General features: G+C 35.9%; 1 protein-coding gene across 2 annotated transcripts; it reads left to right on the plus strand.

The window, feature by feature from the left end:
* The first annotated feature begins 15,062 nt into the window (after positions 1 to 15,062).
* Positions 15,063 to 47,229, plus strand: PI15 (peptidase inhibitor 15). Of its 2 annotated transcripts, none has more exons than XM_002926309.4 (6): positions 15,063 to 15,232; positions 15,775 to 16,115; positions 35,447 to 35,565; positions 37,004 to 37,136; positions 37,257 to 37,372; positions 41,205 to 47,229. In XM_002926309.4, exons 2-6 carry the CDS (start codon positions 15,843 to 15,845, stop codon positions 41,338 to 41,340), a joined length of 777 nt encoding a protein of 258 aa, XP_002926355.1. In that variant the 5' UTR covers positions 15,063 to 15,232; positions 15,775 to 15,842; the 3' UTR covers positions 41,341 to 47,229. The 2 variants fall into 2 exon arrangements, with proteins under 2 accessions (XP_002926355.1, XP_019662621.1); XM_019807062.2 differs by having other exon boundaries at positions 15,803 to 16,115.
* Positions 47,230 to 72,089: the final 24,860 nt, after the last annotated feature.

Here is a 72,089-nt window from a genome sequence, read left to right on the forward strand (position 1 = left end):
CAAGACCTTATTGGTGGTCCAGCCATCTGGGTTTTCCCAGACATTCTGACTGAATCACTTTACTGCTGGTTACAGGCCATGTGTTCTACACATTCCTGTTTACCCTCTTCCTCGGTTCCATCCTCCAGTTTTCTCAGTCCAAACCTTCTTCAGGATTTGGCTTATGCTTCTATAGCAGCTAGTCTGAACACCTCACACTGAGGCTGAGAATGGCTCTTATGAGCAGTGTGGGAAACTGTGTCCCTAAGGTATAGTTGTTTCCTTTGACCCTCTTTCTTCTCTCTTTTGTTACATTACCTTCACACTTTAAATTCACATACATTGAATTAAAATTTAAATTCTATCACTCTATGATTATCTTCTCAACTGCATACCACTTAAAGAAAATTAGAATATTGTTAAGAACATGTTTCCTTTATCCTTTCATCAACAATCTAGACACTCTCCTTTCTTTTCTCTCTTGTCCACCTCCCCAATCCCACAATTTCCTCCTTCCCAGGGTTTTTGGACATAGGCAGAAACACCCTAAATGTGCTGTGGAATGTGTGTGTGCGTGTGTGTGTGTGTATGAATTTTTGTGTTAAATGTTTTCCATATGTTACTTCTTTTAATTCTCACAACCACCTTGTGAGGTAGGTTGTTATCCCTTCTTTAAAGAGAAAAAAGTTTGAGCTTAAGAAAGGTTGGGTGATTGGCTGACAGTTCGAGAGCTGGGATGTAGCAGTGTGGGATGTGTGCTGGAGGGCAGCTGCGTGTTTCCAGAGTATGCGCTCTCAGCTGCCCTGCTATATCATTTCTCACTTTTCTCCCCATAGTACATGAAAAACGTATGGTAAATGTGAGGCTTGTGCTTGTACAAACTTGGAGTATTTTAGGGCTCGAAAGAGATAAGAAGAAAGAAGACTCACTGCATGTCTTATAGATTAATTCCCATTATTTTCCGGAAAAGAAAAACATAACTTTTTGTGTTATAGGGTTTTTCAACTTTTGGGTACCACTCGTTACTTTTCAGATCCTTGAGAAGTTGGCTGGAAGATGTGGCCCTCTGCCAAGAACACAAACTTGGAGGAGTTAAAGGACTACATGGCTGACGTTACACTGTAGTGGGAGTATGTACACATCAAAACATTGTTTAATAAACAACTGAAAATTGCAAGAAAAGTGGGTATTACAGGATGATTTTCCCACCACAATGTTGGGAAATTGTTCTCTTTGCTTTAGTTACTGTTAGTCAGAGATAAAGATTGCATGTAGTGGTTTTTGTAAGACAATTTCACTTCAAATGTTAAAGGGCAGTCATTTTTTAAAGGTAATTTTTAAGTGTTTAAAGGCTTATATGGATCACAATTCAAACTTTTTAATATAGTTTTCTTTCACTCATAGTATGATTTGTACTTTTCATTAAGGTAAGATGTGTTCTTTTTTAAACTTTTAAGTATGTAAATAACAGCCAGAAAGTAGTTATTGAGTTCATATTATGTACTAACTGCTTTTCTGACTTCTCTAGGTAATGTGAAGCTATAGATGATACAGTCCTTGTCCAAAAGGATTTTATGATCATGTGACAGTTTGAGAATTAATTCTATACATGACAGAGAAGGAATAATAAAGCATATAATGAAATACAGAATAAAATGGTATCAGTTACAGGTGAGATAAATGGTGGCTTGTACTTCTTCGTTTTGTTTCCAAAAGGATTTGACATAAAGGATTTGAGACAATTTGTAGAAGTGATCTAGAAGGCCTATAGAGAAGATATGCAGAGGTAAGGAAGAAGTAAGTTTATGCCACTGAGGACACATCCTAAGCAAAACCACTACGGTTGTGATAGGCATCATCTCATGTGGAGGCAACTGACCTTACTAGCTTAGTATTAATAGGAAATAGGAAGAGATAGTATGACAGAGAAAGAAGGATTTATATTTGTGGAGAAAGAGCCTTTTGGGACTTTAAACAGAGGAATCATAAGACAAGGGTATTTATGAAATTCTGGTAAATAATGGGTTAGTTATATAGCAATTAGGGAAAAAACTGAAGTCAAGTAGTCAGTTGAGCATGTATTTGAGCATCTCATCTCCTGATTGCCTAAGATAGGGTGATTGAAGTTCAAATGGAGAGAGAAAAATGGATATGCACCTAATTCAAGGTGGAAGTGGTAGGTTTGGGCTACATTACATTCTAAGAACAGGCAACCAATGGTGACATGAATAGAGACAGAGAGGTTGACAGAAAATATTTTGCGAAGTATATAATAATCATTCTGGTATTGTTGAGTTTGGAGTTATCTAAATAGAAAGCAGTGTAGAGTATGAAATTGAGATTTAAGTGAGAGGTGCAGTTTGAAAGCAAAGACCTCTGGACAACTCTTGACGAGGTACTGTGAAGTGATAAGTGTCTCAGGGCTGGGGACTAAAGGCATACCAAAGTTATAAGGTAAATGCGGAGGGAAGATGAGTGGACTAGAGGATTAGAAAACATATTCAAAAACTAGAATAAGCAGGACATGTATGAATTTTGAGTCAGGGAATGGTAAACAAGTAGAGACAAAATACTGAAATCCTGGAAGGGGAAGGAAAAATTGCAGAAATGTCTTACTTCTACGATTATCCCTTCCAGAAATGGAGGAAGTTAAGGACACAAGTTTGAAGATTTAACTTTTGAGAGAGGAAGTAGTTCTTATTCTAAGTATGGGGTGCGGTGGGGGATATTAAATTAGAGGATAGGCATACGCATGAAAAAAACAACATCTTGAAAGATAGAAATGAGGGTAATTCTGTCCATTCTGTCCATGTGTATTATTATACTGTGTAGTGTGCTGCTCAGTGGGAGTTTAGAGATGAACAAGAGACAGTCTTCTCTTTACCTTATTATTTTCTGAAGGAGATAAGTACAAAATTAATTAACAACTCTTTAACAATACAAGTAACTACAGACTTCTCCTAAGTCATAGTGTTCATAGTTCCCAGACCAGTAGTATTACTATGACCTGAAAATATATTAGGAAAAGCAAATACTTGAGCCTACTCTCATCCTGGCCCAACAATCCATGTTTTACACTGCCCTCCAAATGATTCTGATAAAGCTAAAATTTGAGAACCTCCATTCTAAGAGAATTAGAAGGTAAGGTGAATAAGAAGTTGAGAATGGGTTGGGTGGGGTTTGGGAGATCCTTGAGGTAAGCCATCTATCCCTTTCAAGGTATGTGGCAAAATGAACTTATGATATCAGTGTGCTGATAAGGATAAAAGATTAAAAAGTTGCTTTTAGGTGTCACAAATTAATGTTACCATTGGCGTTTTGTACACATTTCCCTTGCATTTGTTGCCCATTTCATTAGAGACTCTAATGTGGGCATTCACATCAGAGAAGGGATTTGGGGTTCCACCATAGTAGATAGTGGTATCAAGTGGCAAGCAGATTCTTCAATTTTTTTTTCAAAACACATGTTATAATCAGTAATTTACATGTGCATGGAACACCAGCTCTACACAATGACACCTTCAAATTAATCAAGGCCTTTATTTTCTATAATGTTACATTGTATGGCTTGTATTTACTTATTTTTATATAATCTTTAAATGCAGATAAATTAGGGTGAAATACGATGTGTATGATAATAGTTGAAAGAAAGCCAGCATAATTCCTTCTTCTTCTCCTTGTCTTAATCATTCCTTCATCTCTTTCCTTTGATTTTTATTCTTTTTACTTCTAACACATATTGTTTTCCAAGGACTGTTCTCTGACATATTTCTCTGTCTACCAATTCTACCTGAAGTAACCAGTACAATTTCAAGGGTCGCACTTGCATCTCTATTTTGAAGATTATATTTATTTCTTGTTTTCTCAGAATATTTTTGAAAGTCTAGTGCTGTTTTTTGTAATCACAGTTTACTAAATTTTATGGAATTCAGTCTTTGCTTACTTCCAGATGTACACACTCTTATCTAACCACCCATCTATACCTAGCAACATGTAGCTTAGGCTTCAAACAACAGATTGCATATTCTGGTTCCCTGCCACCCCACCCCCACCCCGCGCCGGGATTTTTTCCACCTTTTTTTCTCATTTATATAACCTTCTCAAACTTTACACCTGTTCCCTTGTCTGAACTAAGATGAGTCACTTATTCACATATTAACTAATTCTCTAGCATTGATTGGTTTCTGGACAGAACCTGACCTGCAGTATATTCTGTGTCCAGCACTCATCTAACCCAGTGTGATAAACCCTGACCATCACCCAATTCCCCACAGTTTGATATTTCCAAGTGGATATCATTTCAAGCTCAACACATGGAAACTAAACTTCCCCGTTTTATTCCTCAAGTGGGATTTTCTTCCCAAATTGTCAGATTTTTTTCCCCAAGCTTCTAGCCTTAGAATTTTTGAGACATTTGAACCTTATTAATGATTCACTTATGAAGCCCTATTCCTTGACTACAATCTAATTGCTTTGTCTCATAAAAATGCTCTTTTATTTTTGTCCCTGTGCCTGATTTCTACCTATTTCCCTTGTGAGGAAGGCTCTGTCTTCACCTCCATCAATTTTATTCTTAACCGTCCTTTATATTCAGTTTGATTTTCATTTCTTGATAAGAAATCCCCAATTAACTTAATATTGGCTGTTTTTCCTCCATTTAAACATTCCCAAATGACTTTCTTCTATTACTTAATACATGAACACATTTAATTACAAATTCTCTTCTATAATTTTTTTCTGTAACTTATGTATAAGATCCTAAGAATACAGGGTGACTGATTTCTTCATTATTATTTCTATTGTTATCTTGAGTGCTCAACAGAGGCTTGAAAACTGAGTAAACAATTCATAGTTGTTTAATAATTGATAATTCATTTATATAAATCTCACTTTGCTCCAAAATGATGGCATACTATAGCAACTAAGAGATCAGATTCTGCCCTCAGAAAGATATAGGTTTGTATCCTAGCTTGAACACTTTCTTCTCTTTTTTAATTGGACTAGCTCAAGCATTTTCTAGCTTTGTGAACTTGAGTAAATTGCCTAATCTCATTAAGCCTGTTTTCTTAACAGTAAAATAAAAATGTATGGAAACTTTCCCATAGGTTATATAGATTTTTGTGAAGATTAAACTTTATCTTATAAGAGTTTCTATTATAAGAAGTCTTAATATGTCATGGCAATTATTATTTGTTATTATTAAGGAATATTAAGTGACATTTTAAAAATAGATAAGAACAACATTAAAATAAAGATAATAATTTAAAATCATGGCAGGCAAAAATACAAATAGACCAGGAATATAAAACCAGATGAATATGTAGATATGCAATCTTAGAGTCAACAGCAGACACTAAAATAGACTGTCAGGTTCTGTTAACTGAAGCAGCAAAGGAAACACAATGAATTACAAGGTTTGAAATTGTCGAAAGGGAAAAGCATACAAAATCTGGAGAAATAATTTTTTTTCCTATTACCTATAAGAAATAAGCTTTTTATACTAAGATTTCTAATGGAAACACTAGAAGTGGTTGACAACATGTTTAACAATATCCCTGGAACACCATTCCCCTTTCAGTTAGCACTCTTAACACCTGAGGCATAGTACCAATATTCAAGTCAGGTAAAGCATTATTGCAGCAGGTTGAAAGTAATGTGGTCCAAAAGTGTGGCTCTCTGTTGACATTTGGCTTAATCTAGAAATAACATCTAGACCATCTAGATGGGTCCTCCAAACAATCCTATGTAAACATCTACAGAGTATTTCAAAGTTTACGTGTCACAATTCAAGATTGTTCCAAAAACAGTTCAGTGATTTTCTTTTCCCTAATCTTCTCCAAAAGCCCTCACTGCTAGGTAATTGCATTTGGGGGGCAAATATAGTCAAAGTCTTTCTACTGTTGGCCTTCTGCTCTGTGTAAATGAAGTATCTACCTTTTGCCATCCACCCTTCATCTCCCAGGAAAGCAACTTGGAGTTATAGCTATAGCATTTCTCTTCCTGGTTTTCTTCTTATGTTCCCTGGAACAAGAAATGCTTTCTTTTTATTCCTTTTCTGTCTAGAAAAGACTTCTCTTATGTGATAGGTTCCTTATCTTTGAGATATTAACCCATTCCCTTCCTTGGGGCCATAGTGGCAGGCAGGCTTTGTAGGCACATGATTTAAGGGAAGAATAATAATTCTTTCAGCTTATTATTTTTGGAATATTAACCCATTATGTATAATTTTACTCAGAAGAATTTGTCACAGCTGTTGATTACCAGATAGTCTAAGGTTACTATCAAATGTCTGGAATAGCACATATTTAATTCTCTTTCTGTTACTCTTCACTCAAGCTGCCCGATTGCACACCTCTAATCATGGTCTGTGTGACTGACAAATGATGGACTTTGTGATATATAATCTGACTAATGGGTCCACACAGCCTAATATAACCATCCCATATGTTCATTTATAAATTTTTACTGGGCAGCTAACAAGACTTTCCCACAAAGTTTATCCAGACCTTCTTCATAGTGAGTGAAAGGACCAAGGAGAATTGATGACTCTGGCTGGAGTGCAGATGGCTTTTGGAAAGCCCAAGTTTTTTCTGGCTGTGTGCTGAGGTCTTGGATTAGGAAAAGGCCATGCTGATATAGCATTTGTTTATCAAATTTAACAAACATCTTTTGAATGCCCACTATAGGCAAAGTCTGAAATTTTGCCATGAATAAGTGCATTAAAATCCCTCAGTCTACTTGACCACAACATGAACCTCTTGGGTTTTATTTTGATATATTCTTGGCACATGGAAAATAAGTATCTTATCTTTGGGTCATTGTGCTGTTCTTCTTTCCTAGCAACAACTTCCTAAACATTAGGGGATGGAAATAGATATATATATATATATATATATATATTTTAATATATATTATAAATGATTTATATATATAATTATTTATACAATTTAAAATATAAATAATATATATATTAGAATAAGGATGGAAATATATACATATATATTTATATGTATATGTATGTATATGTAATACATATATTAGAGTAGAACTTTAGGACTTTTCCTCTCTGTGGGATAACCATACAATTTCTGTATTATCCTAACACCTGGTTCCCTTTTCCCTTCACAAAATTACCAACACCCATACCCCAATGCTAACCATTTGCCTTTAAAGTACTTTGGATTCTTCATGTGTTTCACCAGATATAACCAATATTTCACGCCAGAATTTACCACTGTAACTATATCTTTTATCTATTCACCATGAATGTTATTTTGCATACCTCCTGGAGCCAAATAGTTACAAATTCAATTATACAATCTTTCATACCCATTAAAGTCTAATGTATCCACAAGCCTCTTAGTGAAGAATGACACAGCTCTCCAGCTGGCTATTTTGCAGACACCAACACAAACACTCGCTGTTTGAAGAGTTCCTTCATGCTTGTCCTCCTTTAAGGCTGTCAAAGTCCATAAATTTACAAAGTCTAGTTAAGCTGTGAGATTTTTCTTTATCCACCAGACACATGGGTCTTAAGAACCTTAAGATTATTACCCAAGATTTCTGAAGGATGTCTAAGGGAGGCAGAGAAAAGTATGTGCCTATTTTAAGGATTGATTAGAAAACTAAAAGAGTGCCTTGTCTTTTACTGACCTTGAAGAAAACATAGACCATGATGTTCATACACTTTGTTTTAATTAAGACAATCCCTGAGATGAGTTAAAGCTAACCCCTCTTATCCAGGGCCATGAAATATCCACAGTAGCAACTATTACATACATGTTCATTCAGGACCCCATTTCCTCCATGAATTATAGAAAGATGAAAGCATAGCCTCAATTTCAGTAGAACAAAAAAGGTAGACAAGGACCCTTTAAAACAGTAGGGTTTTTCTAGGAGTATGGCTATTAAATTATTAAGATAAGGGGCTCTAGTCTGTTAGAAGCTCCCATAACAGGATCAAACTCAATGAGGGAGATCCTAAGCAAACTCAAATGTGGTTTCCCTTTTATCTACATCTCTGGTTTTGTCATTTGTTTATTAGTTCTGTGAATGTACTTTGATCTGCACTGTTTACCAAATGAATTTTTATTAATAAATTAATTTTTATTCTAATTTCATAAAATCAAAATAAAAAATACAATAGTTCCAAGTCCCTCATTTCCACCTACATTTCTCCTCCCCAGAAGCATACACTTTCACCTCTTTTAACTGTTTCTTTTAGTAGTCAACAGCTTATTTCTGAATAATATTCAAACTTCTGATTGTAAAAGAATTAGCTATTTTCCAAAAACACTCTGTGGTAGGCGGTCTTCAAGATGACCCTTAATATCTACCACTTACTGTTTATGGCCTGTGTAGTCTCCTCCCATATTGAATAGGTCTCAGTAGGTCACGTAACCAACAAGATATTGTGGAAATGCTGATGTATGACTTCTGCACATAGGGCATAAAACACATTGGATCTTCTAATTGGATCATTCACTCTGGATAAACCAGCTTCAGTGCTGTGAGGATGCTCAAGCAGCTCATTGGAAATGTCCATGTGGTGAGGTCCATATGTGCTGACCTGCCAATAGCCCAACTTGCCAGCCAAGTGAATGAGCCATCATGAAAGCTAATTCTCTAGCCCCATTTAAGTCCCAGCCAACACCTTGACTGCAATCTTATCAGAGACCCTGAGCCAGAGTATCAGCTAAGTTACTCCCTAATTCCTAACCCATAGAAACTGTGTGAGATAATAAATATTTATTGTTGTTTTAACCTATAACTTTTGGGACAATGTGTTATGCAGTAATTGGTAAATTAAACATTTCCTATAATAGAAAGTGAGTATTAAGCTCTCTTTCAAGCCCCACCCCCTTCTCAATAAACGTACAAATTCATACTTCTCTTTTTTGCATCCTACCATAGATAATTTCATATTCTTGGGTTATAGAACTATTCATTGTTTATATTATTATATATTTATAAATATTCACAGCAAATCACATAGTATTCGGTAATTATACTTCTTTCCTCCTACCATATTTTATAAATATACTCTCAGTTTGTTTAAAAAGTATTATAAAATCCATCAGTTTCAATTATTTTTCCTTGGAAACACTCTACACTGGGGCTCTTCGTGCTTCTTTTTCCAATCTAGACTGGCTGCTCTCCAGGCTACACAAAGCTTTTATTTTGATAATTCCCTTCACCATCATCATTGGAATTCCCTTTTTTAAAATTCTCAGTAGAAACTATTTCTTGGATTACATATCTATATCTTTATTTATTGCTTTGTTTTGTTGGAGCAAATTCTTCAATAGCTTCCCGTTTTTTAGATGAAGACTAAGTTTTAAAGATCTTGTACGAATATAAAATAATTGTGTTCTATTCTTACTTTAAATACTCATTTAACAATTGTTCTTTATTATTTTGTATTATTTGTTTATTTTAAAATCAGGTTTTGTCAGGGACTTAAAAGGCTACTTTGGAACTCTGATTTTCACAACCATTTCCAATGAGAAAGCTCAAGTTTGGTTATACTTAAAATTGTTAATTTTTATGCTTTTAAAATATAGAAAACCTAAAAGTTTTTTTTTAACTTGAAGAAAAATAAACACACAGAAGTTGGAATAATCATTCAAATAGCATTATGTTACATTTAGTTTCTAATCGCTTTTTGTAAGAAAGATTAAAAAAAGAGGTAATGGTGAATTAAAATGCAGAAACTTGAATCTTGTTTCATAATACTGAGTAATATAGTAAAATAAATTATACTATATACAGATAGTATACATATTTTATAGAATTTCTCAAATATTTTGTTTGGTATTATGTATAATTATATATTACATAATACATAAAATTTATATTTTATAATTACATAACATGGACTACATATTTTATATATCTATATATAGTGTTAGTTAGACACAGAGTTCAAAGTTTGAGAATATTTTGCATGTTTATTCTGCACATTTTCTGAATCCAATAAACTCNTGTTTATTCTGCACATTTTCTGAATCCAATAAACTCATGATCCTCTACAACATTATAACAGAAATATATATTGGACACCAAAACTCTATCATTCTTTTTTTTTTTTTAAGATTGTATTTACTTATTTGACAGAGAGCAAAAACACAAGCAGGGGGAGCAGAAGGCATAGAGAGAGGGAGAAGCACGTTCCCCATAGAGCAGGGAGTCTGATGCAGGGCTCTATGCAGGTCACAATTTGGGGCTCGATTTGGGGCTTGATGTGGGGCTCAGTGTGGGGCTCAATCCCTAGACCCTGGGATTACGACCTGAGCAGAAGGCAGACGCTTAACCAACTGAGCCATCCAGGCACCCCAAAACTCTATCATTCTTACAAGGCCTCCATCCTTTATCTGTTTCCACCTAAGTATATTCAAAATTGATTAGTAATTATTAATGGTTAATCTGGTGAAAAAGTTTTCAAAAGCTCACTTAAAACATCTGTAAATGTTAATGGCTCTAGAATGCTATTGAGACATAATTAAGAAAATATTTTATTAAATTAATATTTAATAAAATATTAAAGAGAAATTAATACACAATTTATGCAATGCTATCTTATAGTTCACTGAGCTTTTTAAATAATATATAATATTATTTGTAATAATTTCCTTATCAGAGACAAAAATACTGCCACCGTACCTGATTAACAAACACATATGGGTTTGTGAAGTTACTGAAGCTTACAGGAAAAAGAAAGTGGTTAACTGTAGTTGGGGTATAAGGTGAGCTGGGGTACAGAAAGAAATAGAAATTACAGCAAATAAGGCTTACAAAGTAAATTGATTCATACTCTCAAAGCCCTTGTTAAAGAGGTCAAGACACTTGAACTTGACCCTGTGGGCAATGGGCAACCAACAGAGTGTTACATGTACGTGAGTGAAAGGATTCCGTTTGCTTTTCAAGAAGATAATGAAAAGAAATGTAAGTAATGAATGAAAGGAGAGACACTAGAATAATCCTAGAAAAAGATAATGGGATTGTCTTTAAGAAGTCATAATAATGATTTAGAAAGAGAGAGAAACTGAAAAAACAGACTCTTAGTTATAGAGAACAAACTGAGGGTTACCAGAGGGGAGGTGGGGATGCGTGAACTAGGTGATGGGCATTAAGGAGTGCACTTGTCATGATGAACAGCAGGTGCTGCATGGAAGTGTTGGATCACTATACTGTACACCTGAAACTACTATAATATGTATGTTAACTAATGGGAATAAAGTAAAAACTAACTGAATAAATAAATAAATAAAACCGAAAAATAGAGAAAAAAAAAAGAAGACATGATAATGCTATTAAAAAGGGGGTGGTTTGGTGAGACATTTCAGAGGTAAAAATCCACAAATGATGGTTGCCAGGGGAGATGGGGTGGCAGTTTGGGTAAAATGGGGGAAGGGTAGTGGGAGATACAGGTTTCCAGTTATGGAATGAATAAATCATGGTAATAAAAGGTACAGCATAAGGAATACAGTAAGTGATATTGAACGAGTGATGACATAATGGGACCAATGGTAGCTACACTTAAGTGAACATAGCAAAATGTATAAATTTGTCAAATCACTAAATTGTACACGTAAAATTAATGTAACATTGTGTGTCGACAAAGCTCAAATGAAAATAAATAAAAATAAATCCACATGTTTTACAGAGCTAGTGGATATAAGAAACAAGGGGAGAAAGAGTGAGGAGCAAAGGATGATTGGGGCTTCTGTCCTGGAGGTGAGAGAATACAATTATAGTTTCTATTTATAGTTTCTATTTATAGTTTCTATTTATATTTATATAAATTTACAAAGCACTTTATATAAATTTACAAAGCACTTTCATGTATACTGCATTCCATTGTTTCAATAACCTATTTAATATGAATTAAATAACAATCTTAAAAAGACTCTGACCACTACTAAGTAATTTCTTTGGGAGATGCTATATGTAGGTACTTTCCCCAGTGACCTTTCTTCTTTATGAAGCACAAGTTGCCTTGTGTTCCCTATATCACAAATACATATACATCTATTTTGTCTTTGCTTCTCCCCATGTTACTAGATAAATGGATATTTACAATAGTTTGTTTAATGGTCATATGGTTGTGTCTCTGTGTCTCTGAAAAAAATGATTTAGATAGTATTTCTCAAACCTTACAAAACATATGAATCATCAGAGAATCCTAATAAAATGCATTCTAATTCAGTGGTAGGGCCCAAAATTCTGCATTTCTAACAGGCTGCCTGGCAGTGGCAATGTTACTAGTCCACAGAACAAATTTGGATTAGAAAGGATTTAGACCAAAGCTACGCATACAGTTGTACACACACACACACACACACACACACACACACACAAATTACATTTTAGTTAAGCAGGTGTGTCATTCTAGGATGTTCATATCTTATTTCATTTTAAAAATCACAACCATTTTCTCACAGGTTTCAAGGTAGATAATAGTTGCTACCAATTGTATATGTTATATGTGTGTTTTTGTTTTCTTCAGTAATGTAGCTACATTCCATTTCTGTCACTGTTGGCAAGCATTCCTCTAAAGTTTCTAGACATGTTAGTGGTCTTTTTCAAGAAGACATCTCATAAAGAACCACCTCATTGCTAGTTGGTCATTAATAGTTCTCTTACTGGCAACTTGGATGTATGCCCCTTAATTTTGCAAGTATTTTAAAATTAAAATTACTTCCAAAGCATTTCAAATACTTCTGGCAATAACGTCTGCTTGGAAGCAGAATTTTTAATTCTTCTCCCACAGGTCTTTTCTTTTATGATTCCATAGCCTTGTGGATTTCCTTAATAGTCTGAAATTCCACAATATAATCCATGTGTGTTGAAAGACATCTGAAATCATTGACATGCCTCAGGGTCTCAGGATTAAGCAACTATCAGCTCTGTCCTCATGTAATTGTACTCAAAGAGGTAATCTCCTGTCAGGTCCAACTCAGAAATTCCTTCTTTCTCTTTCTCCTCCTCTATCCCTCTATTTCCTTTTAGAGGAAATTCATTTATGTTTCAGGCACATTTCTCAAGTAATGCATTTTTATCCCCACGGAAGTCCCTTAATTCAAACCTCAAGATGGACAATATCTCTTAGTGTACATGACAAAGAGGTAACCTTGAAAGCAATGGTTGATTTTTAAGAGACTCTAAGCAAGAGCTCAGCCACCCTGGAGAAAGAAGAGCTCATCTCTGTGGTTTAGGCAATAAAAGTCCTTTAGTTCCATTTATGCTGGACAGCTATGTGAGAATCGTTGAAAGACATAGGCTAATCAGTGCTAGCACTAACTCTCAAAGGTCCTGGGATCTTTGAACTGGATGGCCACAGAGAGTATGTTGCCTAACTTCCTATTCAATTCAAGAATCCTTAACACTGTGTCCTTGAGATTCATTCAAGGTGCCATGAGTACCTCCTGAAGGGGTGAGACCCTAGCTGGACAGCTCCAGTTGTTAAACATCTGTAACTGTGAGCAGCCACGTGCATTCTCTTAAGCGGCTCTAATGTTTTACACTCTTCCTGCTCACCTCCTGTGCTTTTATGTTCTTGACTTTCCAGTTCTACAGTGTTAATTAATTCCTGTTTACAGCTCTCAGTATTGTAACATAAGCTCTTCTAAAATGACTTCACTTTAGTTAGGAGCTTAATTCTCATTAAAATCTAGTGACACTTGAACTTTGACACATGTTAACATCTGAGGCTGCATCTCATCACTGTACTTTGAAATTCAGAGAAACCTCTGGTTTCAAATGCCTTACTGCTCTCGCAGGGAATTGGATGATGTCCATCTCACCATAGGATATGTACCTTTTTCCTCCCAGGTTTGGCTGCACCAATGAAGAGTTAAACAATCTGCATCAGGCCACACATAGTGCTGAAGACCCAACTGGGAATATAGCCCAGGAAACTTGGCTCCCAGTCCAGTGTGTTTCTAACCACATGACCGTCATTTCTGATGACTGTAAATTCACGTAGTACTCTTCCTGCTAAAATATGCAGGAGACAATCACATGGGTAAACTGGACAAGTCAGTGCATGTTAAGTAAGTTCCTAAACTGAATAGTGTGTATTCTCCAGGATTCCTGTTGCCACTGACTGTGAATGGTCCACATTTTAGTAGAGATATCATGACACATGGCATTTTTGAGGGTCCTTTCATTGTAGATTGCCCTAACATTCACAGTCTTGGCTCTTGTTCTTGCTGGACACAGATTTTGCTCCAATGCCATCTTTCTGAGAAGGCACTTCTAACTGTTGGCAGCTGGTTGCTGCTGTGAAATTCTTCATGGCCTCTGAGCTGTGCCCTCCAATATGCTTCCTGAGAGCCTGAGCCACTCTGCTTAGATTTCAGCTATATGCTTTTAAACCTAAAACAGATGTTATCTTGGCTGCTGTCATTTGTCCTGAGCTTCTCTCTTTGCATTGTATACAAGTCAGGTACAAGGCAGTTAATTTGCTGCCTCACTCTGTGGAGAAAGAAAAAAAAATGGAGAGAGTGTGTAACAAGACGAAAGGAGAGAATAAATACATAAACTAGAAGAATAAAGCCACATGGAGACAGAGAGTACAACCACTTGAACATCTATTATCCTAATATCATATGCTATAGTTTGGCTACTACTGATTTGCCTGGCATTCCTCTTGAATCATATTTGTGGCCACCCAGATTAATGACGTGATCTGCTCTCTTGATTTAATATCAGCTTGCTCTTTTCGGCTCCCATGTCATTTACTGTCTTAAAAAAAAAATGTACTGCTTGTTACTCAGCCGTCTGTGTTTTCAAAAACTCAGTCTTTTTTTTCCCCCCTCCGTTTTGTATGGGAACCAGGAACTAGAAAGCATTTAATGAGGAAAATTAACCACTCACAGAAAAGGTGGAAGCCCAGAGAAAAGGGGTTTGTCTTTTATGGTTTGTACTTGTAAGCTGTGGGTGTGACTCAATTTCCTCACCACCCACATAAAAAGGTTGCCACCCAATCACTGTTTTTTCTATCCAAAACCCCTCCCCTTTGATTTTGGCTAGGAGAGACCCTAAGAAAGACTGCCCTTTCTGGAAGTTGCAGACTGTGACATATAAAAGCTGTTAGCTGCTCCTGCAGTCAGCAGCATTCAAACCTTGCAGAGTTTTGCTCTCTGAAAGCTTGTAATAAGACACACTCTTATAAGAGTTCATGCTACAACCTAGCAAAGAACTTTAAATTTTTGGAAGAACAATATATTCATTTTGGCATTCTGCAGAGGTAAGCACTTTAGCTCAACAAGTTTATTTTGCATGCATTGATTTTATACTAGCTCACATTTTTATTTTATTAATTTTTTTTTTTTTTAGAAATGAGATTGACTTATTATAACTTTTTTTTTTTGGTTTGTATTCTATCCCTTGGTGTCCATATATGCCTGGGACACATTATCAGTACATTGTTTGTTGTTACCTGTGATGCATTTTTCCTTCTCACTCTCAAGATTAATTTCAATTCCTAAGGATTTCCCTCTGAAAATAGGCAGTCATGCATTACGAGGTGCAGGCATTTGGGGCAAATGGTTCACATTCATTTTAGGGTTAGTGGTCATGTTGTTTCTTTTTCTCTAGCTATAGGAAGTTTCTTTTAGCAATCGGCCTCATAACACCAATTGAAATGTGTAACGACTCCTATAGGTTGTTTCTTAGGCTTGAGTTCAGCATTTGTTTGCATTTTTCAGAGAAAATCAAAGCAAGCGATGCTCCCAAATGATGACTTTGTAAATTCATATCCACTGGCCCTTTTGTTTTCTTTTCTTATAGACCCTAACTCTACCTTTCTGCTTTAAAGCAAAGTAAACTCGGTGGCCTCTCCTCCTCCACCCCTCAAAATGATAGCCTTCTCTGCAGTCAGCAGTGCACTCCTGTTCTCCCTTCTCTGTGAAGCAAGTGCCGTCGTCTTACTCAATTCCACTGACTCATCCCCGCCAACCAATAAGTTCACTGATATTGAAGCAGCACTAAAAGCACAACTCGAGTCTGCGGATATCCCCAAAGCCAGGCGGAAGCGCTACATTTCGCAGAATGACATGATCGCCATTCTTGATTATCATAATCAAGTTCGGGGCAAGGTGTTCCCACCAGCAGCAAACATGGAATATATGGTAAGAGGAATGTGTTTTCTTTGAGTTTTGAGTGAGGACGCTGTATTTAAATTGCTCGTCGAAGAACCTAAAGAGTGTTTATATGTTAAGGGATACGGAGCTCTGCTATCCATTTTAATTTAGGAAAGGTCCTTACGTGCCTAGTAAGCTTAAAGTTTGTTCCATCATAGAATTAAAGGGGAGGGGTGGAGGTTCTCATTTTCTTTTGTGAGTTCCATAACCACTGATGAATCAGGTCTTACATAAGAGCAGAGATAAAGAATGGGGTCTGTTGACTGACCACATTTGAAAGGTACACTTTTTAAAAATTTTTCACATGGAAATTGTTCTGTGCTTTGTTTATCTAATAGTCATATTTATCAGCTAAAATATTTCTTGAAAATAATTTTTTTTAAATTATAGGTTTTGTGTACATGATTTATTCTCTGGGTAGGTGTCTCTTCCCTTTCTTGGACAAAGCTCTTCCTGATGCTGATCTGTGTTCTCAGAGAATATGCTGACTTTTTCCTCTTTGTGATTTAATGCTTTGTCATTCAGATAACAGTGAAGCCAGCACACTTGCACACTGTTCCAACTTGCCATGAACACATTCTTTGCCTTTTTAAAAATAGGCACTCTATGTTTAAATCACTCTACTTAGGAAGTAAAAAAATAAAACAAAACCCTTGAGTTGGTATTGAAAGGATAGCTATGTTTTTTAAGGTACTTTATTTTTTGTTTTATATTTATGCAAGGCTATGGTTTAGAGTCCAGTACTTCCTAAGAGCACAGCTTGAAGCCTGTTTAAGTCAATTAAGATCATCAGCCTGATATTTCTAAGTTGGGGTGGGGAGGTGGTACCACTAACAACTTTTTATAAGTGCTGACTTAAAATTTGGTATTTCTATCAGAGTCTAAATTCATCTCTTTTATTTAAATAAGCTTTTTAAGTTTGACTAATTGCAGATGTCAGAGTTAGAGGAAAAATAAAGACTTGCCAAATATAAGACAGTCATAGTTCATAGAAGTACAATTTAGACTCTATGGAAAATGCACTTGCCTAGGAGTTTTCTATAAAGAAAGAGGTAAAGGAGATATAGTCAGTCCTGGTGTAGGAATAACACTATACTCTCATGATTAAGAATACGGGCTTTGGAATCTAAATGCTTGGGCTCAAACCTCAGTCCTGAAATATAAGCTGCATGAATTTTTTATTTCATTTTCATTACCTCTTATATGAGGACAAACATAGTACCTGCCACATAGGGTTGTAATCAGGAAAGTATGAGTTGAGGGGTTGAGCAGTTAGACCAGAGCCTAGCAAAATAGACCTTCAATAAACATTAGCACTTTCTAGAAGGTGATATATCAATGCAGAAAAATGAAAAAATAAGTTTTTTTAGTTACCATAAATTATGGGAGAAATATGCATAAGATTCTATGTGTGATCAGAAAAGTATGATATATAGACTGTGGGTTTAGGAAATACTTCCTGGTGTCAATCACATCGCTATGCAGACAAAAGTAGGATCAAGATAGTGGAAGTGTTTTAGAGGCGAGCTCCTCTGAGTTCAAACCCTAACACTGCTGCTTACTTTGTGACTTTGTGCAAGTTACTTAATGTGTGTGACTCAACTCCCTTATCTTAAATTTAGGGAATAATAATATAGATAATAACCAACCAATATATAATGCTATTCACTATTTTAATGATATTGAAGGCAGAGGGATCATGATGAGTAAAGGTGGGGTACAACACAGTAGAAATGGTTGAAAAAAGCCACATTTTTCGGTTATATTTTTCCCCACTGATCAAGAATGCATTCATTCTACATGCATTTATTTAATTTTTTCTATGTGCCAATGCTTTGGCTAATTGTTTCCATAGGTGATCTCATTTGATAGCTCACATTCTCCCTATGAGGTTAAGATTGTGACCTTCATCGTACAAATGAAATCACTTAGACCTAGAAAAGTTAATGACTAGGCCAAGGTGGTATGGATAGTGAATGGTATTAATGGAGTTAGAATTTAGGTCTATGAAATTTCAAAGTCAGTGCTTGTGTTGGGAAGCATCTTTCCATCGGCTAGGTTTATTAAATGCTCCACTGGGGGAAACCCGTGGAGGTGTCAGGGTATCTTTGTTTCCTCCTTTAAAATGCCAGCTGAAATCCTGTAGTATTCATATTCTACTCTATTATTATTTCTCAAATATAGGAGCTATGATATGATTTATTTTGTAAGGACCAGATACAGTGCTGGTTATATCAGTAGATGCTTTATAAAACCTCCTTCACTCAGTAAAGTTAATGAGAAGCAGTAATTAGAACAGTAAGTTCTATAAAGTTAAATGTGACTGTATCAAGTTGTCACGTAAATACTGCATATAATTCATTTGCACATGTATTTATTCATTTAATATTTATTGAGCATTTACTATATGTCAGGCACTCTTCTAAACACTGGGGCTACATCATGAATAAAATGAGACAGTCCTTGCCCCCCTGGGTGGGAAATCAGACAATAAACAAGATAAATAAATTACATAGTGCGTTAGAAGGTGATAAGGTTGTGGAGAAAAATAAAGCAGATTGTGGTGAGATTGTGAAATTTTTGGGTGGCCAGAGAAAGCCTCACTAAGAGTGTCCTGGAGGGAGGTGAAGGAGTCCACCATACATGAGGGAAGAGCTTCCCAGGTGGAGGGAAGAGCAACAGAAAAGGTCCGGAGGAAGGACAAAACTGATTACTTCAGTTAGAAAAATGTGCTCAATTTAATGAAATTGTAAGTTAGAAGGACTGTTTGAGTAAATGGAGTCATTGAAATAATTCACATGGAACCCTCATGAAGACTCAGAGAAACACTGAGGGAAGTACAACATAATGGGCCACTTGGAGGTTGGAGCACAAACTGTAAATGAATCTCTAGGCCAGGTGAAAAATAGAGATCTCAATTTACCACTTATATTTATTTTAACTTGCTCATCATTGATTTGGATTGTGAGCAGTCTGAAAGTGAGCTCCATGCCTAACCCTTACTATGTACCTCAAACATGTAGGACCTTTAGCTCACTAGGACCACTAGCCGAGTGTTCAAATCCTCATCAGTGTATGATAGCAGCCACGGGAGCCTCATCGAAGATGATCTTCAGCTCAGGGCTTTTGTCAACCATGCTGGCCTGATTTGGGTCACTTTCACCCACAGCTTTTCTCTCTGAACCTTCTTCCCAGGCTGTCTCTCTCCGTCTGTCTCTTCCTTAGCTTATTGCATGATTTACAACTCTGACCTTCAAGTTCTATAACAGAATGCTATGTCCTTTGTTGATATTTTTTTGCCCTCACAACCATATTAAATTTCTCCTTTTTTTTATAAGGGAGGGAAGGGGCGGAGGGAGAGAGAGAATCTTAAGCAGGCTCCACACCCCCAGCAGGAAACCCTACTCCAGGTTCAATCTCACAACCTGAGATCATGACCTGAGCCAAAATCAAGAGTCTGTCGCTTAACCGACTGAGCCATGCAGGCACCCTATCGATTTCTCCTTCTTTTAACTGTTATAAATAACCCTTATGTCTGTTATTCTGCTCTCATCAATATCAAACTCAATCTATACTTATTTGTATAGTTCTTGCAAGCTTTCTAGGTGCTAAATCTATGTTTCTTCACCTTTGTATCTCTATTTTTTTGAACCAGTTCTTGAGTATAGAGAGTGATCTACCTTTATGGGATGACGTAGTTGAAATCCCTGTGAATTGTTATATGTTTATAAGTAGCATCGATTTTGATATATATTTTAATGGAAATTTTATTATCATGCATAATGATATTTTATCACATGCACTTAAAGTTTAAAACAAAAATTTTTCCTAAATTCAAAAAAAGTCCCTCAAAATTAAATGATTTTATCTCCTTTTAAGTACTTGGTTATGTCACTGTACCCTTGACTAATTAAGTAGAAGCAATTTGAACACAGAGTGTTGACATTTATGTTATAGTTGTAAAATATTTTCTTTGGATATTTTGTCCATGATTTTAGTAAAAAAAATACATATTTAAAATATTTAATTTTCTTTTTTTTTTTCTTTTTTTTTTTTTAAAGATTTTATTTATTTATTCGACAGAGAGAGAGACAGCCAGCGAGAGAGGGAACACAAGCAGGGGTAGTGGGAGAGGAAGAAGCAGGCTCATAGTGGAAGAGCCTGATGTGGGGCTCGATCCCAGATCGCTGGGATCACGCCCTGAGCTGAAGGCAGATGCTTAACCGCTGTGCCACCCAGGCGCCCCTATTTAATTTTCTAAACACAGTATCTTTTTTAAAAAAAATAATAATATAGATAGGGCTTAAGATATGCAAGTCAAACTTCTTTACTCTTGGCTTCTGTTCCGCAATTAGTTTATTGACAAATTTCCAGAGCTCCTTGGACACCAGCTGTTTTTCATTCTTCTAAGGGCAGCTTAAACCATGACTCTAAACCACAAACCACACTAGTTTCTTAGAATAAGAATTATCTCCTGAAGAATAAAATTGCAAGACTCACACATGGAGCAAAATTTGTAAGATATTGCTTGAATTCAAGTCAATTGATTAAACTGATTTTTAAAATATTGAGATCCCCCCCATAAGAGGATGAGATCCATTGGTAACAGGAATCCTTGTCTTTAAAGTCTAAACAAAACCATAAAAAACAAAACAAATAAGAAAGAACACAGTAAGCATATAATTCAGTATAATACACTGCTGCATAAGATTGATGTAATCAATGAGGTACAAATAAATACCATGGAGAAATCAAAGAAAGAAGTGATGATCTCTTGTTGGCAAAATCATGAAAGGCTCTTTGGATGAGGGTCATTTGAGATAGATGTGCAGGAAGGGGCAGGGTTGACTGTTAGAGCAGATAGAGCAACGCATGCACAAAATCACCAGGAGAGGAAGAGCATAATGTGTTAGCCGTATTTTTGAGGAGTTTGAGAAAATACTGAGGATCACTTCATACAAAAGTGATTAGGGAGACTGTAGAAGTTTTAGAGCAGCATCAGAGCTGCGTTTTAGAAAGATGGACCTAGCAATTGATGGAGTTTAGATTCCCAGTGAAGTTGGCTGGGGAAGTGACAATCATTGAGTTAGTAGTGCCACTCGTTTAGCGAGGTAAGAAGTCGGACACCTGCGCCCACACAGCAACAGGTACGAACAGCTAACTGAAGCATGGTGCATGAGATAGCAGTCTTCGTAGTCGGTATACAGCAATGGAAAGGGAGGTGAGGGACAGTGAAACGATAATGACAGATATGAACTGAACAACTTAAAGTTGAAAAAGTGTAATATAATTTCACTATGTTGATAATATGGTCCATTTCATTTGTTTGGTGTCTGCAAATATTTGCAGTGCTAAGAGGACAAGGCTTCCTAGACTTTTCAGGAAAAGAGAAAAATACTAGTTACCAAGTCAGGGCAGGTAGTAAAGTAACAGAAAGAATGACTCCAGTGAATGAATGGAGAATAGATTAATCCATCCTTGGAAATAGCCAATAAACTATTTGCCTACAATAATTTATGACTCAGGAATAATGAAAATGCTGATTTTGTTCATTTGGGCCTCATGTGGAAGAGAACGTAGATGATCTTAAACTCCTTTTTTTCCCCCCTCTATTCAACAGTTGACCAAACACTTGTGATGTCTCTCCTTGTCTTTTTTTTTTTTTTAATGAAGCCATATGTTGTCCCAGATGGCACATTTCCTCTCATTTGGGAAGGATAACTCAATTTTCTCATTATAAACATGGGAAATTTGATGTGTCTAACCTAAATCTTTTCAATGAATGCTTTTATGACTACTAGAAAGCCTCCTGAGACCCGTTGCCAGCCAGCGGTGAACTGAGAAAGACTGCTGACAGGAAGGCAATTCTCCAGCACTTTTGGAACTCCACATTCCTGTTCTCATAGATGTAGAGCCTTTTAAGAGTCTTGGCTTCCAACGGAGACTGGGCACATTTTGTAGGAATTTTTTTCCAAGGTGCATGTTGCTTAATATTACTTACCTAGTGTACTTTTTTTTTTTTAAAGATTTTATTTATTTATTTGACAGAGATAGAGACAGCCAGCGAGAGAGGGAACACAAGCAGGGGGAGTGGGAGAGGAAGAAGCAGGCTCATAGCAGAAGAGCCTGATGCGGGGCTCGATCCCATAACGCCGGGATCACGCCCTGAGCCGAAGGCAGACGCTTAACCACTGTGCCACCCAGGCGCCCCGGTACCTAGTGTACTGATATGTGAATGTTCAACTCTTCATGTATGGAGCCAGCTGAAGGTTGAGAACATTTTCTTTGTGACCACTTTGAATACAGGCTCTAAAGTGCAGATGGAAATGTTAACATAGTATGATTTAGAACCTCACCATTAGGTGGTAGACAGAAAAGCTCTGAATCACATAAAGGCCATATATATATATATATATATATATATATATATATATATATATATGGTGACTATATTCGCTAGTATTACAACGCTGCTTTTTTGATGGCTAATCATATTTGACTACATACAATGGTGTAGAAAAATAAATCTATTATATTCCTGCTGAGTATTTGTAGAACCTAGCATCATATCTGTTCCACAGAGAAGACTTAATAAATATTTGGGGAATACCTGAATGAAGTCTTTTAACATTTTCTGGGCATCCAATGTGAAGAACGTGTGGCTATAGTGGTCTGATGGGCAAGAGTCATTCATTATTCAATCACTCATTCCACAATATTTACTCATGTGCCTGGCACTGTGCTGGTGGATTCACTGGAGAGTGGAAAGACACTTTTTTATAGGAAGAACTGTGAGCAGATAAGTAAGTGCAAAAGCAGTGAGTTGAGTGCTAAAGTAGAAAAAATACAGGGTACTTTGGGATTATATGAGACATACTTAGCCCAGACTTGGACTTAAGATATAGAGGTAGGGAAGGTGTAGAAGGTATGATAGGGTGCTCTAAGAATGTAAATGGTACATAGAAGGCAAGAATAAAAATTCAGTATGACTTGGATATAGTGTATAAGAGAAAAAATGCTGTTTGATGAGGCTGGAAAAGGCATGCAAAAAGTTGTTTAGTTTTATTATAAAATCAAGGGAAGTTATTGAAGGTTTTAAGCAGGGAAATTATATAATTAATTTACATTTCAGAGAGGTTGTTCTGGCTACAAGGCAAGAAAATGACTAGAAAGGGCAGAAATAAAGTCCAGGTGCGGGGTCTAGAAGCTATTCTACTGGTCTGGGTGAGAGACGACTGAACACCCTGACACTGAAGCCCATCAGATTGTGACAAAGTGGAGTTAGGGACCAAATCAATAAGAATGAGTGATTGGGGTGCCTGGGTTAAGCATATAACTCTTGGTTTCAGCTCAGGGCGTTCTCCCAGGGTCATGAGATCAAGCCCCATTTCCAACTCTCTGCTGAGTGTGGAGTCTGCTAGAGATTCTCTCTCCCTCTCCCTCCGCCCTCCCCACTCGTGCTCTCTCTCTCTCTCTCAAATAAATAAATCCTTAAAAAAATAGAAGTGATTGATCTACTTTATGAAATAAAATGAAGATTTATATGATGACACAGCCAAGGAGGACCTCCATTTTTGACCAAGACAGCTGGGTTTCTCAGAGTTGAACACAAAATCAAGAGCAGGTTTCAGGTAGTCATTAAGTGGCTGCAGGTTTATCATCCAGGGTACACATCTACAAAGGTTGAAAAAAGTAGCTAGTATGTGGGAGGGAACATTCTTCTATTATAAAAATTTTTGGATAGGAATATACTTTGATAATCAGCATGGACCACTTTGCATAATAAGGGTAGTGTAATGTCACAGAGACAGCATGGATGGATGATTTTATGTCTGGGAATCTACTAAAGAATTTTTGCAAGAAAGTTTCATGTATCTTTTTTTAAATAAGTGCTGAGTCTTAAATCCACACAAATCCAAATCTGTTTCAGGGGCCTGGGTCAGACCAGGCCCACCTAGTTCTTTTGACACATTCAGGTTAAGGGGATTTTTGGAAACTAATCAAAGAACTTCAGAATAATAGAGGTTGACTAGTCCAGCTTGTCCGGTGTCCTGAGCTTAGCATATCTAAAAAGCATGTACTAGTCAGTGGCCATTAAATAGTTATGAACTTGAAATGTTTAACAGTCTATGAGACTTTCTGAAGAATTGTGTAGGAAGGGGGTAGAGAAAATCAAGACTAACAGATTAAACTGGTCAAGGAAAATGCTTGGCATAAAATACATCACAGACTGAGGTTTGGAGGCATGGAATGCGAATGTTTCTAGTCTGTGTTACCCATAGTGTCTAAATCAGGTACCAAGCATTTTTTTTTTTGACGAGAATATGAAACAATGCCCAACAAGTTGAGCTTTTAGACTAAACTTTTCATGACTCTAAAAATTTCACACCACATACTCCAAACTGAAACAGTTGAGAAATGTTGCTTCAGGACACAATATTTTTTTCTCCTAAAAAGTGCATCAAATTCATGTTTCATAATTTCATTAAATAGGAACATTCTACCAAATCGGCCTCTCTGCATTCCAGTGAGATCGTGTTTTCAACAGGCAGTAGGTAGGCGGAAAGGCATTTGAATTCTTCTGACCACGTGGGCAATGGCAAGATTTGGGGTATGCATGCATATCACAGGATAGTTTAACAATCAAGAAATCAGTTTTTTGATTATTGCAAACTGAGTTGGTGAAAAAAATTAGCCGCACATTAAAATGTCTTCCTGTCTCATAATTCCAGTATTAAACAGTAGGTGGTGGCTATTCTATTTCCCTGGGAAGGAGAATTCTTACTAGAATCCATCAACAAATGATCTTAAAATTTAAAGATAAAACATATATTAAAGAGGGATTTAAGGAGGGGAATTAATAAGTTTTAAGACATCTAAAATATTCTCTTATTTTTATCTTTCACTGTCTGCTGTTATTTCCCCTGGAAGCAAGCTTCTTATTATCTATATACAATTCTGTTTCTGATTATTTAGTTGCTTCAGGGTTTATCTGTTTTCACTTTATCTGATTGCCTGCTTTGTTGAGATTAAAGCTTGATGTCTCTTAAACTTTAGGCTGCCAGATAACATGATCAAAAGTGCGCCTCACACTGCTTGGCATTTTAGGTGGCTTTCTAGTTCACTTATCATCACCACCATTCCAGTGCCTACATCCCCCATGATAATAATGTCTACCATTAAGTACACCCTTGTCCTCCTAGGGCTGTGCTGAATACTCTTTAGTCCCGATCTTGTCTAACTCTCAGAGATGAGAACAGTTTTTCTCACTTAGAAACACGAAACGTGGAGCTTGGAGAGCATAAATAACTTCCCCAAGGTCACACAGCAGGTAAATCAAAAAGATGAAAATATAACTCTATATGACAACAAAGCCTATACTTTGAAAGACCATATGCTACACACTCCCCTTCATGTGTGCATCTCCTGCTCTGGAGACCACTGGCTAAGGTATTTCTCTACATGCATTTGATCTGAGGACCTTATCGAATATTAGAAAGTATTTCTTCACATGGAATCAAATCTTGCTCCTAGTATTCTTTCTACCCTTGGTAACCATATAGGAAAACTCTGCATTGTGATAGTGCTTCAAGTCTTTGAAAGCCGTGAACATCAATGTCTTGGACACTTGACCTCAAGTCACCCAGCTTTTTCTTAGCCTTCAGCCCTTTTGTGTTAAGTATCTATATATAGCACCTCTTGCATGCAGAGTATTGCCAATATAGCCTATCAGGGAAAGTTGCACAAAGATATTTGCCTTCTGAAAATACTGGAAAAGGTAAGAAGTTGTACTGTTAAATAAATAGAAAATCAGAGGCATCCCATGTGATGTGGCAGGGGGTGAGTAGGGATGGGAGAGGAGAGGGGAGGACCAAAGTTCTCTGCAATCAAAATGACTCTCCACCAAATAAGGCTTTAGACAATTATTTCTAATCAGAAGAGAGCAGAACTACTTTGTAAGCACACATTCAAGATCCTCAATCTAAACATTTTGATTTGATAGGTCCAGGATTGGGCTAGGCATCTATCTTCTTGAAAGTTCCCCAGGAGATCCTGGAGTAATTTCCCGGGTGAGAAATTTCTTCAGTCATGTTTTAGAACACAAAACTGAGCTGAGGAAAATATCATGTGGCTTAAATATCAACTTGTTTGTCAAGAGACTATATATGGAACAAATTAATAGGTTAAGCCAAAAGAATTACCCCAGTGATAATTCTATATTATCACAAAATTTCACTTGAAATTATTCAGCACTTGCTTTCACAAAATATCATGTAAGCACTGTGGGTCTGCAACATGAACCTATGCTCTCTTGGGAATACCCTGGATTGACTAAAGAAACTTTAAAAGAAGCAAACTTTTAAGTAGCACGTGATTCTTCTGGAGCTTTTTAATATAGTGCATTATATACATTATATATATGTATAATGTGTTATAGAGTAATGTATTTATATGAGCTATTACAGTTTGCAATTATTCATTTATTTGTTTGGTAGTGTTTTTGTTATCTATCTCGTCCCTAAACTTTAAGGTAGAGTCCATGTTTGCCCTGCTGACTGTTGAATTCACAATACCCAATGCCTCCCAATGAATATTCATTTACTGGCTGCCTAGATGAATTCATTACCTAGGGTCGTATTAGTTAATCTGGAAATGTATGTTGTTTCTTGCATTTTCCATTGTTGAGGACAAAACAGCAGTCCATGTGTGGTAAGTCTGTTGTAGGAGGTTTGGGGCAAAGGTGGCTCCAGGGACACTCTTTCCCACCACCATCCGTGGATATTAGGAGGGAAGATACCACATCTTTGTAACCATAATGATGAAAATGATACCTTACATCAGAGTTCATAAACTGTAGCCCCATCAACCATTCTAATTAGTGGGCATATTTAATTTGCTCTGCATGATATTGAACTGTACAGAATTAAACATTTTTAAAAATTATTTGCCAAATGTTAAAGTTGATACATTTCACACATACATCAGGATTTCCAGATTATCCTCAAGAGAGGAAAGTTCTAGAGACATTGAACCCACTTCCTAATTGTCAGCAATTGGTTAGAGAGGAGTAGCCTCTCTGGATGGGGCAAATTTGTTCATTTCTGAGAATTTTTTTTCCCACATAACTGTCCAGAGGTCAAGCAGCAGTTGCACTTTACCGTCTTACACCCAATACTACTTTACTCATTTTCCTTACTAGACCATCCTCCCAACACAGTCATTTGAGTGCAACTGTATTTATACAGAGCTCTAATATTTTCAAAGCACTTGAGTCAAGTACGGTTTCATAGTGCAGATTTAGCAATGCATAGATTTAAAGCACTGGAACTTTCTTTCCTAAACACCAATCATATTTAAGTACTCTGACTTCAAATTCTGAATGTATTATCTTTTATCCAAGACCTCATTAATTTATGTATTAAGACTTTGTAGATATGAAGCACTCCTTCAGTTAGAAGTCTCTTGCAGCAACCCGGATAACAAACGATGATGGCTTTGACCTAGGTGGTAGCAAAAGCAGTGATGATCAGTGGTTGTATTCTGAATGTACAGTATTTTGAAGCTAGAATCAACAAGATTTGCTGATGGAGCAGATTAAGATTATGAAGCAAAGAAAGAGTAAAGATGACCACTTAGATTTTTGGCCTCAGCAACTACAACAGCAGTTGGTAAATTTCTTCTGTAAAGGATCAAATAGTAAATATAGTGTATGTTGCAACTACTCAGCTCTGCTTTTGTAGCACAGCAGCAGCCATAGACAGTATAACAGGCGACCCCTGAATGAGAAGACGGGCAATGCCATTCACTGGTAGAAGGAACACTACAGGAGTAGCTGGTAAGGGGCTAAGGAGTGGGGTGGGGTTGTGAATATCTGGAACTCAATTTTGGGATTGTTAAGTAGAGGCTTAAATTAGGTAGGCAGATAAAGTAGTCTGGTATTCAACTGAGTGGTCTAGAGATAAAATTCAGAATAATACCACAGGCATATAAATGGTATTTCAGTCTGTGAGACTGGATGAGATTACCTAAGCAGTCAAAATAGATGAATCAGAGGCGGGGGTNGGGGGGGGGGGGGGGGGGTGGGGGAGAGAAATGGATGTGGCCTGAGTCCTGAGAACCCTCCAGCATGCAGGGGTTGGCGAGCATAAGGAGAAGCAGCAACCAGAAGAAATCAAGGCAAGTGTAGGGTCATGAAACCAAGACATGGTGTGTGTGTCCGGGAAGAGCAGGTGGTCAGGCATGCCAAACACTACCGATAGAACAAGTAAGATGGTGACCAGGAAATGACCACTGATGACATTGATAAAAGCAGTTTGGGTGAAGTGGAGATGGGGGTGGGGAGTGTGCCGGTGTGGTCTCAAGAGAGAAGGGAAGAAGAGAAATTGGGAATTCTCAGTTAAGACAACTCTCAGGGAATTTCACTGGAAGAAAAAGGAGAGAACGATGCAGTAATTGAAAGATGAAAACGGGTCAAGAGAGACCTTTTTTGATTGTTGTTAATAAATTTATGTCATTGGCAATGATCTCGTCTTAAAAAAAGTCCACTTTATATCATCTCTTCATAGAAGTTTTCCTTTCCCACCTACTTGAAAGTACTCATCTTACCTGAGGGAAGTCTTCATTATCTCCTTTAAAGCATTAAAAAAAATGCTTAGGACCCTACTTTGGTATTTTGTGATATAATATGTTCTCATACTTTGTAGTTATTTTTGAGACTTGAGGGAATTTTTTTTTTATCAAGTTCCTTTAATTACTTCTTCTATAAAGTAGAATGAGTTTCATTAGTCTAATCAATGCCCAGAATTTCCCATATGAAGGCCTTTTCTCTTCCTCTGTCCCACCCTACCCGACCTCGACCCATCCCTCTCTCGCCTTACCAAAGTTCATCCCTACGGTCGGTCTGGTTTAACACTGGGTCTGGTGTATTACGCTTTCAGTGTCCTTTCTTGGCCATTTCACAGGCATTTCTACCTAATGGGGACAAACCAACCAATTGCAAATAAGAACCACAATCATGCCTGTGTAGCATTTTAAAAGCTTTTGGCTGCCCTCGGAGGAAATAATTTTGTCATCACTTAATTTCTTTGTAATGGTTCTCACTTTTGTAAGTCAGTACTCCTTTTCTAATTTGACCAACTGAGGAAAAGATCAAACAGTCTTAGCTAACTTATTTCTTTAAAACCTCAAAACTTGTCTATCTAAATTCATTTTACTTTTTATCAGAATATACAAGAAACGACAACGTAAATGTCAAAAAAAAAAAAAAGAATACATGTCTATGGGAGCTGCCGAACTGTCTCCAATGGCATCATTAACCATAGTGTCCATGACAATAACCAATTTAGAAATGTGTCTCTAAAAATTCAAAGTGTGAAATTTTTATTTTTATCATCTTATGTCTTTGAAGATAATATCCATGAGCAGAACAGATTTTTCAAGAGGCTGAAATTAATATTCCTGGTTCTTCCTTAATTTAGCTGCAATCCATGAATCCTTTGTTCTATTCATAAATCCAGGATTCTGACAAACACATTTGTTTCATATTTATTGCCAGCAGATTTAATTAATTAAATTTCCTAAGCTGCATGTATACATTTAATAGATTTGAGTTTTAAAAGTATTTCAGTTGATTTATTGAAATAATTTTTATATATTAAATTGTTGTAAAATTCTAAGAAATACAGTGACTCTTAAGTCCTAAATTTTGCAACACTATTTTAAAAATTTTATGATTTTCTTGTAATTTTCAACTTGAAATTGCGAGGTAAATAATTATTCACTGACATGCTTATGTTGAAATTACAAGGCTAACCTGTTGCTTTAATAGACACATTTTCTTAACCATTACTAATTTTAATATCAAGTGTATACAGGTAAATTCTTTTCTAATACCTTCAATATGATTCTTTCAAACACTCCAATGTTTAAATCTTACATGTGGAGTTAAAAGATCTTACCCATTTTTTAAAAAGCACTATTCCATTTCAATGTTATTCCATTTCAAACAATGTTGAGGATGTATTCCCAAGTAATTTTGAGGTTTGCCTTCCAGTCTGAGTACATTTCTTATCCAAGATGTTGACTGGGATTTAAGATGGGTGCTTCAGATGTCAATGTGCCTCATGATTCTGGCTGTCTCTGTGTTGTGGATACCAAAACTTACGGATGGCTGGCAAAACAACCTCATCCTTGGACTGTCTTGTAGCACTATCCAATTCTTCTGTCCGCTTATCAAAGTCAGCAAACTTCTCCCATACTGCAACATTCTTTGATTTGATTTGGTATTTCTTTGGCTCAAGTTCTAAAGACTACTAAATTTGATGGGAATCTACATTCCTTTCATACTCCTCCTATTTCTTGGAGCCACAACTCTTCTAGATATTTAAATGACATCAGTTTGAATTTTGGATATCTCTCAGGGCTTAGTCCAACTATGTGGTTTTCACAGACAAGAGGCTAACTTTATTTACAAGTAGAATAATAGTTCATGGTGAACATTTTAGTACAAAGATAAATCAATCCTTTTATAAGCTGACAAACTAAATGGCTCTAACAACAAGGATTGGAAGAAAACCAGTTGGAGCACACCTACAAGCATAAGAACGCTCTAACACTGTTTTAAATCATCTTTATTCTGTGAACTATCTAATTTAATCATACTATTTAAGTTCTAGTGTGTCCTCTAAATGTCTTTGGGTATCCATGCATAATATTCCTAATTTTTGCCTCACTTTTAGGAGGCAAGGTCAAATTTTAGGTGTTCCCTTTAGGTGTTCACAACTAAATTTTTTGTGAACTCATCTTACCTATTTAGAAGGGCAAAAACCAGAAATACAGAATGTTCAAGCTGGTTGAATAAAAGCTAAGTAAGTATCAGATATTTAGTTTTTCAACAAAAGGTAATAAATAGTGTTTCATATTTAGTAGGCATTCCATAGGATGCACATGTGTGCCCTTTTCTGTTGCTATATTTGTAAGATCCAATATTAAAATTATTTCTGAGCACCTTGGGTGGCTCAGTCGGTTAAATGTCTGCCTTCAGCTCAGGTCATGATCCCTGGGTGCTGGGATCGAGTCCGACATTGGGCTCCCTGCTCAGCAAAGAAGTCTGCGTCTTCCTCTCTGCTTCTCTCTCTCTCTTTCTCTCTGTCAAATAAACAAATAAAACTTTTAAAAAATAAAATTATTTCAAATAAATGCTACACATACTCAGAAAAATTCAACAGATAGATTGCCTATCAAGCATCCAGAAATGTGTATGTTAAGTTAAATGCTTAAGCAATTTACATTTTCACTTCCTGAACTTTATAAATTGTAAAAATTCTTTCACATGGTTGCACTGGCCACATTCATTGCAATTTAGAGCTTCTGAATAGGAAAAAGTAGATCATATTGGACCACTGCCTACAGCCTCCAATTTTTTGTTGAAATCTCCTATTGTTATTAAATAAAGTTATGATTGCTTGCTATTTTCAAACCTCAAAGACCTCTCACCATATTAATAAATTTAAATACTGCTGGATATTAAGGGGATAAATAATATACCCGTTTTCTCCTGGAAGTTGTAACCAATGGAGAAAGGCAGCAAATGCAGTTCTTAACTTTACCAGTAGATGCTATTGATGTAATTCCTAAATTTCAGAGCTCCCTATTCAAGCTGGGTCTTCCTCTCTACAGGATGAGTGTGAGCCTTGCCTGAGGACAGAGGCAAGAAAGAGTATAGTACCTTTGACATCCTCTACATTGGGTATCAGAGGGAGAGTGGACCATGTCTCCCACAGGGAGTCAAAATGACCAGCTCTCTGGGGGGGACTTAGCCGATGCCCATCAGTCTCTTCAGTATCTTCCTCCAGGAACATAGAGACAGGCAGAAATCCCTCCCATCAGTTCCCTAAAAGTAAACATGGAGAGAGAAAGAAAGAAATTATCCCTTCTCCTCCATAACCATCTTCCCCAAAATTTTCATTGTAATATTTATACATAGAAACTCATGCCTAAAAATGTAGACATCAGTAACAAATACATTGTCTTCTTATCAAAATCCCTTATCATGGTTAACAAGGTATGTTCATGTAAGATATTTTTTCAGGCATGAACTTTTTGGTTTCTCTTTTTTTCCCCCCAATTGTAACCAACATTTTAATTAAGTAAAAATACTTTTAGCCATACTTAAAGGATCAATCTGTATATCCAAACTGATGTTTTGATGGAAATATTTCAGATAAATATAGATTGAGATTTAAATACAAGTCTACATCAATCTACCAATCTATATCTGGTATATGAACAATATATGGTTTATCTTTTTGACATATGCAATATTAAGCTTTAAAATGTATGAACAAGGATAAAGATAGAATTATATATGCTAATTTACTTCTAAATTCTTAACAGCTTTAAATATTGTTAATTATTTTGAAAAGAATCTAATTTTATTCTCTCTATGGAATGGAAAGGGCTAGAATTGAGTAAGTTATAGGCCAATATAACATACAACTTACTGGCTTTGAAGCTGGCAGTACTCAGGTTTATTAAATCATGAGAAGTGAATATGAAAGATACCCTAGAAATGACCTCATCCAATCGTATTTTACAGATGAATTAAATAGGAGAAAGAATAATTGAAATGTCTTCAGTCACAGACGATCTTAGCAGCAGAATTAGGGTTAGAACACAAGATTTTTATTTTCAGGTCAGTGTACTTTGTGGCATGCTGTGCTTGTATTTTAGGACAAGACTATAATAAAGTGTTTTTAGCCGTTATTGATCTGAGTATACATTCTAGTTCATTATGTAAATAATACTTAGATGCATTCTTTCCCCCAAGTGATTACAATTAATTAAGAACCCATCAGGGGACATAATTTTTTGATGCCATTCCATCTGAAATTCCTTTGTGAATTAATTATGTTATTTTGTACTTCAGGGAACTATAATTTATATTTCATAAATCCATATTTCATTGAAAAAACATCAAAAGAATAAATACTAGATAAATCCATTATCAGCCAAATAAATACCTTTTATTTTATTTTATTTATTTATTTTAGAGAGAGAGGGAGAAAGAGAGTGGGGGTGAGGGCAGGGGGGGTGGGAGAGGGACAAGCAGACTCCCCACTGAGTGTGGAGCCTGACTTGGGGCTTGATATCAAGACTGAGATCATAACCTGAGCTGAAATTGATTCCCATGCTCATCCGACTGAGCCACCCAGGCACCCCAATGCTTTTAAAAGTTAATTCCAGTCCTAGGATATTATGACTTTCATTATAAATTTATTTTATACTCTTAATACACTTTGCCCAAATTTTTACAGATAAAATAAAGGAGAAGTTTGAAACAATAATTCATAAAATTTATGTCTGACCTAAGTAACTGTGAAAACCGTAGTACAAAATCTCTTATGATGGAGTGCTTTACATTTTTGATATTGTATTTAACATTGATTACTCACTGATTAAAGTGGCATTATGTAATGTTTTGTCACATTCAATTTAATCTTCAAAATTGGCAGATGATATTCTGGATAACTAAGAAAAGTGTGTCTTGCTATATCTCCTTAAGAAGATGTGGCCATTGTCACCATAGAATTACTCCAGATCCTTTCTAAACAATTCTCATTTTATACAAACTTTGTAAGTTTATTTTAATGTAATTCAAGATGAGTTTATGTAAGATGACTTTGTTTTCCTAATTTAAAACAACTTTGGAGTAACTAACAAATTTCTGTTGAAGGTGGCTGCCATGGCCTCATGGAATGAAAGTGTCTCTGGAAGAATTTATCTATTATTTTGATTTTTGCCTATTTTACTTCAAAGTCACTAAAATAATTTCTCTCCACTTAAAAACATTGTTGTATTAAATTAATATATGTATCCTATCATCCTTGTGGAAAATTACCCTCTCAGTGTTGTAGTCAAGCAGTCTCATGAGTTAGCTGGAAAGTTTATAACTCACAGTGAACTCAGGGCCATCAACCCTAATGTAAGTGAGTTTTCTTAGCTCCATACAACCTGGTAGAGGAGAAAGTCACCAAAAGAATGATAAAATAAGGGAGACTATGAAAACAGGAAAACAATGATCAGTAGAAGAACATCTATGCTCCTGTGGGGCACTTCATGTGAATTTGAGTAATTATAAAATTGGCACTTACTTTTTCATGTAAGTTCTTACCTTCTAAAATACACTACTGTCTAGTCAAAATTTGAATAATTTTTTTTCAGAGAGCTGGAATAATATTTAAATAACTTAGGAAATAATGTCATGATACAAACTATAAAATTCAATTAAAGCCATTCCATACAAAAGAAAAATACTTCACTAAATTATATTTTTACTAGGGGAAATTTTTGAATGCATTTTTTTCTATATTGGTTTACAAGAATTGTAAATACTCTCTATTTTGAGTTTTTGTACCTTGAAACTTGTTATAAAATAGATCACCATTTTAGGTTGATTTATTATCAGCAGGTCCACAAATGCTTGGCTTCATTTCCCCATACAGCTTCAGAGATGAAAATGTCAATCTGTATGGTAACTAATATAAATATCTATTAAATCTAAGGCTCATTCAAATTTTGTCCCAGTTTTTTTCAATTAAAGAAAATTTATTATAGGTCAGTAATATCCTTATCAATTTAAACACCTTCCTTTTTTGAGAACAATTACTATTTTTCTTAATTTATTTAATTGAACCATAATATGCCATGTTTTAAACCATAATATGATATGTTTTAGTGGGTATTTAGTTCATACCCACTAAAACTTAATTCTCATATTATTATTATTACTACCAAAGATTCAAATGTTAAAAAATATGAAGGCTCCTTGGGAGTTATTATACTACAATATAGTTTGACTTTTAAAAATCACAATGTAATATTAGACATTATTAATTTTGGTAAATCGATTTGAATAAATAATTTGATGATATTAGTTTTTAAGATATATTAATAGCATGACTCCTTGTTGCTGTGAAGATGACCTCTAGGAAAATCAATTGACTTGGGTGGATTAAAAATTCAGTAGTCAGTATGAGGTGTCCCCAAGTTACATCTAGATGTGGTATTTTTGTTGGCCTACCTTTAAACTGATATTTGGACTTCAGATTTGGATGACACTGTAAAAACAGAAATGTTTTCTGTGATATTATATTAGAGAACTTTCAATATCAATGGTCTGAATTTGCTTTCTTTAGTTAAAATAGTCTAAGGAACCAGAATTGAAAGAACTTTAGGAAATAGTAGTACTATTTCTTCCTCTTACTTTTTGTCAGTTACTAACAAAACTGGTAAAGCTGAAGGTTTTTTCCCCTTCACAGGTTTGGGATGAAAATCTTGCAAAATCTGCAGAGGCTTGGGCAGCTACTTGCATTTGGGACCATGGACCTTCTTACTTACTGAGATTTTTGGGCCAAAATCTATCTGTACGAACTGGAAGGTAAGAGCAGTTTCAATGATACTGTTCATCCACACACTTTATTACTTATGGATCCCAAGGGGGGAGTGATACCACTTTCAAATAATATCAGCAAATATTTATTGAGTGTTCACTAAGTGTCAGACAATGGTGCTTGGCCTGTGACTGTTTCAGATGTCTTCAAGGATTATTTAATTGGTTAATAGGTTCTAATATTACTCAGCCATCAGAAATGATAAATATCCACCATTTGCATCAACATGGATAGAACTGGAGGGGATTATGCTAAATGAAATAAGCCAAGGAGAGAAAGACAATTATCATATGGTTTCACATATATGTGGAACATAAGGAATAGCATGGAGGACATTAGGAGAAGGAAGGGGAAAATGAAGGTGGGGAAATCAGAGGGGGACGCAAACCATGAGATACTACGGACTGCAGGAAACAAACTGAGAGTTTCAAAGGGAAGGGGGATAGGAGGATGGGTTAGTCTGGTGATGGGTATTAAGGAGGGCACGTATTGCAATGAGCACTGTGTTGAACGCGAACAATGAATCATGGAACACTACATCAGAAACTAACGAAGTGCTGTATGGTGACTAACCTAACACAATAAAAAATATATAAATAAATAAATAATTTTTTTTTTTAAAAGGTCCTCATAAGACCAGTTTCCCCTTTCACCCTTGGAACAGCGTCTCAGCCTTTGAAAGTGTTAGGTGTATGTTATATCCTATACCCTGATTCTCCCACCTCAGGAAAATTTTTTCAATGTGTCAGAAGCTATTCTTGTGTTTATGCAACTTTCTCATGGTTGCATATGTGTATATCTATATATGTCTGTGTGAGTCATATGTTTACATATACGTGTATACACGCACATGCACATACACAAACATACACACATAAATATGCAAAGTATGTGCAACTATGGGAAAGGCCATTCCCAGTGATAGGATAATTTTTCCACCACTGAGGAATGTCGTCATCCAACATTCCAAAGACCTATTCTCTTCTATATACAGGAGAAAAATCAGGTGTGCTATTATTCAAATTAAAGTGATTCAAGTTTAAGGGAAAAAACACACTGAGTTCTAGTATCACAACTATGATTTACATATTTAATTTTTATTGTGTATATGATTCTGGTGGGAGAAATTTTTGATAAGATAAAACAAGATAAAGATGAAGATTCTTGAAATATTTTCATTTCTCTTTTTGAAACAACCAGACATATACTTAAACTAATACAGGCTCACTTGCTTTAGTCCCGGGCATTTTCATGCTTGGCCCTACTTGGAGGAATAGGTGATGATGGTGATTGTGAGGCATGGATTTGCTCTTGATTCATCATGAATAACCTGCAAAAAGAACTGTTAACTTACAATTTAATATGACTCCACTATAAATTACCACTGTTGTACTCTAAGTTCTCATTGTTTTTCTTGATATCTAGATATCGCTCTATTCTCCAGTTGGTCAAGCCATGGTATGATGAAGTGAAAGATTATGCTTTTCCATATCCTCAGGATTGCAACCCCAGATGTCCTATGAGATGTTTTGGCCCCATGTGCACACATTATACGCAGGTTATTTCAATTGTCTTGTTAATTTTTGATTCATAGTTTTAAAAATGCTCTTACTATTTTGGGGAATATGCATTTTCTTAGCTTTAACTTCAATAATGATGTATTGGCTTATTTTTGCAGATGGTTTGGGCCACCTCCAATCGGATAGGATGTGCAATTCATACTTGCCAAAACATGAATGTCTGGGGAGCTGTGTGGCAACGTGCAGTTTACCTGGTATGCAACTATGCCCCAAAGTAAGTACGAGGCTGGATTATACTTCCTGGAACCCTATTAAATATCTCCAGTCTGGTAGTTATTTTAATGTGACTAAGATTTAATTACAATAGACTCTAATCCTCAAATCTCCCATGACCCCATATACCCGAAAAATAATGAGATGAACAGTTATTTTTCACAAAGAGAGTATTTGGGGCTAAAATTGTGGACAAACCAATTTGAGATACAGAAATTCACAACACTTCCTTCACCTTTCTTTAGTCACGATAATTGTAAAATAAACATTGTACTTTCAGGTTTTTCATAGTTCTATAAAAGTTATCAGAAAAGAATCTTGTAGGGAATTTATCAACACTGCAATATTCCCCTCAATCAGTACTAGAATATTCTAATTTTATGGATGGCTAAGGAGTCATTTATTACCAGAGGGGAAAATTTAAATGCTATGACTTCTTTTTATATTTATTTATTTTAAGATTTTATTTATTCATTTGAGAGAGAGAGAGAGAGACAGAGACAGAGAACACCAAAGCAGGGGAAGAGGCAGAGGGAGAGGGAGAAGCAGACTCCCTGCTGAGCTGGGAGCAGGACTTGGAGCTTGGTCCCAGGACCTGGAGATCATGACCTGAGCTGAAGGCAGACGCTTAACTATCTGAGCCACCCAGGTGCCCCACTATGATTTCTTTTTAAATTAAACCTTTGTCATGATTTAAGTTTCAGTATTGAAAATTTAAAAGTTTTTCACCAGGGGCACCTGGGTGGCTCAATTGATTTAGAGTCACCCTCTTGATTTTGGTTCAGGTCATGATCTCAGGATGGGGCTCTGCTCATCAGGGAGTCTGCGTGAAATTAGCCCTGTCCCTCTACCTCTGCCCCTCCCCCTCATGTATGCGTGTGCACACGTGCTCTCTCTCTCTCAAGTAAATAAATCTTTAAAAAAATAAAAATAAAACAAAATTTTTTTCATTAGTTCCATTTTATGGCATACATAAAAATGTATTGTGAAAATTGAGCAAAGATTATAAAAATAGCCATATTTATAAATATTCTTTATGAGTATAAATAAGCATTTGTTAACATTTGATAAAATGCTTTCTTGATAACGATAATTCTTGAGATGATAAAATGTTCCAATATTTATACATGAGTCTGTTCCCATTTGGAGTAAATAGCAAAATGTGCAAAGGATTTATGACACTCTTGGTGTCTTCCAAAGTAAGTCCCAAACAAAGATTTTTCTCCAGCTTTGCCAATATGGGGAGGGAATGAGAAAATGTTTCACAAATAACCGCATTACTCATTTATATGGTAGTATGCCAGTGACAGTGTTTTTGCAAAGTTAGAAAAATAGCGATTTTCCCCATGGTCCCCCTTCATAATTATTAGAATAGTAAGGTTTGGAAAGTAGAATGTGTCTGCATTACAGAAAGCATTAAAACTGTGCATTTATTTGGTATTTTTGGTTTCATACTTCATATTTTCCTGTTAAACCTTTACCCTTCCTCCTGTTACAAATAGGCCAAGTAGTACTCAAATGGTGAAAGAGATTTTATTTCATTTGTTTAGCTGTTTTGTTTTTAAACACTGATTTGAATTTTCTAATATTGTTGATGAGATATCTGATTGTTTTATGCAAGAGATGAAGATACTGTGTTAATATGCTTTATTTGTTGAAAAAAAAAGAACCATTATTTTGAAACCTAGGCAATGAAAAAAGTTCTAAAATCTTGACTGATATTTGAGTGTGAATTTTCCAATGCCAATATATAGTTATCTCAAGCCTAACTGTTTTTTTTGGGGGGGGGGGAAGAGGGAAGTGGAGAGAGAGAAAGAGGTAGGGAGGGAGAATTTAATTAGACGGAATAGAACAAAAAACGGAAGGATGAATAATGTAACTTTATTAGTTGACTGATTTACTTTTGAATGTAATTATCCTCTATTCAGTAAAAAATCTGTGATTTATGTAAAAGTTTGTAATGTAATATGTAATACTTTTTACAGATAATAAAATTGTTTTTCTAAGTTAATGTTGCCAAAAATATGCGCTGTATAATTTCAAAAAGTTATGTAGAATAAATAGAAAAATGTGAAATTAAAATAGCATGAGTTGTGAATTAACACTTACAGCTTTAGATGAAGATATAGAGGGAAATAAGATTATGAATATAGAATAGGAGAGATTAGGATACAGGAGTGAGCTACACTCATAAGAGAATGGGCCTCCTTGCGTGTTTTGGGGTAAGGATGTGTCATTATCCAAGTTATGTTCGAGAAAGCTTATCCAGCGGGCAGAGTATAGAGTGAACTAAATAGAGGTGGACGTCCGTTCTTGGAATCTGATGACGTTTTGTAACATGAATCGCTAATCAGCATGTTTTTCATTTTTACAGATAGATTTTCCTCTATAAATATTTTATAGATCAAAGCCTGAATTTTTATAAAGATTTTATTTATTTATTTACTCATTTATTTATTTAAGAGAGAGTGGCAGTGAGAGAGCACAGCAGGGGGAGCATCAGGCAGAAGGAGAGGGAGAAGCAGGCTCCCCACTGAGCAGGATGAGGGTTACCCCAGGATCCTGAACTGAGCCCAAGGCAGTTGCTTAACCAACTGAGCCACCCAGATGCCCCAAACCCTGAATTTTTAACTGGCTGATCCAAGCAGATATTTTATGTAGATACACTTGGAGAGCCCCTGCTTGGGCTTCTTCAGGTCTTGAAGAAGATGAGAACCACCTGTTTCATATTTTAGCCTCTTACCTACTGTTGTCTTATCTTCAACCCTGACTTTTTACTACTGACGACCAAATTTCTTCCTGACCATTCAATTTCCTTCAAATTGCTGGCTCTGTTGCTATTTCTTAGTACTCTAAGTACTAATCACCATGCTATTGAAAATACATCTATCTTCTTCCGAATTGAACAGTAAGGCATTGTGGCTATTTCCAACTACTGTAAATGATGAATTTGATGTATTATTATGATCCTGGCCATCAAAACAGATAAAAATATTGACAACACAAAATAATTCAGTTTAATGTGTTTAGCATTATCAAAACAAATAGTATTACTAAAAACAAAAGCTATGAGTTTACACATGGGTAAAGGTTTTGAAATCACCTTTAACTGCTTCCCCTTAGTCTCTTACCATGACAAATTATGACAACTTCTTGCTCATTTCATCATTTCTAAGCCTCCCAGAAAATACTAAGCACATGTGTATATTACCATCCTCAGCATTAGCAGGAGGTTTAAGAATGGGAATGTGTCCTGCCAATGTGCTCTAGAAGGCAGTTAGTTATAGGACAGAGACAGATGCGTGACTGAGTGAGCATCGAGCCTGGCATCAGATGACTAATTATGTCACCATTCATCATAGTGCTTCACATCTTATCTGTAAATAAAGATAATATTAACTGTTGCAGAGAGAAATATTTAAAAAGTAAGATATATAGAATAATAAGTTAATCTATAAATAAGAAATGGAGGGGTGCCTGGGTGGCTCAGTGGGTTAAGCGTCTCCCTTCAGCTCAGGTCATGGTGTCAGGGTCCTGGGATCTAGCTGGGGGCTCCCTGTTCCACAGGGCGTCTGCTTCTCCCTCTCCCTCTGCCCCTTCCCCCCCAGCTCATGCTTCCTCATGCGCTCTCTCCCTCTCTCAAATAAATAAATAAAATCTTAAAAAAAAGAAATAGATACAATTTTCAGTGCCTTTCTAAATTGACGAACTCTCAAAAAGATCATTACATCTCAATCCATGTGGTCATGTGATTGAGGACAACCAAATTTCTTTAAATGGGCACTAATGTAGCATTGATGTGACCTTTGTACTTTTTTTTTTCTTCTTTCTAGGGGCAATTGGATTGGAGAAGCACCCTATAAAGTAGGGGTACCATGTTCAGCTTGCCCTCCAAGTTACGGAGGATCTTGTACTGACAATCTTTGTTTTCCAGGAGTAACGTCAAACTACCTATACTGGTTTAAATAAGCTTATCTTCTCCTCCAGGAAATAGAATGGTTTCTGGGAATCATAGGCGTATATATATATTGAGTTTTGCACATATTATATAAATTTTATAATAATCTGGTTTTCCTTTTATTATGCCTTGTATAAATTAGTGTTTGTCTAGTATGTTTGTTTCATCTTTGAGGTCATGAAAACATCCATTTCTATCTTCTGACCTCTGAGCCCAAGTTAAAATGTTGGATACGTAATATTGACATAGTTGATGCATCCAATTCTAAAACTTGCTTTCCAAAGGAATTATGTTATGTTTGTGAGGAATAAAATATATATTTGACCTGTAATTAATGTGTGTGTATGTAGATATATATACACATATGTGTATGTATATGTACATGCACAAACATATAATAGATGATGTAACACAGACAATAATGTGATTCAGTAGTTAGCCTGAGGGGAATTTAAAAATATACTATTTTGAAATATGTATGAGGTGGTGGGACATCTTCAGCACCCATTTCTGTAATACCTACAAAGTGAGAGTTTGCAAAATAACACTCAGTGATATCTGGACATAATAATTTAATTAAGCAACCAAGGATTTCATTCTCGAGGTATTTTGTCTTATTTGGGTTCACCAAAGGATATGCTCAACTTATGTAAGGTTCAAGTCATGTCTTTTGCTTAATCTCTTTTATTGAATTAGTAATCATGTGTTGAGTGGTTACTATGTGTAAGGCACTCTGCTAGTTATGTTCTGATAATGCAAAGATAATGAGATACGGTTCCTGCCTTCAAGAAGCTCACAAAATAATTCAGGAAATAATGCAGTTTAAGATTCTGATGCAAAATTACAGTTTTTTGACAAATTGGTTTTAATGTAAGTTTGAGGAAACAGATGCCATAATGGCCCCTTATAGGTGAAATAGGTGATGAGGACACTGGGTAACATGTAAGGCTTCTGGTTAGCATGAAAATGTAGAGACACCACTTGGAACTAAAAGAGGCAGAAAAGAATTAACTGCCCAGGGATTACTGTATTAGAGTAAATAGTTGTGAGTTTGGTAAGCAGAAAGCAAGACACTAAAAAAACCTGACAAGGCCCAGGAGAATTAAGATTTAGGAGACAGGTATGAAGAGCCATAGAAATAGGGTTATTGCACAAAAAATTACAGGGGAGAGCTTCAGAAGGGTCTATCCTGAGAGTCTAGTATATCTTGAGGCCTGGCAACAGAGGGTAAAGGATGCCAGAAAGAGACACGTGAGATGTTGAGGACACTTCCATCTCTTCACATCATTATTTGGTGAGCGTCCATCCAATTATCATCATGAGCCTCTGAGCATCGCATTAAAGATCCTGCATGCACACCACAGGTAGGGTTTGGCAAAGTAGCCTTCTTCAGATGATTTGCCAAGGACTAATTAGCAAATCTTATTTCCATGTCTATGTAGGAGAATAATCTTCAGTTTTCCATTAAGTTTGATTGTGGAAGTCAAATCAAAGTCACTACGAAAATTTCACTCGTGTGATTTTGGAAATGCAACGTTTCCTCCTTCGGGAAATTGCTATTAGAGAGGAAAAGTCAACATCTGGGTCAAGACACTTGCATTATGTTTTGTGTGTGTGTGTGTGTGTGTGAGAGTGAGAGAGAGAGAGAGAGAATGAAAGAGAGAGAGATTATGAGAGAGACAGAGAGAAAATGAAAGAGAGTGTTCACAAGTTATGTAATGCTTCCATAGAATTACAGAATAAGCAAACAGGGTTAGTTCCAGAGTGCAAATAACAGAGGGAAGCTACTTGTTTAAAATTCTCTACACATTTGCAGTTTCTTAGGGAGGATACACTGAAAGATGACAGATAATTAAATCCAGTCAATGAGGGAAAAATCTACCATCTGGAGCTTAGGTTGACATGATGACAAACAATTGGACTGATTCCTTTTACAAACTGAATATGGTGACCAAATGTTTTGGTATCATACTACTCTGCTTTTGTGGGCACATAAATAGACTGTATAAAAAAATAAGTATTTTCGGGGACTAAACTGGAGAACAGAAGTCATTGTAAGATTTGGGCCCCAGTCTTTTATCTAACTGTGGGCAAGTGGAGAGAAAGCCCATTAGTGGGATGTTTACTTGATTTCTCTAGAAAGTATTTCCAACTTTCATCTTCCTAGACTCATTCTATAGAAGCGGCAAAAGTACTATCAAGCAAAGATGATTGTTCTCAGTTCCAGTCCTGTTGCTGGATTGCTTGTGTGGCTTGGTTTCTCAGTGCTGAAAAAGAATAATAGTAGTTGCTACATATTTCACAGAGGTTCCTATGAGGCTAGAGTTACCATTTTAATAGCAATTTATGAATATTAAATGCATCATTAATGTTGTGAAACTTATTTGGGGAAAAAATTAAGTTTTATGAGCTTCTCTTTGGCAGAAACTCTGTCTGATTCTTTGCATTCATTCCAGCTTCTTATATAGTGGCCGTAATGCAGGAAGTATTCAATAAATGTGTCTATGAATATATTTTTAGAATTAACTAAAAAGTCTAGAATTGCAACAATTTAGAGGAGTCCCACCTTTCCATGGTTATTAAGACAAAAATCTCTTAAATATAAAGCTCTGAATGCATCAAAAATCCTGATAAATCATCAAACATATCAGATTAAGACTAGGATCTAGCCACGAATAACTTACACCACAGTCCTTTCCAAATCACAACTAGAGCTATACATTTATTTATAACTTAACAACTCACCTGAAAATATAACGGGTATTTTTGTTATGCTATGTGTACTTTTTAAAGTTAGTAATATAAGGTAGGCATGTGAAATGTATCATTTTCCAGGCTAAAGCAAATGAAAATTTGCTGATATCAACAGTGTGTCCTGTTTTTCACAGCATTCAACCATGGTGCTAGGATAGCTACTTCTCACTGTAATTCCCAGGCGCAGAAAGAGTCTGGCTGGGTATCAGATATTTCTTAAGAGCAGCTAAAAACAGTCAATATTGAGGTTTTCATTTCAAAACATATCATGCAATAGAAAGTGTATTTTCCATATTCTCCATATTCCACGGCACTGATTCTCTCTCTACAGTATAGAGTTTTCAGATCACTCTTTATTCAGTAAAAAGTAAAACACTTCTGTCACAATACAACACTTTTGTTTGTTTTGCTTCCACATCGTCAGAAGACTGGAAAAATTACAATTTTAGCTGTTAAACTGATGGGTTTCTTTATAGAAATGTATTTAAGTTGTGTAGGCACAGTCTTAATGTTGCTGGTTATGACAGATAAGCTTGCTTTTAAAATGTGGTGGAAACAGTTTTTATTCTTACCATTTTTGCTTCTGTTCGGTAGCCTACGCAACGTGATTTCTGGGGTCCGTCGGGGTTTCCCTCCCGGCTTCCTTTGGCAGCAGCGCCCTGACGTTCACTTGAAACCTTTGTGGAAACATTTATTCGAAAGCTCCGTGCTGCTGTAGCACAGAGCTGACCAAACACGAAGGCAAGTGCACCCAGTACAATTCACTCAGACTATTTGAACTGAAACAGCGTGTATTCTCATTGTACATGCTTGCGTTGAATCAACTTATAACACCCACATAAACAGTCATGTGCACATTTAGACCAGCTGAAGTGTTTTGTGTTCATAACCAGCTTATTAAATTAATATATAAGCTAAACAGATCATTTGAATGTGTCCAGGAAGGAAAAGTAAAGCTCAGGCTGTGGGCTATGTCCTTCCCTTTGTGTAACAACATTCCCTACGTTCCTCAGTATCACAGGATGCAAATTTTGACAGAAATGGAAGCTTTTACCTACCAAAGTGTTCAGAGAGAATAAAGTTAGATTTCTATCAGTGCCTAACAGTATATTTGACTTCATACATATATACATACATACATATATATATACATATATATGTAGTATTATCATTATATGTGTGAGGAAAGGCATATTTAAACACATGCAAAATGATTTTTAAAAATTATGCCATGATATAATTTTGACTTATCAGAGGTCAATCAAAAACTTAATTCACTCGCTGATGGTGCTGAAAATGCATTACAACCACCATAATATCCTTGCTACAATTTCGAGGTTTCTTTTCATTTGAAGTTTTTACTAAGTGTGAACTATCAGTATGGATTCTGGTGCTAAATATGTGGTGCTAAATGAATTGTTAGTGTTAATAGCTTTAGTAATGCTCTTTTTATTCATTGTTAAAAGTGATATCCATTCAATTCCTGATTCAGAAACATTAATAAAAATCCTGTTAAATTAATCTTACCCAGAAATAGGCCAGTGAACTCCCTTTTTTGTCTAAAGTCCAACATTATTTAGATGTTACAGAATGTAAATATATTTTTTAGAGGTTATCAGTTTTCTTTTTTTAAGGCATTTTTTAGCATGGCAATGTCCAAACTCGTACCACCTGAAGGCTGCCGTACACCTACACCAACCATGCTACGGGCACTGGCGCCCTCTGGTGATTGTGAAAATAAAGTTTTGGTGGCTGCTTGGCCTGCAAAAAAAAGCCATTTCTTTTATTTCAAAAAAAAAAAAATAAGTTCCTCGTTATTGGAACTCTTGGGTACTCCTTAAATCTGACAGCATTTGAAAATGCTTGACTCTATTGACGTAATTTTCAAAGAGGATAAGAAAGGGATTATGTCTTGGCATCCACTTTCCGAAATAATAATGTTTTTGTAATGATATTTTAGTTCTAAGGTGCTTATCGAAATGTTTTTTTTTTAACTAGGTATCACTAAAGCATATTTTTCATTTGGTTTACATCATAAATACAATTACAATTAAAATTAGTGAATAGAATTGTGTGTCTCATTTTCAGAAGTGATTATTTTTATTTAACATAGTACATAAGATTAAAAAGGAGATATGTTAAAATAATTAATTTCATATAAAAGGATTACCTCTCCATTTTTACTTGTTGGTCTAAAATTTGATAATGTTCTTTGGTCATATTATTTAGCTAATGATAAAATTGTGTTATGGCATTCAAAGCCCCTCTAGCCTAACAAATGTACATAAAAACTTAGAATTATATCAGCTGCTATAACTAATAAAGACAGAATTCTTAGGTAAATTTCCAGTTGATGTATGTCATTGACATTATGTGTATGTATCACATAATTGTGATAATCTGTTTTGAAGGAAATGTTTAACTATGTTAGCATAACCAAAAGAAATATATTTTGAAGCAGTTTTCCACATTAATATTTCCAAACTGACTTTAAAGCAAGAGAACACTTTTTATGATCTCAATTATATATAAAGCTCTAAGCTCTAACATATACTACAAACAAAATGCATCTGGTCATACCCCAAACCTTCCCCAGGGTGTGGGAAGTTTCTTCTGAGAGCGCTAGGATTCCATCAAACAGAAAAACATTGATCTAAAACATCCAGCTCCCCTTCCCCCATTTTTCTTAAAATAATCAGGTAATTAATGCAAGAAAAAATTTTGAGGCACTAAATAATTTCAATACCCACTTCACTTTCCATATGTTAGAAGCTTCTGGTTTGATGAAGAATTAATGCTGACTTTAACTGGTGCTTGGAGTAGATTACAGGATCTTGTGTTTTGTTATTTGACAAACAGATGTTGGTACCATAGTAGTTTGAGAATTGGAGATAATTGTTGTGCACATATGAAAATCATGCGTTTTTAAAATATCTAAATATTTTGAATATGTACATAATCCTAAAATATACTATATCGTTTTAGATTTTTTTAAAGATTAATTTGGATAAGTTTTATTCCTTACCTAACACTGTGGCAGTGAAAGGTGCTCTGATGTTGTGATGTAATGTCATGAATGTGTACATACATAAAACCTGTGTAAACCTCTGTCCTTATAAAGCATAACAAGTGTAGCTTTTTGAACTCTGCTGTATTTTCTTTCTTTCAATAAAATATTATAATTACTTGTTTTGTTTTAAAATTATATCTCTTTTCAATAGAGTTTTCAAACAGACTTAGAACTAGATGGCAGGATAATTTTGATAAGGTATGATGAACCACTTTTCTAAAGCAACAATGATTATATCTTTAATGCATCACTGAAATACATCAAAAATCTTCTATTTTCCTTTTTTCCCCTCTCTTTCTTCCCTTCCCTGCCTCATTCTTTCCTTTTTCCCTTCTTTTTCTATGCAATTCCAAAAAATATTTTGAAGTACAAATATAAAAGACATTCCCATGAAGGAAGAGGAAAAGATCAATGTCTCAAGAAGTTCTAGTTGTGTGTATGTATTTTCGTGCTTCCCCACATAGAGAGCCTGAAGAGAAACCATAGATATTCCTGGGGGAGAGGCACACCTCAGGCCACTTGTTGGCCCAAGGACAGTGATTCATAGGGTGGTTCGAACTTGTAGAAGAGATTAATTCCTTTCTCTCTGGTGAAATGTAGATCTCACAGGCCAGTGCACTGAGAAGGATCTGAATCTAGGACTTGAAATTTCTCCTTACCGTATGGGATATCGTGATTTTTTTTTAGGAATACACATCCGGTTTTCTCCAGTTTCTGGCTCACAGCTCCCCAAACCTTTGGAATTTCTAAGTGTTGACTGAGAGTGAGAAAGGTGTGTTTTGTTATGCTAATGAGGTGACTTTTGGAAAGCACTTAAGAATGGGGGCTGGTTGTCAATGGAGCCAACCATGTGGTTAGAGGCTTGGAACTTTCAGTCCCACCATCTGATCTCTGGGGAGGGGGGAGGGGCTGGAGATTGAATCAATAGGCAGTGATCAATGATACAATTAGTCATGCCTATCTATTGCAGCCTCCATAAATAAACAAAACCCACAGGGTTCTGAGAGCTTTGGGGTTGGTGAACACACAGAGGTGTAGGAGAGTGGGGCACCAGGAGAGAGCATGGAAGTTCTTGCCCTTGCCAATACCTTGCTTTGTGTACCTCTTACATCTGTCTGTTCCTGAGTTATATCCTTTTATAATAAACTGGTAATCTAATAAGTAAAATGTTTCTCTGGGTTCTGTGAGCTGTTCTAGCAAATTCATTGAGTCCAAGGAGGAAGTGGTGGCAACCTCTGATTTATAGGCAGTCGCTCAGAAGTACAGGTAAAACCCAGACCTGTGACTGGCATCTGAACTCCAAGGAGGGAGTCATGGGAACCCCAATCTATAGCTGGTGGTAAGCACAGGTAATAACCTGGGCATGCGGCTGGTATCTAAGGTGGGCAGCAGTCTTGTAGGACTGAATCTAGACCTGTGGAATCTGATGCTATCTTTGCATAGTGTCAGAATTGAGTTGAATTCCGGGACACCCTGCCTGTGTCTGAGAATTGCTTGGTGATGTGTGAGAAGTTCCCTAGCCCCTGAAACACACACACACACACACACACACACACAGGAATTGCTACCACAACCAATTTACCATATTTCACCCAAGACAAGAAAGCCTCCCTAACCTGAACCTTTCAGAAGGTCTTCCCAGGAGCCCTGGGGGTCTTGCCAATTGCTTCTCTTTCTCCTACTAGTCCTCCCTTTTCACTTCACTCCCTCATCTTTCAAGCCTCCAGTTTCCTATCCACATGTTTGGAAAGTTACAAAGGGAATTGGCTTAATGGTTGTCCATAAGGGAATACTATGTAAATGAAAAACAGGACAAGAAAAATCTTGGTACACAGAGAGTGGTCTCCCTGGATATGATACTAAGTGAAAAAGCATGGTACACAGGTATAAAACTAGAATGTTCCCCTTGTAAGAAATATTAGTGGAAATAACACACATGCAGTTATAATATATATTTGTTTTTATTTGCAAAAAGAGATGTAGAATCATAAATTAAAAAGAATAAAAATGATTACCTGTGAGAGTAAGAAGGGAACTGGATGAGGGGATAATAATATTTCAAATAACTCTGAAACACAATGAGTGTATATCCTTAGTGAATATATTGTAAAGACAGAGCTACAAAGAAACACTTAACTTTATTCAGTTGACTCTCTGTAGTAGTATTAGGGAGGAAGAGAGGAGGAAGAATAATGTAAATAAGTAATTAGGGTACTCTTTTTAGGAACCAAAGTTTTCCAATGCAAGGGAAAAGAAGCATAATTTCCAAAAAAGTTAAGTAACACTAATATATTAAATATGAATTTGAAATATTAAATATGAATTATTACCCAAGATATCTTCTTTTTGAAAATTAATATGTTCAGCTTTGAATGGTAAAAAGCCCTAGGGGCTATGGCAATCCAATAACAATAAGTGCATTTATTGCCCAGATTGTTATCTCTGATACCATTCACCACTGGAAGTACTGCTTGACATCACCTCAGCTGCCAACAGCCTAATCCAAGCCACTATTGTTTCTCACATAGATTAATGGTGTCCAACGTGGAATTTGCCCTCCCAGAGAATACACAAGAAGAACCATTAAGAAAAATGCTTAAAAAACACAAGAACTCCTACTTCTATTTAATTTATCTAAAGAAAAAAAGTTATTATGATTTTCTATAGGATAATGGGTTGACAGCCCCTCCCCCCTAGACCCACACAGATCTAAGGGCAGCATGTCTCCAGAGGTGAGTGGGGTGTCCTGAAGGACTGGTGAGCTGTTCAAGGCAGTTACCATGTTCCTCATGCAGCTGTGTGCTTTTAGAGCTTTTGCACATAGTTCATTTTAGTGATTCAGGGAAGAGAAATCCAGATTTTATTGAACATTGACGAATATTCTTAGAAAATTCCAGCAGAACCCCAAGGTTTAAAATAATTAAGTAATGAAAGCACAAGTTAACCCTAAGGAAGTTTAACAGTCATAATTACCATGCTTATGATAGCAAGCTTTCTGTCAAACACATAAAGAGGAAAAATCATGATCCAATCACATGTGACAGATTGGTCAAAGAATTAAAAACTTTCAAGACTATTTGGAATGCTGACTCGTGAGGGAACAGAAGGCAAGCCAAAGACAAGCATAAGCTGACACCGTGCAACCTTCCCCCACTCCCCACTCCTGGGTGGGACATGTGTGACATTCTTCCAGGAAGTTCCCAACTATCTTCACGCTAATGCCTTGCTAGAGGGAAAAACAACCTTAACTTGACATTGGCAAAGTCTTGGGTATCCCATGAGTCTTCTTTAACATATGAAAGTACTTTCTCAACCTCCCTTTCTCCTTACCTCCCCCAACCCCATAGTATATAATCAGCCACCCCTCACTACCCCTGGTCAGCAGCTCTTTCTGCCCACGGGTCCTGTCCCCGAGCTTTAATAAACCACCATTTTGCACCAAAGACGTCTCAAGAATTCTTTCTTGGTCATTGGCTCCAGACTCCACCCCATTGAACCTCACCTATATTCCAAAACCACATCAGTGACCATGCTATTAAATATTCATTAATGAACTTTTGCTTTGGTATGTTAGCTGGTGACAGCGAAGCTATCATGATTAGCAAACATTTTTAAACCGATGTAAATGAAAATTGTGCTTGAAGTGCTGTGCTTAATAAAACTTTTCAAAATGATTGAGCCTGTGTTGTCATATTGCTCTGATAGAAATTGTAAATACTAATAAAGTTTAAAATTAAACTAATAGAAATAGCAAATAATATTTTGGTGAAGACAAATGTTTTTACAAAACCGATGAAATAATAAGATATTTTTGAAGGCTTTTAAAAATTCTATTCTAAATATTTTATTTGTTATTTCTATTTCACAAACACAATATCAGTGCATGGTATAATGTCTAATGTATACTAGCATGTGGTATCACTTATATTATATACAGCGAGTGTGCAAGATCCAAAACTTCTTACGAGTAAGGGTACACACCAAAAAGTTTAAAGGCGACGAGTCAAAACACTGGCAGCTTCGCCACATATTTCTCTGCTTCCACTTTTGCTCTTTCACAGTCCACCACCGTACAGCTTCTGGATTGATCTTTTTGAAAGTAAAGCACATTCAATGACTTTCCTGTGCAGTACATCCAGGGCATTATCATAACTTCCTTCTACTGGGCTGGCTTCCATCATTCTCCACCCTTCTCTACTTCTCTCCGGCAGCCCACTCAGGCTTGCTTTCACAAATTCATCTAGTCTTTCGACTTTTTCTCTTGTTCTTCCTTCCGACTGAGACATCCTCCCAGACAGTCATGTGGCTTTTTTCTTATCCCTTCAATCTGACCCACACTCCCCTCCGCACTGACAATTTTCCCACCCCCATCACTCTCTAACTCTGCCTTTTCATTTTTGCCTCCATAGAGCTACCACTATGATAACTGAGCTAAGATCTGCTAATTGCATTACATACATTGGTCTACTATCTGTCTCTCACACTAGAACATAAGCCTCATGAAGGCGGGCACCTTACCTTACTCGTTACCTTATTTCCAGGGCCTTGAAATGTATCTAGTACTTTGTAGGTGCCCAATAAATATTTGTGAGGTAGATTAATAAATGAATGGAGTTGCAAAGATTAAATGAGGTAATGGATGTAAAGAATTCCTTGCACACGGTTCTTAGTAAGGAATAAATACAAATCTTTATTTTTACAAGCACTATTATTTTTTTATGATGGTCTGAAAAATAACTAGGGATCTATGGGATCTATACCCTTAGAGTTTCTGCTAACAGAATTAATTTGCCACAGAAACAGAAACAAGCCTGTTTTTCCAGAAAACCAGTATCTCTCATCTAAGTTACTTTTATTTTTTAATCTGGAGCTGAAATCAGAATTAAATTAATATCCTTTTGGGAACAGGTCCATGTAATCTGAATGGCCAACTTATGATAGAGATTGCCTAGAGAGACATTCTTACGTTGACCCCTGATTTCACCCTTATATGGGCAAGAATGAAGCAAAGAATGCTAGTTCTGAGAGAACAGCACCAAATTCTTCAGCATTTTCCCGCACTATTTGTACTTGAAAATGAGAGTAGTCCACGGAGAAAGAAGAAATAAGTAAAAAGAAGTATGTCAAGGTTTGCATTTGTTCAGTAATTCCATGTGAATCAAACAGGACAATCTGAAAATAGCAGAATTATTTGTCATGAGTACAACCTGGGTCTTTCCCCATAGGACTTAATGAGTTCTTGCACACAGAACACTGAGAGAGTGAGAATTCTATTTTTACTGGATTTATGAACTGAAACCATCAAACCAATGTGAAGGAGAAACACATTAAAGTAGAAAAAAAAAAGTGTGGTCTAAGAACGTGAAATACCTTTTTGGAGATAGAAAATAAAATGTCAAATCTTACTATATAATAGAACTGAAGAGGAAAATTGACCAGAGCAAGCCCAGGTCCGGAGGCCCCAGAAGACGGAAAGTTACTAACAATAAGCTAGAGATAACCAGAAGCCCTACTGGGAGCAAGAGATAACCAGCGTTTCTGCTTCTGTAAGCAGGCTTCTCGCCACGGGCTCCCTGCACTACTGTTCCCACGTAAAGCTGCTCCCACTCCCCCAGTTCAAACCCACCTCCCAGCAGTCAGCATAGCCCTTGAAGCCTGACTGCCTGCAGTCCCCTATAAAAGCCCTGTAACCCCGTTGCCTGGGGCTGAGAATTTGGAGCACAAGCTCATCTGGTCCACCAGTGTAAAATAAATCTGAGTTCTCCTGCTTCTCTGAGTGTCACTTGGTCTCTCACCGGTCTGATTCTTATTTTTTCTGCAACAGAACAACTATCTAAAACTATAATTATCTTGGGGCGCCTGGGTGGCACAGCGGTTAAGCGTCTGCCTTCGGCTCAGGGCGTGATCCCGGCGTTATGGGATCCAGCCCCACATCAGGCTCCTCTGCTATGAGCCTGCGTCTTCCTCTCCCACTCCCCCTGCTTGTGTTCCCTCTCTCGCTGGCTGTCTCTATCTCTGTCAAATAAATAAATAAAATCTTTAAAAAAAAAACTATAATTATTAATAAGTTTTCAGATAAATTATAAATCTTTCCTGAAGTAAAACATAATATCCATTTATTTTTTAATAATTTCCTATTTATTAATAAACAGACTCATAACAACATTAGGTAGCCCTTTTGTGTTTTTATAGATAAGGAAGAATTATTTTTCAGTAGTGTTTCTCAATAAGAATAATGTTGACATTAGAGATAGGAAAATATTTTTTTGCGACAGAATGTCCATGCCTTGAAAGGCATTTATTATCCCTGGCTCCTCTGAATGCTAAATCCCTAGAGAAACTTCTTCGGTTTCTACAGAATGGGGACAACCAAAATTACCTGTATACATTTTAAATGCCTTTTGGAGGGGGAAGGGTGAAGTAATACCTCTGTTAGAATCACTGATAGAGATGATATTCATGAGTAAGCAGTCAAACCCAAACTAGTCTGATGAATGCATTAAACTCCTCTATGGGTTGCTCATTCCTATACGTCATTATAATTATGTAAATGGAACTCATTTTTCTCATGATATTTTTGGAGTTCCAACTATGTGTCAGACTCTATTCTAGGTTTGGGAGCTATGCAGTGAACAAAGCATAAAAATCCATGCCTTCATGGACCTTACATTCTAGAGGTGGGGATATGGACAGTAAACAAAGTAAGACTTGGAATATATGAGAAAGTAATATATGCTATGGAGTAAAAATAAGATAGATAAAGAGTGGGATGTACAGAGAGGACTGTACTCAGTTTTACAGGAAGGGTCAGGAAAGACCTAACTAAGTAACATATCAGGAAAGATATGAAAGATTTTGAGCGAGAGAGCCATGTGGAAAATATACCAAGACACACACAGTGTGGACTTCTGGGGAAGAAGTTTCCAGGTGGAGGAAGAAAGGGAGGTGAACTCTGGACTAGACCAGGCTGGCTGTGTCACAGACTTGTGGTGGAGTGAGGGAAGAAAACAATGTTGGAATAAGGTCAGGGAGGTTTTAGACCAGACTGTATGGGGTATACCAATTTAGGGTCTAAATGAAATGGAAAGTCATTGAGAGTTTTGAGCAGAAAAGCATCATGACCTGACACATTTTAGAAGGATCTTTCTGGCCATTATCTCTCTGTAGAGAGTCAAGGAGGCTATCTTTATTAACACTTGGTTCTGTTAATCATTCTTTCTTTCTCTTATATTAACTTTTCCTCCAAGCTCAGAATAGCACAATAGTCAGTCTTACCTGCTTTTCAATCTCTCACTACTCATTTGTTCTCTTTCCTTTGAGAACCAGTAGCATTTGAACTGTGTCTATACACTGTCTTATCCACTTTTTAATCCCTCACTCTTCATCTAGTCATGCCATCTCTATTCACTGATTTCAGATCCTGGTTACCCTTTAATCTTTTATGTTTTTCAATTCATTCATTTATTCCATAAATATTTCTTGAGCACATTTACGTATCAGCTAGCATTCAAGATAAAAATCAAAGTACCTGCTTATTAGAAGCTTACATTGCACTGGCAGAGGGAAGAAACAAAGAAACAAATAAATACATAAAAAAAAATGCCCAGGGGAGGTAATTGTTATCAAAGAAATAAAGCAGGGGAAGGCAATAGTGGATAAAGGGTACTTTAGATGGTGGTAGTTAAGAAGGGTCTCATTGAGGAGGTGAAATTTGAGCAAATACTTGAATGATGTTTGTTCTTCACCAAATGAAACTGCCTGGGAAGATTTCTGTGATCTATTTATTGAAAGCAGCTAGCATGCCTTATTTTCCTCAGTCTCTCTGTTGCATCCAAGGCAGTTTTCATTCTGTTTTGTTTTTGTTGTTAATTCTTCTCCTTGGGTTGTATACTCTCCTCAACCTCTGTTATCTCTGGGACATTTCAGCGGTTCAAGTGAGAAATAAGTAGGTTCTTAAATATGATTTTGAAACACCCAGTTGCTAAATCAGTCTTTCTGAGGCCAACCCTGACATGTAACTTCCCTGTTCAAATACTTTGCTTCTTGCCCGCACAGAATACGTGCAAGGAATATTTCCTTACATTGAACTCCCCTATGCTGAGGTGAGAGTTTTTACTGATCGCTTTTTCTGGCTGCGCTTCACACACATTTTCTACAGATGAACTAACCTACACTTCTCAACATCTCTGTCTAGTCCTGTGTGGTTGACGTCGTCCGGATGCTTGCGTGCGTGTGTATGTATGTGTGTGTCCTCCATGACACACACCCTTCTCCCATGGCTTTATTTTACCTCCTCTGGCACTCGTTGGCTTCAAGCTTGTTCTTTTTTCCTTTAAGCACCAATAGCACTGAACTATATTTCAATTATTGCATTTACCTCTTAGCCTCCCTTATTGCATATTCAAAAATATTCCCAAAATCTTATTTTATTATGCTACAAGGTCTATGCTAGAGTCATCTTTGTATCACAAAGTATTAGCACAGAATAGTCTTTCACTACTGAAATAATTAATGCATTTATGTGGTCAACCTGCCACATTATTTGTGCTGAAGTCACATATCCGCAGATACGTGAGTGACCAACAGATGCCACTCTTGTAACTATCTGTAGTAGCATACTTCTGCTAAAAACTCACAGGAACTTAAAAGAATTTCATCACAGGAGCATTTAGTATTTCTTTTGATTTACTTATATTAAATATAGAAGCAGTAATCAATACATGTTAACAAAATCTATGCCAAGAATATGCAAATGATTTTAAGTTCCCCAACCTTTGACAAAATAATGTAATTCATTCTTTAGTTGGACAGACAGGTGGGTGGTGATTTCCTTGAAGATATTTGAGAATGTAGTTGAAAAGAAACATTGACTAATTAAGAGTTTGAGTAATTGATAGAGGGTCGTGAATATTAAATAATCATTTAGTGTTATACTTTATGCTTAATTAAAGTATTTTCAAAGGTAAATCTACTATAGGTATTGTACATTTAATAAAAATGTAGAAATCAATTACAGTGTAGGAGTTGATTCCCTTATTCACTAAATCTACTGATTTGGGGGGGAATATAACTTTATAACTCAAATAACTAGTTCTTAATTGACTCCAGGAAGTAAATACTATTCAGAACAATTTAAAGCACCTATTTAATTGTCTAGTTTTTTAAATTTTTTAAACAAGCAGAATACACAAAATAAAAATATATAATGGCATAATAAAATAATTTTATAATTATTAAATTATTAAATAATTTAAAATTATTTTTCATGTTTCACATGCATACACATTTGCGCGTATTGGGAACAAATGGTCCATATTATTTGTGGTCTGCTAATATCACTAGTGAAAGAGATAGACAGTTACAGTATATCATTAAATTTGCTGTAATGCAGTGTTCTAGGAGAGGACAACTAGGAGAAACCGAGGGTTTCTAAGTAAGTATAGCTCTCCAAAAACTTTCTGATGGATCTGCTCTCTGAGGTAAGTCCTCTCTCCCTTTACCCCTTCTCTCTGATCCATAATTGTGATGCAAATTTTACATTCTTCTGATTTACTGAGACTTTTCTGCAAGGGCTGTGAGACATTTGCCAAGGGATTAAAAAGGCTCTACAATCCCAATTATCATATATATATGTATGTGTATAAACTACTCTAAGCACATCATAGTCAAATTGCTAAAAGTCAAAGACAATGAAAGATCTTAAAAGCAACAAGAAGTAAAGACCCATCCTGAGTAATAAAACAATAAGACTGATGGGTGACTTTTCAACAGAAGCTCTAGAAAATGGAATGCAAAGGAATAACATCCTTAAAGTATTGTATTAGAGGTAGAAAATCTCCAATCCAGAATTCCATGCATATGGAAACAACCCTTCAAAAATGAAGATGAAATCAACATAATAGCAGATTAAAAGAAAACAAAGTTGAGAGAATTTTTGTTAAACACGTCTGTTGTCAGAAGTATTAATGGGAGTTCTTCCATACAAGAAAGTGATTCGAGCTGAAAAAATAAAACTATAGGAAGAAATGAAAAGCATCAGAAAGGTAAATATGGGAAAAAATATAAATGAATATTAGCTGTTTAAAATAACAATAATGATGTCTCATGCAGTTTATAAAATATACAATAGTACATATACGCAGCAAAAATCCAAATAATGCAACAATAATGCAATAATGCAAGTAGTTTAGGGAAGGAAAAGTTTTCCTTTCTTCCATTCTAGTTTCTTTGGTTGGTCTAATAATTAAATTGACATAAGACAGATTGACAAGAGAAAAACAAACTTAACTGTGTACTTATGGAAGCCCATAAAAATATGGAACTCAAAAAAGTGACCAAAGCAGACAGTTTTTATACCTTTTAGACAAACAATAAATTTGTGAAGAATTGACAAGACAAAGGGATTTGGGGTAATAAGTTAATGAAGAAGTAACAAGGTTTGTTTATACAACCTTCTCAGCCCTAAATTCTCTAACCCCGATTATAAGGGTGTCTCTCTTCCTCTTGGTAAAGTGTAGGTACCTTTTACGTGGGAGATTTATTTGTTGCTTTCAGGAAGACAAAGGAGAGTCACAGTGTCTTGCCCTGGATTTTTCTCAAGTAACTTTAATTCAAAATAATCAATATGCCAAAATAGCATATTTGGATGTGGCATACCCTGCTCCCCTTCAGGGATCAATGGAATTAAACTGTTATAAGTTTCTTACACTGATGGGGAAATGGTAGCAGTATTAATGTAAATAATGATTTAAGAAATCCTACTTTAGGGTGCATGGGTAGCTGAGTTAAGTGACCAACTCTTGATTTCAGCTCAGGTCATGATCTCAGGGTCCTGAGATAGAGCCCCACTTTGGGCTCTGCACTCAGTGTGCAGTCTGCTGAAGTTTCTCCCTCCCCTTTGCTCCTCCCTGCCTGTACATGTGCACACATGCACATGCGCTCTCTCTCTCTTTCAAATAAATAAATTTTTTTAAAAAAAGAAAGAAATCATATTTTAATCTCTAGAGCAATCATTTAGGGAATGATAAAACACTGTAAGAATAAGAGCCTAACAGAACAGGAAATGGAAAGAAATTGATTAATTGAAAAAGGCAAGAAAGGAGGAATTAAGAAAAGTAAGAGGTAGACAAACAAATCACTGGATAAATCGCTGGATGTTAGTTTAAAATCCAGCTCTATCAGTTTAATTACATTAAAGACTCATTATTTCTCGATTCAACAGGAAGATATAAGAATTATAAATTTTATGTACCAAATAGCATAGCTTCAATATCAAGACATGAGAGAATTTTTTAAAAAAGTAGACAATTCAAAATCATAGAGGGGGGTTTAACATATGTCTCAGTAAGTGGCAGAATCAGGACACACAAAAATTTAAAAAGGCATAGAAGGTCTGATCAGCCAACATGACTTGATAAATATAGAAGATTTCATCCAGCTGCAGAATAATGTTTTGTATGTGTATTCATAATGGACCATTTACCAAATGGTACCACATGCTGGGCCAGAAAGCAAGACCTAGCAAATTTCAAAAGACTGATATCACACAGAGTATGTTCTTTGATCCCAATGGAATTAAACTAGAAAAAAAGAAGGTAAATATAAAGAAAACAATCTCAAATGTTTGAAAATTAAGGAGTTTATCAATGGGTCAAAGATGAAATCACATGGAAATAATAAGATTTTTTTTTAACTGAATGATAATGAAAAATGACATAAACATTTAGGTGCTGCAACAAAAGTAGTATTTAACTACAAATTTTGCAGCTCTAAATGCATGTAGCAGAAAAGAAGAAAAATTAAACTCTAACGATTTAAGCTTCTATCACAAGGAGCTAACAAAAACAGCAAAGAAACTCAAAGATTGTAGGGGAAAAAAAATAAATTCAAGAGAAGAAATCAAGTCAGATGTATGATAGAAAACACAGATATATCAAAAAAGATTTTCTTTGTAAGGATTAATAAATGTGATACATCCTTAAGATATATCAAGAATGAAAAACTAAAACCCACTATAGATCTTACAAATATTAAAAATAATAATAAAATCTATTATAAATGGCTTTATGCCAATGCATTTGAAAAATCTGATTAAATAGAAAATAACTTGAAAAAAAAATTGACAAACTACCATAAGAAGAAATGAAAAAGTTGAATAGCTCATAATTAAAAACATCCTTTCAAAGATCTCTTCAGTGCCAGATGATTTCCCAAGTGAATTATGCTAAACATTTGAGGAAGAAATAATAGTAAAATTCCAAAGACTCTTCCAAAAAGTTGTAAAATGAGGGACACTTGCCATTTTGTTTTATGTGGCTAGTATAACCATGATACATCCATATGACAAGGACATTACATGAAAGAAAACTATAGGTCAATACCCCTACACTAAAATCCTAAGTAAAATAACCAAATAGATATCCAAATATATATATAAAAGATAGTATAATATCCAAACATATATATAGGATAGTATATTATGCATATTATGACCAATAGGTATTTAGTTTATTTACCACTCAGAAATCAATGTAATTATTATTATTATTGGTATAAAAGAGAAAATTCATACATCATCTAAATAGAAGCAGAAGGATCATTTGATAAAAATTAGCACACTATCACAAAAAAACAAAACAAAACAAAACAAAACACCTCTCGTTGTTTTGGAAAAGAAGGGAACTTCCCTTAATTTGATAAAAGCTACTGACAAATGTCTTACTGCTACCATTATATTTAAGCTGTCTAAATATTGCACAATTTTCTACTGAGATAAGAATAAAACAATGATTTGCATTACCATCACTTCTATTCAGCATCGTGCTTAAGTCTTACCCAGTGCAAAATCATAAGGAAATAAAAGATACAAAGAATAGAAAAGAAAAATTAAGAGTGTCATTATTAATGCAAGACATAATTACATGCATAGAAAATCCAAAGGAGTTTACAAATAATTAGGATTAATAAAAAAATCACTGAATATATAAATGTCTGTTTGAATTTCTTCTTATTAGCAACAAAAGTAAATAAATTTTAAAAATTCATTTACAATAGTACCAAAATACCAAATGCTGAATTTTAAATTTAATGAAATATATGCAAGGCCTTTACCATTAAAAAATACAAAAATTGGGTGAATAGGTAAAATAGATAAAAGGGATTAAGAGTACACTTATCATGATGAGTATTGAGAAATGCATAGAATTGTTCAATCATTACATCATACACCTGAAACTAATGGTAAGTATAATTATATTTCAATTTAAAGAGTACAAAAAAAGGCTGAGGGGAATTGTAACAGTTTGTCAATTAAAATGTATCTATCTTTTTCATGCAATGGAAAACTCAATATTTTTTTTAAAAGATTTTATTTATTTGTCAGAAAGAGAGAGAGAGCACAAACAGGGGCAGCAGGCAGAGGGAGAAGCAGGCTCCCTGCTGAGCAGGCAGTCCGATGCAGGACTGGATCCCAGGATCCTGGAATCATGACCTGAACTGAAGGCAGACACTTAGCTGACTGAGCCACTCAGGTGTCCCAAAAAAACTCAATATTTTTATGATGCCAATACCGTCCAAATTAATCTACAAATTCAGTGCAATCCTTCTTAAAGTTCCAGTGTGTTTTTTATGAAAATTGATCAGTTGAAGCTAAAATTTATATGTGAAAGAAAAGAACCTAGAGGATTCCAAAAAATCTTGAGTTGCAGGAGTAAAACTGGAGGAAGTACATTACCAGATCTCAATACTAATTCCACAACTACTGCAGTTAAGTCAGGGTGGCACAAGGATAGGCAGATCAAAATGAATAGGATGTCCAGAAACAAACGCATACATATAGGATTTCTGACTTATGACATAGGCACCACCGCAATGCATTAGGGAAAGACTGATATCTTTTCAGGGAAAAAAAAATTAAGACCTACCTCACACTGTATACACAAAGCTTAACTTGAGATAGATTTATAGAATATAAGCGAATGTAAAACAATCACATTTCTCAAGGAAAAGTTAAAGAGACTGATGTAGGAAAGACATTAGAGTTCAAAGCCAACAGCCAAGAAAGAATTCTTGAGACATCTTTGGTGCAAAAAGTGGTTTTATTAAAGCACAGGGACAGGACCCGTGGGCAGAAAGAACTGCACTGGGGTCATGAAGAGTGACCCATTATATACTTTCAAGTTGGGAGGGGGTTACGGATAGTGTAAATTTCTAAGAAACTTCGGAAGCAAGGTCTCCAGGACCTTGAGGAGGCTAGCTATTGTTGGGAAATGTCATTTATTACCGTCTAATCAAACCTTAGTCATGAGACCCTTCAGATGTGTATCGGTGGGCCATATGCTTGGGGGATGATTGTCAACATGTATCTTGGGGGTTTAGAGATAAAGGAAAATTCTAAAGGAATTTTTATATGTTAAAGTAGACTTACAGGATCCTGGGGGTCGGGCTAATGTTGCCTTTTGTCCTTAGCAAAGTATTAACATTGAGGCAGTTGAGTCCCTAGAGGAATGTCACTCTGCCTGTTTTAAGGACTTGTCAATGGGCTGTAGGTAGTAAGGGAATTTAATAATTTCTCTTCTGCCTCTTTTTCCCACATCAGAGACTATCTTCATAATTTTGGGGTAGACAAACATTTCTTTAAAAAGGACACAATAAGCATTAAAACTAAAAGAATAGATTGATAAATTGAACTTCATTAAAATTAAGACCTTCTGCTTATCTAAAGATGGCATCAAGAAAATGAAAAAGCAAAGCATGAACTAGGAGAAAGAGTTTAAAGTGCACTTCTAAAAGTTTTTATAGCCAGAACTATTAAGTAAATCAACATAAAAAAGACATAATTCTAAGAGATGACAAAACATTTGATTTTTTTTAAAAAGATTTTATTTATTTATCAGAGAGAGAGAGAGAAAAAAAAATGAGAAAAAAACGAGCAAGGAGCCTGACAAGGGACTCCATCCCATGACCCTGAGATCACGACCTGACCCAAAGGCAGACGCCTAACGGACTGAGCCCCCCAGGCGTCCCTGATTTTTTTTATTTTCAAAGATACACTTCGTTTTTACTCAAAATTTCTTGGTTATTCTTTATAGCATCTTATTCCCTTTATATATTTATAGGTTTCTTTTATTTCTTGCAGAAGTTAAATGGAGTTATTTTATACTCTATCTGCTAATTGTATCCTTTACCTCCACACAACCCAGAATGTTATCTGTAGATTATTTGAGGCCTGGGTTAAAGCCAAGTTCCTTTACGAGGAGCTTTCTTTGCTTCAGTTAGTCTCATAGGGATGCTACCAATCTGGAACCATTTTAAATTAAGTTCCTTGATTCAGATTTTTCAGACCACAAAGACAGAGCAGAGTTGGACTGGAAACATTTGTCGTGCAAGGGCTAGCTTGTGGTTGCAAATTCTCAAGGACGATTTTATTTTTTTACCACCTACTGCCAAGATGAAGTCAGGCAAGTTTTCCAGCTGTCCCCTCCTGTGTGGTGGGGTTATTTCTCATCTTCTCTCATGCTGACGGGGCCCCCAGCTTTATGTGACTGTCCGCTACGAAAGGACCCACCTGCTTCTTCCTTTGTTATCACATTCTTTGGATTCCTCTCCTTTCAAATAGGGTTTGAAAGAATAGTTGTATAACAAAAGCAAGAGAATCTTCAGCTAGTTAGTGGCAGAGCCAGGATTTGAACCTAAGCAATTTAAACTCCAGACTGTGTTGTTATCCTTACTCAATTTCATATATAGATTTCTTGACTGAATGACTAATGAATTAGTAAAAAGTTGATCAATATTGAATAGTGACATTACCGCTAGTTAAACATGGGATAACTTGTTGTAAATCATGATTATTGTTATAGGTAATAACACCGAAGTGATTATAGAAGTAAAGTAGTTGCAGTAAAGAAAAACAAGGCATGATATCTTAAAAAGATTCTCTTAAGTGTTGCAGCATTCATCCATAATTACATCAAGAGAAATGATCTAGCCTTTGGATCCACTATTTGACACGAAATCATCAAACACTTTTTCATTAATGTTTTTGAATCTTTTCTGAAGTTAGGAGTTTTACTAGCTATAATTTAATTTCCAGTGTAATCATATCATTCCTAAAATAAAACATTTTTTACATTTTGACTTTCCTCCTCCAAAATCAAAATAAATCTTTCATTTTTGCAATTTTAATTTTGTAAAACATTTATGAAACTACCAGTTTGTCCACATTCTCCACTGAAATATTGGTAGGTAATTAATATGTTAATATGATAATGAAAGTGCATTCACATTTATGTAGAGTTAAAAAGGCTTTAGCACTTAACTGAAGCTTGGTGTTAGTTATTTTGAATACCTTTTTCCATTCTAAATTTCAAAAGAGTGGGAATAGTTTCCCAACCAGAACTCTAGATGCTGAAACTAACCAGATTCCAACATGAATATAAAAATAGAAATAATATGTAATTTAAGCACAATGCAATGAAATTTAGGTGACTTTAGATTTTTTACTAAATGCTATATTGTTACTCCAAAAGACTAACTGGATATCTGGATTGGACAAAGGGTAGACTGAGAGTTGGGGCACATTAATAGAAGTCAAAGAATATGGAAGGTTAACATTTTTTATAATAACAACAAGAAACTAATGTTAACTCTTGCTAGGCCAGATAGATTCACATTCTCTAGACTTCTTTTGTTTCATCATGAAATAGGATTTTTCTACTGGCTATCTCAAGTTCACAGTTACTTGAAGAAAGAGCTGAATTTGAAGCTTGCCTTAAAGGCACTACACTTTATATTGATGAATAATTCAAACAAACACTTTGATATGATTTAAGGAACAATGTAAAGAATGAACACAAGAGATCTTTATTGCTATCAGTTCATGTTATAAAAAATTAATTCGCTAAAAAATAGTGGGTAGAATTTTCACCACACTTCCATTGAAAGTCTTCACAGAGACCAAAAAAAATAATTAATTAATTAAGAGGTTTCCATGGAGGATTGGATTGAGGGGAATTTAAAGACCAATTAAAATTCCTGCTAACAATATAGAAACAAGAAATTATATCCAATAGGGGGAAGAAGAGTCCATTAAACTAAAAACATAGGAAGCGCCTTGCTCAATATGAACAATAGGTGGAAAGGGTATTTTTCCAGTTCTAATTTCTGGTACCAGTCTTTTCCCCACCTGCACCTGCCAAAACGGGAACAACATGGCACTTTGGGACATGGACTATGAATGGACAAATATCTACACTGATATTGGGACAAGAACTATGAATGGACAATTATCTACACTGATATTTCCCCTAAAATGTAAGCCAATCTGTTCATTAGTAAGATCATGTGAGTACCTGGAAGAGATCCTGTTGAGCAGAGCTCAGCTGCTCAGTTGAGAAACTAGCCACCACGCCTGTGTATAGTTAGTTCTCTTCCTTAGTTTACAATGTGATCACCCTTCCAGTGGAAGCCAAAGGAGCCTAGGATTAGTTGTCAGGCTTTCACTTGAAATAGTTATCTTTAAAGTAATTTCCCCAACTAATTCCTTTGCTGCCATCAGTTAAGCTGAGGTTAAGAGAAGAAATAACTCCAATAAGCAACTGCCGATCAAGCACAATTATCTACCGTGATGGCAGCAATTCTAGACCATAGAATAATTTCCAATGTTTGAAATGAAAATACGAGGGTACGAAGATTATTTTCCATTCAGTCATTATTATCTTTCTTGGATTAAAAGTTTCAATTTCACCAGATTCCTCAGATCTGTTTCTTTTTAGTGTTTTGTTCAAAAGTTGCCTTTTTTTCTCCCACTAGTTTTGCTTCCCAGAACAAATAAGCATTTCCACTAACCACGGCCTGCCGTTTGGCTGGTTCTTGAGCAGAGATTGCAGTCAGTGCCTGCTTGTGCACAAAAATGTTTCAAAAGGTAGAAAACCAGCTTCTGGCTTAGAGGAACCTTGGGGGAAAAGTTTACACTCTCTTTGACCTATATATAACACATCTCTGCATTCAGATATTAGCCCACTATTTCTTGGAGGATTTAAACAGCTGGAGATTCGCCCTTAACCTTCCAATTGCAGACACGTCTATGGGCTCACCTGATTTTAATAGACTAGCCCCCCTCTCTGCGCTCTGGCCTCCACATCAAATGGAAAACTGGCCGGCTTCATTCTCTAAACTTGCATTAGCTTTTCATGTTCTTAAGGAGTTATTTACTTTATTGAAACAGTGATTGGAAAAGTGTTTCAGTGACTAAATGATTTGCACTGTTTCTAAGTTTATACACAGTGCTGAGGCCTTGCTTAGGCACTGAGGATTTTTTAAATTATCCCATCTGCCCTTTCTTATTTGGTATTATTGTCAGTATTGGCACCATTTCTAAGGAGTACATGAGATCTTCCACACACTACAGAATACACGTGTCTTTATATTCTGTTTTTATGCACACACAACTGTCTTGGGAAGCTTTCTGCAGTGTCAGCTCCTAACAACACAAAAAATAGCTCCTTTGAATGTTGTGGATAAAGAAGAAAGCTGGAGTCATTTTTCTGGTGGAGTCTGCCACACTTACTGTGTCCAGGAGAATAGGTGGGAAAAGCTATGCTCTTGAAGACTTTGTACTTCTTCCACACAGATTCCACACAATGGCTGGACAAGGTAATGGAAGAGCAGACTGGAGATTTCTGGAAAGTGAGTTGGGATGAGCTAAGAGAAAGATACTGTAAGACACTGTGATATCCTCTTGTCCCAACAGTCTCTAATGCTCTTGGGCTGATTGCTTCTTTTATTGCTCTGTTTTCCCAAAATTTTGGCTCAGAGCCATTCAAGAACATCTAATTGGCAAAAGTACACTTTGTGTGCATGATTGTTTCAGTTTATTTTTGATTACAGTATTTACTGTGCCTAATTCTCTATTTGTAAGGATCCAGCTTGGGGAAGGACCTTGACAGCGCCTTTATCTTTCCATTGGCTTGTCTAGAGAGATAACCACAAAGGAAGTAGCCCATTGGTGGGCACGAGGTGGGTCTCAAAACAGATGTGTGGACTGGAGAGTCTCTGCTTTGTTACCCAGTAATCTCAAATGCCTTTTCAATCTTCAAGTGTCATGACTCTCAGACTGGGTCAGGAGCACATAGACTAACACTGAAGTCTGGTACCTTCTACCTAAGCAAGAAGACCACAGAGGAACTTAGGTCAGTGATAGGTTAACGTCCATAATACCACTGGTCATTCTAGGGCCTTGGTATCCCAGTTCTTTAGAACTCACTTTTGACTGGGCTCTTAATTTGTCCTTCGAATTCTCCCATTGAATAAAGTTCTCTCTCTCAACTCCAGTCATCTCATCACATAGCTATTACCAACTGGAAAAATTCTGTGAAACCACACATATACAATTAAACTTGAAACCCTAAGTTTGACTGTCTGCCTTTTTGGTTCAATCCATCACTGCTAGGTAAAGGAACTTTTGGGCACCAGAATGTGAAACGACTTACTAACACTTGTTTTTTCCTCTTTTAATTGCTATCCCTGCTTTAGATCTCCTTTCAGATTCGTATTCTCTGGACTAACAATTAAACCTGATGCTTGAATTGTTTTGTTTTGTTTTGTTTTCCTCTCTGTCCTGGAACAAAATGAGGAGGGAAGGTGAGTGTGTGGGAGAGATTCCTTTGTAGATTTTACTTCATCTTACCATATCTTTTTCTGGCCCAACCCATTACAGTCCAAGCAAGCTTGATTTTATTTCCATACTATCTTCCGAAAAGCTAGAGAACATAAAAGAGACAGAAGAGCATAATTGTATGGACTCTGGAGATGAAAGATTTGTTTGAATCTTGCTTTGAGTCTTTATAAATTTACTTAACCACATTGTGTCTTAGTTTTGTCTTCTATAAAATGGGGATAAAAACAACCTCATAAGGTTGTTGGGATGATTAAGAATGTTGTATATAAAGGACTTGAAACAGGGCCTGGCCCTTAGATATCTCTCAAGAAATGTTGGCTATTTCACAAGTTCTTTGCTCTTGAAGAATATGTAGCAATTTCTGTGGATCTGCCCATCTCACAGTGCAGCCTAAGCTAACAACAGTCCACAAAGTTGTTTCAGGACTTTCCATCCTCAATTCTAGACCTATTCTTCATCTCTGCCTAGGACTCTCTTCCCCAGACTCTTACATGAATTACCTTTCATCATTCAGAACTCCCTTTAAGCAGTACCTCCATAGGGGCGCCTGTGTGGCTCAGTCAGTTAAGCGGCTGCCTTTGGCTTGGGTCATGGTCTCAGGGTCCTGGGATTGAGCCCTGCATCTGGCTCCCTGCTCAGCAGGGAGTCTGCTTCTCCCTCTCCCCTGCCTCTCCCTTTTCCTGTCCACCCTCCCCCCAGCTCATGAGTGCTTTCTCTTTCAAATAAATAAATAAAATCTTAAAAAATAAATAAATAAACAGTACCTCTTTTAAGAGTCCATCCCTGGCCATACCGTCTAAAGTTGCCCCACCTATTTTCTATCTCTGATCTTGTTTATTTTTTCCTCACAGCACAGTTTATTCCCATTTTATCAATTTGATGGTTAACTTTTTGGTCTCTTTCTTCCACTGGATAGCAAAGTGGAGTGGAGACTAAGTTTTATATGGATAGTTAGATCAACAGATTGGTCAACAGATATTGATTAATATTGAATAAATACTGAAATATTATAAGACCATAAGAAATTTCAAAACAGAACATCTGCGTTATGCTTGCTTCTCTGAGGAAAATTGGAGAAATGCAGATATTCACAAAATCCTCAGATTAACATTCCCCTGTATTTTCCCCAAATAACCCTACACTGATTCAGTATCTTATAGTCTTGTTGATCTTTTTGAAATCCAAAGTCTAACTTTGTTTTATGTGGATTTGAATTAAACCTGGATATCACATTGCAGTGTACTTAAAGCATTGTCTAAAATATGATCAATTGGCAAATTCCACACCTGACCCAGAAAATCTTGGGATTGTTGGAGCCAGACTAAAAGCGATGCAAGTTATTCTCCAAGTGTGCAAATGCATCTCAGCTTCTTGAAACTCTTGTTCTTGGGTTAATTACCTGCTCGTAACAGAAGAGAAAAGCTAGAGTAGACGACTTAGTATTTTATATTTCACCAAGATGTCATGCCCTAGGAGTCACTGAATATCGTCAACCCTTGCTTAAGTGTCAAGGCAACTGGATTCAGCTAGTATATATTAAATGTCCTGGAGCAGGCATAGCGCAGTGAGCTGTCAAGGATACAGGTAAGATGCAGTCTGTCCCTGCGCTTCACCAGGATAGAGTCTGATAGGGTTGTTAAATACACTAAAAAGATAATAAAGTACATTACTAAATATAATATGATAATTCTGTTGCTATTTAAAAGCTGAGAAAGTACAGTTAAAAATGTTACTTAACTACCATTTATTGCACAGTTACTTTGTATAGAGCCACTGGATACTTTTTTTTTTAACTTAAATTATTTCATTCAACATTTAAATCTGGTGCTTGAAAACTGCTTTTTCCAGATGTAGTTTGTGGCTTGAGATAGAAGACAGTATAGGAAAAGAGATAGAAGTAGAAAAGTCCCTAGTACATTTGAGAAACTGCATGTTGCACCAGGAGATTGAAGCAAGGGTCCCATGAGACAGAGGCAGGAGCTGAGGCTGTGAGGGTAGGCGGCACCCAGGGCATGAGGGGCACTTCAAAACAGAGAATTGAGAATTCTGTTGGCCAGAGGCATCCACTAACCAAAACTGCATGTGTTAAGACCACACAACAATTTTTTCAATAAGACATATTAGTATTACCATAATATACTATTTGTACTAACAAATACAAATCGTATATTGGGGTTACTAGTAAAAATATAATTAACTATATTTTAATTTTATATGAATATATAAATCAATATATTTTTAATGGTAATACCAATGTATGTCAAGATAATCCAAGATTTTGTTTATTTTGTTATTATTGGATTATAAGCTAATTACTGATTAACTAAGCTACTTGTTAATTAATTTTGATGGTATCAGAGAACTGATATTTCATAAAAGCTGATATTCACAGAGAACATTCTGATGCCTAATTAGTTAGCCATTGGTTTCTCCCAGTTTTGATTTTCACAGTGTTTTCATAGAAGGGACTTGAACAGAGCCAGGTAGCCCCAAATAACACAAGCACTAGAACTTGACCACATAACAATGAATTTCAGATTTAGAGCATTATTATGCCTTTTTGAAGAGCATGAGTCATTATTTGCAGCTTTATTAGTTCTTAAAAATAAGCCAAAACCAGACTGAGTTTTTATCATCAGGATGTGTATGTGCTTGTGTATGGTTTAGTGAAAGTTTTGAAAATTTTTCATAGACTCTGGAAGGCAAAACTTTGAAAATATGATATAATTAATGAATTTAATGGACTTGAATTTTAAGAAGTACCAGAGTGATTTATCTTACAAAAAAAGAACGTGAAAAGCTTGTTTTCATGAGTTTTAAACAGTTCTTTTGAGCTATAGTTAGCATACAATAAACTCCCCATATTTGAATTATACAACTGGATAAGTGCTGGCTTATGTGTGTACCTATGAAATTATTAACACAATAAGATAAGGAACAGAATGTCTCCATTACTCCCAAACTCTCCCATGCTCTTTTGTACTGGCTTCCTCAGCCCTCTCCTTGATCCCAGGCACCCTAACTGGCTTTCTGTTTGTAGAGTTTTTACTAGAGTTTTATGCATGGAATTATATGCTGTACATGATAAGCACACAATAATGGATCTCCAAATAATTATACTGACTGAAAAAAGCCAGACCAAAAAAAAGGTGTTTTTTCGCAAGTTTTTAAATTCGGAGTTTTGTGGTAATATTTATGCTTGTGTTTTATCAAGAGAAGACCCTATAATTTGTTTTAGGAGCATTTTCAGTTAATTTTGAAAAAGTCAAATTTTTAATTAGTAATTGTAAAAAATTAGGGAGTAAAAGGAATTATAATCTTAAATCCAAGTGGCAAAATCAACAAGTTGGATTCTTTAATGTCACAGAGCTGATTAAATGAATCTCAGTACTTTAGAGACTAGCCACCTTAATTAAAAAATAATGATAAAAACAACTAAATACTTCATAATATGGTTCAACTTTAGCCAAATATCTCAGAAGGGAATAATGAAAATTAAGTCACAATTTCAATTTCTTTCTTTTTATGGGCAAGTATTGAAACTGACTTATAAGATTCTTAGTAAAAAATCCTGCCAGTGAGCAAAACTATTGGAAGCCTGGAAGAGCAATCTTCTCTTTCATCTTGAGAAAACCATTTAAATATTATTTTATGTTTTTATTGTAGATGTCTCATCTCAGTTCAATGATCTCAGATTTTCCATGAGAATTCTGACCAAAATTCTCAAATTCTTTAATGGCAGGCAATTCTACTCTCCTATATCATGTGTTTAGATAATTTTTAAGAAGTTATAATAACTCTTTATTCTGCTTAATACCATGCCTGAATGCATGATTACAAGCATGCATGCATGTATTCATCAATCTCCATTTGATTCATTGCTTCTATAGTGAATGTACAATCCTAACCTAAAGAGCATATTAAATTTCAACTTACACCTCAGTCTAGCAATGGTGATTATAATTTCTGATCCTATAACTTCCAAATCTGCCTGGAAACGTTGGTGACTCCTGAATGAGCCTCCCTTTCCACATAACTGAGAAACAGATTTCAGGACAAACTTCCACCAACCATGAGAAATGGAAATGAGAGTCAAGTTTGAGTTGTTACCTTTCTGATCAAAAAATCAGCAACAGAGGAAATCTTAGTGTTTGATGGGAGCACAGAACTGCACTGAAATCTGCGTAGGCTTGCTATCAGGGAAGCAGAGGTAGATCATAAAATGAATTGTAAATAGTAAGAGTTTCACTAATTAAAGGGAAGGGCATTCCAGGCCAAAGAAACAGCGTGTACAAAAGTGCCTTTGCAAAGTTTACAGAACAAATTCTCTGGTTAGTAATGCAATTCTTCTTGGACCTTTTTTGGCAAATCTTTGTAAATTTTTTGTTAAAATTTCTTAGTTAGATTTATGTCACTAGAATTTAAAAAGCACTTTTATTAATCAATTGACATATATCACCTCTTCATTAATAAAAGATTTTTTTCTCCTAGAAAAGTTGACAACTTCCAACCAAATTTTGTCACTTGCTCCCTCCCTGTACTTAATCACACATATTTGTGAAATTCCTGCTTTTGAAACTTGGGAACTATGGCGTATCAAGTGGGCCAGTTCGAGCTTCCTTTACATACAAACACTCTTGTACCCTGGGTGAAAAAATTCAGGAAAGTTGAGGCCAATTTTCAGACTCTCAAGGCACCAAAATTAAAACTCTTGAGCATTTTTATTACACTGGGAAAGTGTGTGTGTGTGTGTGTGTATACACAAATAGAACTGAAATACGTATTTTTTGTCATGATCTATAGTTTCATTATTCATAAGAGGAAAACATTTGAATATGAGTCACTCGTGTATCATCTACAGTTCTATATCTGGGTAGAATGACCTCTAGATTAATAGACAAAAAATTATCCTGTAAACAAAGAAAAGCAGTGTAGTGGGCAGTGATAGTGTAGTATGTGACGGTGACCATCCCCGTCTTCTCAGGCTTGTTTTTCTTTGTAATACTTATGGTCATAAGACAAATGATATAATTGTGTTTGTTTCTATTCTCCCTCTCCTTCTAGAATGAACCTTCCAAAACTTTCTTTATTTTCTTCACTGCTGCTTTCTCGGTACCTAGAATACTGCCTGGCCCTATTAAGTGCTTGATAAGTATTAAGGGAATGAAATGAATATGTACTAATTGTGTGTGTGTGTTGAAGGGTTGATGGGAAGGAAGCTCATTACAAAATCATTGAGGTTATATGTCCTTCTTTCCACT

Source organism: Ailuropoda melanoleuca, chromosome 9 (genome assembly GCF_002007445.2).
Source record: "Ailuropoda melanoleuca isolate Jingjing chromosome 9, ASM200744v2, whole genome shotgun sequence".
In the NCBI taxonomy this organism is placed as follows: Eukaryota; Metazoa; Chordata; class Mammalia; order Carnivora; family Ursidae; genus Ailuropoda; species Ailuropoda melanoleuca.

Excerpts from the sequence above, each read along its gene's own strand:
- PI15 (XM_002926309.4), top strand. The coding sequence starts at position 15,843 with ATGATAGCCTTCTCTGCAGTCAGCAGTGCACTCCTGTTCTCCCTTCTC. Across the intron at positions 16,116-35,446 it reads CAGCAAACATGGAATATATG|GTTTGGGATGAAAATCTTGC; the intron begins GTAAGAGGAATG and ends TCCCCTTCACAG. Across the intron at positions 37,373-41,204 it reads GTATGCAACTATGCCCCAAA|GGGCAATTGGATTGGAGAAG; the intron begins GTAAGTACGAGG and ends TCTTCTTTCTAG.